This window comes from Jaculus jaculus, chromosome 8 (assembly GCF_020740685.1).
Source record: "Jaculus jaculus isolate mJacJac1 chromosome 8, mJacJac1.mat.Y.cur, whole genome shotgun sequence".
Classification (NCBI taxonomy): Eukaryota; Metazoa; Chordata; class Mammalia; order Rodentia; family Dipodidae; genus Jaculus; species Jaculus jaculus.
Genome location: NC_059109.1, coordinates 134,676,556 through 134,747,409, shown reverse-complemented (window position 1 = coordinate 134,747,409; position 70,854 = coordinate 134,676,556). Strand labels below are relative to the sequence as shown.

Below are 70,854 nucleotides of genomic sequence, written 5' to 3'. Positions count from 1 at the left end.
CTGTGGTTTGTGGGGCGAGCCCCCTGTCCTGCAGGAGAAGAATGACCACCAGACGAAGATCCTTCTTGATCACACTTTATTGGACAGCCTCTTGGTTAACAGGAAAGCTGATGGCGAGGGGCGAGGGGCGCAGGAGTGTAGCTGCTTTTATAGGGCAGAATACTACGGGGCGCCTGCTGATTGGCTGCCATAGGCTCACCCGTCCACAGGAGCCATGGGATAGGCTCGGGACAAGGTGCGTCAAGCGCATGCGCAACCTCAAGTGAGGTTGGCGCCAAGGCGCTCCCTAAATAAGGAATTGTTTACCTCAAGACTGGCAGGAAGCCAGCGCCATCTTGTAATGGCGTCTGCATTAGCTCCCTACAGGTTTGGACACTACAAAGCAAGACCCTGTTTCAGCAACAAAACCAAAAACCCAAAAGAATCCAGCCATGTTCCAAGAGTTGTGTGATGGCTTTTTGCTCAGTGTAGACCAGCCTCTGTTTCTTGTTGTTCGAGACAAGGTCTGGTACTCGAGCCCAGGCTGGACTTGAACTCGTGGCAAGCCTCCTGCTTCAGCCCTCTTGAGTGCTAGGTTACAGGCTAAACCCATCTGGGCTTCATTGCAGTTATCTGGCTGCGGTCAGTTTAGGTCTGACGTGCAGTACAGCTCCACTAGCGCCCTCGCGAAGGCTCGGTCGTTGTTCTCTTGAGAGGGGTCCTGGTGTGGCTCAAGGCCTGCGCTCCCGCCCTCTCTGGCACAGCAGTGTTTACACTGTAAGGGTACTTTCAGTTTGTTTTTTTCCTAGATTTTTATTTTATTTTTTTGAGGTAGGGTCTCTCTCTCTCACTTAGGCTAACCTGGAATTCACTCTGTAGTGTCAGGGTGACCTCAAACTCTTGGTGATCCTCCTACCTCTGCCTCCTGAGTGCTGGGATTAAAGGCGTGCGCCACCACACCCGGGTTTTCTAGACTTTTAGGAGGATCTGGTGATGCACAAATCTGGGGAGAGGCTTGCTGGCTAGTGTGCTCTCTTGCATACTTCTTTCCCTCCATTTCCTACCTGAAGTGGGGCCTTAGGAAAGAGCCTAAGTGCTCCTGCAGTGTCAGTGTGGTTGGTGACGTAGCAGCTGATGTGCTGAACCCCAGCCTTTGATTTCAGGAGAACCACGCTGTGTGGCACCCTGGACTACCTGCCCCCCGAGATGATCGAAGGCCGGATGCATGACGAGAAGGTGGACCTGTGGAGCCTGGGTGTCCTCTGCTACGAGTTCTTAGTTGGAATACCTCCTTTTGAGGCGCACACGCACCAAGAGACCTACAGGAGGATCTCACGGGTAAGGCATCCAGAGGCCCTGCTGTTCGTCCTTCTCCAGCCTGGACTTCAGGCCGAGGTCTGCTGCTTGTCTTGCTTCCTCTCTGACCTGCTCTGTGCCTCTGTCACTTGTGCTGCAGGTGGAATTCACATTCCCTGACTTTGTGACGGAGGGAGCTCGGGACCTCATTTCCAGACTGTTAAAGCACAATGCCAGCCAGAGGCTGACGCTGGGGGAGGTCCTGCAGCACCCCTGGATCTTGGCAAATTCCTCAAAGTCATCAAATTGCCAGAAAAACAGAGAGAGCACTACCAAATCATCTTAAGCAGAGGGACCTGGGCCCGGGCTGCTGCACTTTCCGTGGGATACCACTGTGACCTCCCTCCCTCCCGTTGACGGCTCGACTGCCCTTGGCTCACCACGTGGAGCCTTGCTGCCCAGGAACGCCCGGGCCAGAATCGTGCTGCTTTTACTGGCTTAGTAAGTTGGCTGGAGCCGAGGTTTGACTGGAACTGTCCCCACAGCCCATGCTGGGCAAGGAGTCCTGGTGGGAGGAAAGTTGAGAGTGTGGCTGTGGGGAAGGTGGCCACTGCCTTCTGCCTCACCTGCGCCGAGTGTGTGTGTAACTTATTGGGTCACCAAGCCTAGAAAAGCTGTCGGAATGTGTATGTGTTTTTCTTTTAAATGTTAAAATAAAGATTTGTACAGACTTTCACTTTTCCTTCTGTGGCCTCCCCTCGGGAGTGCTCTTGTTCCTCTGCCTTCTTAAGCCCAATGGGACTCTGGTCCTCCTTAACCACTGTGTCACATGGGAGCATTGCTCTACCTCTGTTCTGAGACTTGATTGGGACACAGAGACTGAGTGTCTTGAAGCTTCTCCTAATGCTAAGGGCTCTTTCTTACGTTGGTGTTGTGCCTATGTGTTAAATCTATGTTGAATACATGAATGCATAGTCTGCCTGGAGTCTGGTGATTATTTGCGCTGCTTTTTCACTGTTGGCCCGGGCTAGTACTTTTTCAGTCTTTTTATTTTTTTAAAACATTTATTTGAGAGACACAGATTGGACACACCAGGGCCTCTGCTGCTACAGATTCCTTTGTGCATCTGGCTTTACGTGGGCACTGGGAAGTCGAACCTGGGCCATTAGGCTTTGTAAGCTCCTCTAAACACTGGGCTATCTCTCCAGGCCTTTTCTGGACATTACATGGAGATCATTGCCAGTACCACATGTCCAACAGAGGGTGAACTGGATGGTGGAAAGGTGGCCTGTTGTGTTGAACTTCTAACTAATCAAAGAAATATGATTTCATGAACAACTTGCATGGCAAATTTTAGATGTCAGATGGGTCAAAACTCTGGAAGTGGCTGGTGTGAAGAAACACTGACAGAAGGGTGCAATTTCAAAACCCAGTGAGCTGCAAAGGTCAGCCCCTCCGCCCCCGGGACAAGTGAGCTTTGGGCCCCAGTTCTGAAGCGCACCAGCCCTGATAGTCAAGAAGTGGGAACAGCCCACGGACCGTGCAGTTTCTGTGGCGCGACTACGTGGACGCTGGGTGAGCCTGGGACGTCTCCTGCAGATTCACAAAGGCCCAGAGAACTCGCTGTAATGGCACCTTTGCCCTCCACTCACGCAGTGCTGTTCACGAGCAGCAGTCGGGACCGACCAAAGAAGACAACCGGAAGCTTAACAAACTTGTTTATTTCATAGAATCTAAGCTGTTCACTGTCAGACTAAAAAATCAGAGGCCAGCAATAGCTTAGCACTTTAAAAATAGTTTCCCCTAGTTCCATTAAAAACTGTAGATGCATCTTGCTGGTGAGTTCACACAATGCTTTATTTCCCTGATCTGACATCGCAAGTTATCTTGGCTACTGGCCACAGGAGTGGAGGGGCTGGGACGCATGAGATGGGCTATGGCTGTTGACTAGGATTTGTCTTATTGCTTGTCTTTTGAGAGAGAGGGGGGGGGGGAAAGGGGGAGAGGGAGAGAGAGTATGTGTGTGTATACACACACATACATACATACTTTTTTTTTTTTGCATAGGTGTTACTAGGGACCCCAAATGGGAAACTAGGATAGATGAGGGTCAGGATTCTGAAACTAAAATGGCAATTTAAACACAAGCTGAGAGGCTTGTTTGGTCCACGGGAGACACTGCCCAGCACTGGTACTGGCATCTCTCTCATCCTAGGGTTCAGTTCACAGAAAAGCATTCTAATTTTAGATCTCAAAAGCTTCTGACAGTGGGCTAACTGCAAAGAAAATTTTGTGGAAAGATCTGTCCCACAAAAGTTCTTTTCAATGTTTAACTGACGTGCCTGGCATAGGTAACAGTTAGCTAGAACTGTCAGCTACCAGATCTCAGTAACATGTCCTTGGCCACTTAACAGTAATTTTCAGATTGTCAAAGTAATGTTCACAGAACCGAGCTTGAGAGATGAGTGCAGTCCCTGGGCTGGGCAGGTGAGTAGACAGGTGAACCTACAGACTGGTTCCCCAGAGTGCAGCAAGGTCTGGAGGGAGTGGGCAGCTGATTCCCCGAGGAGTTCCTCTAACTGCTTGGAGGAGGACGACTGTTTGGGTCTCCGTGCTCTCCTCCCTCACACCTTCCTTGGGCACAACTGGCTTGGGAGATTTAATTGCACCTTCCTATACCCCCTACCCCTGCAAAGCCTGTATTTCCATTTAGAACAAGTGCTACTTAATCTCCTGTGGTGTGCTGTATGCAGTGCGACTAGAAGTGATGCCCAGTGACTGCGTAGAGCGCCAGAGGCTGGAGACAGCGAAGCTGACCCTCCAAGGTTAGGTTCACTGGGATTTTTGGCATTCACAGGCTTCAGGACCTGTTTAAGTGACATTTCAGACAAGCCATCTAGACCCCTCACATCCAGATCTGAAGGTGTTTCAGAGTCAGGACACCAGCAATGCCTTGGTTTTCTTCCTGCAAAGCAAGCATGCTGAACGTGAAGGGAGGGTCGAGGCTCATTTACGTTTATGAACTGCACAGTTCTCTCTTAAATGCTGGCCAGCTGCTTGCAGAAAGCTGCGTGCTAAAATGCAGGCTGTGGCCTACGAACCAGGAGGGGGAGTTTGAAGAGCCAGTTGAATTATTCATCGCGTTTTAAGAACCTGAGCAAAGGCTAACCCCCTGGGGCTTTTGCAGACAGACCCCACTCCCTTCATGGCTCAGAAGGACCATTTGTGGGTCTGGTTTGGAGATATCCACTGGACTGGGAATTGAATTAGGGCCTTGTGTATGCTGGGCAAGAGCTCTACTGCCTGCTCATGTCTCCGGCCTTCTGGTTACCTTTTATTTTGAGATAGGGTCTGGCTAAGTTGCTTAAACTACCTTGAACGTGCTCTGGAGTTTTAAGTATGCCTTGCACTTGCAATCCTGCCTCAGCTTCCCGAGCGGCTGAGATGACAGACCTGGTTGTAAGTTCATGTAGCCCTTTGGCTGACATCCTATGGTATGTACGTGTCCTATGAAGGTTAGGCCTAATAAAACTTAAAAGGAAAAAAATTTATAGTTGTTTTAAAAAAACCTGTTTTTTTGACCAGCAAAGGTAAAATGAATCTTCCACAACACAGCGGCTAGCTCCCTGGCCCCACCCCCACCCAAACCCACGTCACTGGAGCGCTGGCAGCTGCAGGGTCATCAAGGCTTGGTGGCTGGAGGCTTAAAGAGGCCCACTTTGCGGGAGTATCTGACCACGAAGGGGACGGACACCAGGGTGATGCTGATCCTCACGGGCGCCACGAGCTTGTGGAGCGCGTAGGCGACCACGAAGGTGCTCGTGCCCGCTGCCGTCTTGGACTGGACCAGCGACTCCTTAAATCCAAGTCTGAGCAGAACTGCAGACATGTCCACACCGCTGGGGACAGAGAGGAAGGGGGAGGAAAGCGACTGCGGTCACCATTCAAGGAAATGGAGCTGGCGCTAAGACTGAGGTGTATTTACACAGGACGAGAGGTAGACAGGCTCAGCACATTCTCATTCATAGTGAACCTTGTTTTCTTTTTCCCTCCCTAGGCAGGGTGTGTCTCTAACCCAGGCCCACCTGGAACTCTGCAGCCCAGGGTGGCCTCAAACCTCATGATTCATGCCTTCGACCTCGTGAGTGCTGGGACTAAAGGGGTGTCTCGCCACGATCTGCTCACACAGCAACTTAAACAGTGGTAAAGAAACAATTATGAATTATGCTGCCTTTCTGCTTATTTACTTGAGAGAAATAGGCACATAGAGAGACTGGGCTCGGCAGGGCGTTCAGCTGCTGCAAATGAACTCTAGATGCATGCGCTCCCTTGTGCATCTGACTTACATAGGTCCCAGGGAACTGAACCTGGGTCCTTTGGCTTTGCAGGCAAGCGCCTTATCCACTGAGCCATCTCCAGTCCTATGCGTATGTGTGGGTGCACATGCACATGTGTGCTTGGAGGCTAGAGGCCAATGTCAGGTTCTTCCTCAACTGCTCTCCACCTTTTTAAAAAAATAAATATTTTTTATTTATTTATTTGCAAGCAGAGAGAGAGAGAGAGATAGGAGGGAGAAAGACCAAGAGAATGGACATGCCAGGGCCTCCAGCCACTGAAAATGGACTCCAGATGCAGGTGTCCCATTGCACACTTGCCTTTACAAAGGTACTGGGGAACTGAGCCCAGGTCATTAGGCTTTGCGGGCAAGTGCCTTTGCTTGAGCCACTGCTCCAGCCCCCCCCCCCCCCTTAGTTTTTGAGACGGGGTCGCTGACGGAACCTGCAGCTCAGTGGTTCAGCTAGACGGGTTAGCCAGCCGCCTCCCCAGCCCTGGGTTACAGGCGCGTGCCAGCACTCTCAGCTTCTCCATGGCACGTGCTGGGAGGCGGCTCTGGTCCTCATCTCAGCCTGTGCGGCAAGGACTTTGCCGAGTGAGCTGTCTACCCAGGCTCCCTACTTTGATTAAAAAAAAAGTTTTCGAGCCAGGTGTGGTGGCGCACGCCTGTAATCCCAGCATTTGGGGAGGGGAGGTAGAAGGATCACCGTGAGTTCGAGGCCACCCTGAGACCCCGAGACTACATAGTGAATTCCAGGTCAGCCTGAGCTAGAGTGAGACCCTACCTCAAAAAACCAAAAATAAAAAATATTTCTTTTCATTGACAACTTCCATACATAGAGAAAACATGATCCTAATCCCACTACCCTCCCTTTTCCTTTTCTCACATCCCCCTCTCCGACCAGTCTCTCTTCTATTTTGAAGTCATCAATTTCCCCTCCTATGATTGCAGATCTTGTGTAGGTAGAGTCACCCACCGTGAGGTCATGCATGTTAAGGGCGCTTTGGGCCTGTAAGACGGTATTGTAAACGCTCCTCAACCCTATTTTGATTTTCTTAAGACAAGGTCTCACTGTGAAGCCCAGACTGTCTTCTAACTTGCAGTAATCCTCCTGCCTCAGCCTCATGAGGCTACCCAGTACAAAATTAATACCATCAAAAACTCAGCTACCCAGTACAAAATTAATACTATCAAAAATCTTACCTTGAGCTGGACGTGATGGCACACGCCTTTAATCCCAGCACTTGGGAGGCAGAGGTGGGAGGATTGCTGTGAGTTTGAGGCCACCCTGAGACTACACAGTGAATTCCAGGTCAGCCTGGGCTACAGTGAGACCCTATCTCGAAAAACAAACAAACAAAATCTTACCTTGATACTGAGTATTTGGAGTGGGGAAAAGGGCTTGTACTATGCACTTTTTTATTAACGAATAAATAGAAAATGTTAGTTAAAAAAAAAAAAATCTTACCTTGAAACCACCATGTAGAAGATGCCCAAGGAGACGAGCGAGATGCAAATGTGCAGGGACACGCCGACGGCCCCGTACTCCTGGAACACCTTTCTCAGCTGCTGTGCTTTGCTCTGCTTTTTCTCTGCGGCGCTGGTGTCACTGCCTGTGGCTGCAACTCTGCCAGGGTCCTGTGTTCAAACCAGAGGAGACAGGGGAGGTTAAACCCCAGGGTTTTTTTGGGGGGGGAACATTAGTGAGGAAAGAGATTGGATGAGTGCCCCCAGTCCTTTTACTGTTAACACAAGATGCATGGGACACCTTGGGTACCTGGCTTTACATGGGCACTGGAGAACTGAGCCTGGGCCAGCAGGCTCTGCAAACAAGCACCTTTGGTGGCCGAGCCACGTCTCCGGCCCTGGTTTTCGGTTTGGGAAGCAGTCTTACTCTAGCCCAGGCTGGTCTGGTGATTCCTCTCCCGCAGCTAGCTGCCTGACGGCTGGGATTAAAGGTGCACAGTACCGTGCCTGCCAAGGCATTTTTACCACACACTGTATGATGCTCTTCTTCCTACCCATGGAGGTGCCAATAACTGTCCTTAGTCCCTGGTGTGGCCTACAGCATGGCCCAAAGATCACAACCTGCAAGCATGTCACCCTCTGTGACAAACGGACTTGGAGGATGTGCTCCAGCTAAGGTTCCTGAGTTGGGATATTAACCTACATTTTCTGGCTGGGCCCAGTGAAACCATAAAAGTCCTTATGAGGCAAAGGAGGGGGCTAGGTGACACAGGCTCAGAGGCTGTGAGCACAAGATGCTGGACTCCTGGCTTATGGATGTGAGGACCTCAGCCATGGAGGGTTCTAGAAGCTGTGTAAAGCATGGCAGGATTCTCCTCTGGGATCTTTTCTTAACTTTTACAGTTTTTCAAGGTAGGGTCTTATTCTAGTCTAGGCTGACCTGGAACTCACTATGTAGTCTCAGGGTGGCCTCAATCTCGTGGTGATCCACCTACCTCTGCCTCCCAAGTGCTGGGACTAAAGGCGTGCGCCATCATGCCCAGCTCCTCCGGGATCTTTGAAGAAATCAGCCCTGCTGTCACTGTGACCTTAGCCCAGTGAGACACAGTTTGGACTTTTGACCTCAGGCACAGTGACAGAATAAATGTGTGCGGCCATCTGTTAAAGTGGCAAGAGGACCAAAACACCAGGGCTTGCAGACAAGCCTGAGTGCTTTCAGCAAGCCTCTGATGTGGTCTCTCCGCCTGCTCCTTCCCCCGCGCACCTCTGAGGTCGGTTCTTTCCTTGCTTCCCAGAGTGGCAGCACAGGCTCGCAGAGCCCCAGTAATCAGCCCAAAGTCTTCAGAGGTAGAGCTATGGTGGTTAACTGGAATCACTCAGGAGATACACCTCTGGGTCTATCAATTTATTTGAGAAAGAGAGAGGGAGAGGGAGAGAGAGAGAGAGAGAGAGAATGAGCTCACCAGGGCCTCCTACCACTGCAAACGAACGCCAGATGGATGTGCCACTGTGCATGTGGCTTGATGTGGGTCCTGGGGAATTGAACCCAGGCCATCAGCATTTGTAAGCAAGAGACTTTAACTGCTAAGCCATCTCTCTAGTCCTATTTGTTTATTTTAGAGGGGGGCGGGGAGAGGCAGACAGAGAGCATGGCCATTCTGGGGACTCCTGCCCCTGCAGACAAACTCTGGGTGCATGCATTACTTTGTGCATCTGGCTTCATGTTGGTCCTGGGGAACTGAACTCAGGCCGTCAGGCTTTGCATACGAAAGCCATCATCTGTTGAGCCATCTACCCGGCCCCTAAATCTATTTTTAAATTAATTTTTGGACAATTTCATATGTGTATATAACATGTGTAGATCATATTTGTCCCATTACTCTCTCTTGTCCCCTCCCAGTGACACCCCCTTCCCCTTCCAAACTACATCCCTTCTTATTTTCATGTCTTCTGTTTTTTTAGTCCGTTGAGTTTATTGTTTTGGTGAAATGAGCATGGGTGGGGAGTTACTTACCAGCACATGGGAAACTTACTAGTGACTGAAGAAAATGTCTGTCCCTCCCCCAGCAGCCATTAACTTGGGCACGAGTGTGAGGGTGTTTCCAGAGAGGACTACCTGAGTTGGGAAAATCTACCCCAATGTAGGCAGCCCTGTCCCAGGGACTGGGGTCTTGCACTTGATAAACCAGCGAATGAGAGAGAGCTAAGCACCAGCAGTCACCTCTGTTTTCTGACCGTCGATGCCCAGCGCACCAGCCCCTCAGGCTCCTGCCGCCGTGCCAGCGCGGCCTGGTGGACCGCACACAGCACGTGAGCCTTTGCTTCTGGGAGGTATCTGGTCAGGGCAACGAGGGTGCAGCCTGAGCCCACCATCAGGACAGTGGAAAGAAATCACACAGGGCTCTTGACTTCCAGAGTCAAGAGTTACAGCTGAGCCCTGAAACAGATCAAGGGAAGGCTGATTCCCGGACAAAGCACAGAGCGGACCTGCACAGAAATCCGTTCTAGCCGGGTGATGATTTAACACCCACTGACCACCCGCGGGGCCCAGGAGAGGCAACAACAAAAAGAAGGCCACGCCCGCGTGGTGGTGTAAGCTCCTGACGGACGAGAGGGCTTTCCAGCACAGGCTCACGCAGTCCTCAGCCCCGCCCAGCAGGTCCGGGCACCAGCCTGTGAGTTGCAGCTGGTCACAGAGCCTACCTACAGCGGGTGCGCTGCCTCCTGGGCTTTCAGAGCGCGTGGCCGCACAGCCACTCCACAAAGGCGGGGCGTAGGGGGAGGAGCGTGCAGGAATCAGCAGCAGGTGGGGCCAGGCCTCGCTACTGATAAGGAGACCATCTGGGTGATGTGGGTGCTCTGAGCAGCAGCCTGCAGAGCCCTGTGCACGCGGCTGCGCGGCCCCGCTGCACCCACGCTGGCTTGCTCCCGCTGGGGCACAGGCTCTGGCTCAGCCCGTGTGGGATGAGGCCCACCAGGCGTCCGTGCTCCTCTGGCGTGCTCAGACACCACACTGCTGCGCCTGGAGAGCAGTGAGGAGCTGGCTTGCTCTTTGTTTTATGTTTTTTTTTAGGTAGGGTCTCTCTAGCTCAGGCTGACCTGGAAGTCACTATGGAGTCTCAGGATGGCCTCGCCTCGAACTCCTCTCCTACCTCAGCCTCCTGAGTGCTGGGACTAAGGGCGTGCGCCGCTATGCCCGGCTTGGTCTTCTATTTGTGCCCATGTCCATGTGCCAGCTCTGACGCTTGCAGGCCTTGGAGGAGCCTGGGTCCTGGGCTTTGCCATCTGTTTCCCAGGTGATCAGCTAATAAAGCCATGCCCTGTTCACCTGGAACAGTCCTGCAGGGCCAGCCCGCCTGCTAGCTCGGGATGTGCTCATGCCACTCCTCACTGTTGCCTCCAGGTCTTGATCCAGCAGCACCCAACGAGGCCTCCTGTGGTCTCCCTAAGTGTGCATGTGGGCGTATTTCATGTATGTGTGCTCACGTGTGTGAGGTCAGAGGACAACTTTGGGTGTCATCCCCAGGAGCCGATCCCCTCCTTTGAGATGGGTCTCTCACTGGGCCAAAGCTCACCGACGAGGCTAGACTAGCTAGCCAGGGCCCCTCAGGAATCCTCCCATTCCCACCTCGCCGGTGCTGGGATTACAGGTGCATGGCACCACACCTGCCATTTTCTGTGGGTGCTGCAGACAGAACTCAGATCTTCAAGCTTGCAAGACAAACACTTTATCCACTGGGCCACCTCCACAGCCCTAAGGGCCCCCATCTTTGAAGTTCACCTTTAAAACTGTCTGTCTTGTGTGAATGCTCCATCCAGGGCTTTGCAGGAGCTGCTGCAGATATGGTAGCTGGAAGTCTGGCTTTTTATTTTTTCTTTTGGGGCCAAGAAGGCCTTTTGCCAAACCAGAGGGAGTTAGACAAAAGGGCCTTCAGCAAAGACAGCTTCCACCAGCCTGGAAAGTGGAGAGTGGCCCTCCCTCATCGAGGTTGGTGGGGCTAAGTGTCAGGGGTTCTCAACTGTCGCCAGCTTAACAAGGGTGCGGGCGCTGCTTCTGCGGCCTGGCCTATCAGCTCTGGCAGCTGTCCCATATGCAGCCCACACGAGGGAGGGGCTTATTTATCAGAAAGAGCCAGAGCCTACCAGCCACTCCAGATGGGCATGCAGGGCTCACGCATATGCTAGCCAAAAGGGAGGTGGAGGCCGGCTTTATTTCCTGTTGGCCAGAGCCAGAAGGTTCTGGAACGTGTCTTCCATTAGCAATGGCCACACTTCAGAACATGAAGGGTCATGCATATTTCTTCCTCACCCTTGAGGTTAAAGAAGCCAAAACTAAGGAATCTGTGTGTGACTTACAAGCTATGGAGCATCCCCAGACTCTCATTCTTCGTGAAGCATTGCTATAAACACCTGTGACACACTAGGCCCTGCCCAGAGCATGTAACACTGGATTTGGGTGCTGGGGTAGAGTCCTTGCTCAGCATGTGTGAAGTCCTGGGTTTGATCCCCAGCACAGCATAAACCAGGCATGGTGGTGCACACCTGTGATCCCAACACTCAGGAGATACTGGTGGATGGAAGTTCAAGGTCGTCTTCAGTTACATAGTGAGCTTAGGTCCAGTCTGAGATACATGAGACCCTGTCTCCAAATGAGGGGATGGGGGGAAGCTCTATTATACAAGGGCAAGAAGGCTGACCATGCGGCGTGGAGTGATTTATCATTCATTTGCTAAATACTATATTCACTGACTTTGTACCAGGCAGCGGCCTGCGTACCATGAACCTAAGAGCTTATGAAGTCCTCACGGCACCCCTGTGAGACGGGAGCCTGGCACCCCACTTAACAGACGAGGACCCTGGGAGCTCAGAGAGGGTCACTGAGTCACCCACGATGACACAGCGACCAGCGTCAACAGCCGGGACCCAAGCCCAGCATTGTGCTCCTTCTATCTCTGGGCGAGTGCTCCTCACGCAGGGGACAGAGCAGAGCACAAAACAGACAAAGCCCGCAGGAGCCTATGGGCTTCGACAAGCGGCTAAGATGCCAGGGATCTGTTAGGAGGAAACAGCCAGTAGTGCAAGGAGGGGGGCAGGAGGCACTGGGGGAGTGCACTGCAAATCTACATAAGGGGAGCCAGAGCCATGGGAGGACGAGGTCAGAACTGCCTACGAGTTCCCTCCCTGCCCTTGTGACAAGAGGCTTCCACTCTCCAGTTTGTGTGATGAGTGAACAGAGCAGGCTTCTTGTGTAATGGCCCTCCCCCTCCCTGGCTCAGCAGGGTCCCTTGCAAGCAGAGTTGGGAACATCCCTCAGGTACTTAAACGCCTGGTACATTTGGAGATCCCAGCTGGCTTCCCAACACGGACAGGGAAGGTGGAGTTTCTGGGTCAGGGTCAAGGTCAGACCCTTCCCAGACTGCTGGGGGACCTTTCCTTCGAGATGAACATCTTTTGTTCTAACCTCCTGTTCAATTCTGAGCCCACCTGGCTTCTACTGTCTATCAGAGAGCAGACGCAGGGACGGCTCCTGGGTGCTTGGGACCCTGCGTATGGACCTCCTGTGGTGACACTGGCTAGTGTGGTTCTATGAATTAGACGTCAGCTATTAGCATTAAGTTTATATTGATTATCTTGGAAGTGAGCTGTTGAGAAAACTGAGACACGTAAGCCAGACAGCATTTCATCAAGGCTACTGAACTAGTGAGCTGATGGAATCCCTACTGTAAACACACCCCTGTCTATATGCAGGCCCTGGGCTGGGGACCACACGGATGGGGCTGAAACCCAAGCTAGGCCAGAGGCCCTTAGTGAAGGCAGAGAAGGCCCACCCTATTGGGCTGAGAGAAGCTCGGTGGGGCCCAAAGCACCAACAGTGGGCAGGGAAGGCTTCCCGGAGGAGGGGCAGCTAGGCTGAGCCAAGAAGAATCGCGAGAGGACAGTCTGGTGTGTCCTGATCATCTTCAGACTGTGCTCAGAACTAAGGAGGGGAGCTGTGTCCTTCCTGCCCCTTGAAGAGCAGAGGGCAGGAAGGAAGTCTTCCAGTGGTGGGGGCATGGTAACCCGGGGCCAATCCCCACTAATATTTAATGAAAAACCAGGGGAAGGCCAGGCAGAACGTGGCACTGGGCTCAGACCTGTTTGATGCATGTCTTGGTCCTCTGGACACTTGCCGGGAAAGTGCTAGTTTCCGCCCTCTAAAAAGCCAGCACACAGGCTGAGAGGCCCTGGGCACCGAGTTCGAGGTCACAGGCCCAGGGGCGCCCATCCAAACCAGGCGTGCGAAGCTGGCAGCCCTAGTGAGCCGACTTTTCGCCTAGCTACCTCCAGATTCGAGAGCTGCTTGAGAGACCCGCTAGGGCCGTGCTGCGGATCCGAATGGAAGCTACTTTTCCCTTAGCCCTCGGCCAGCTGGATAAAGGGCGGAGCAGCCGGCGTGGGGACGTGTTTCACACGGGGCACCTCGCGAAGCTTCCTCCCGGGCCCGGTGCCCAGGCCTGATCGAACTTGAAAAGCAACAACCCCGAGGCCCGTGAGAAGTTCCCACCAAGTCCGGGCCCTCCGATTCTCTCGGAGCACCACAATTCTGGCCCACATTTTGGAAACTGGGGTCTCTGACCTTGGGCAGCGCACCATAGCTCCCCGGGACTCAGTTTCCCCCGCTGCTAATTAGATCTGTTCCTCAGCCTCTAGGATTCTAGGGAACCCCCGAGTGAGGGGTTTCGGGCAGCTGGAATGCAAAGCTGTCCCTGCCGGAGGACGTGGCCTGGCCCTGGCACGGCCGCTTGGACACCTGGGGGTCAGGGGCGGGGCGGGGAGGCTTACCTGGCGGCCGCGGCAGTCCCCACGGGCCGTGCGCATCAGCCGGGCTTCGGACCCGGGGCGGAACAGGGCCAGGGCCAAGGGCGGCGGGGCGCACGGGGAGGAAGCGCTCCGGAGCCAGGTGGCGCGAGGTCGGACCCCGGCGCTCGCCCTGGCCGCGGGGCCCAGGAGCGCCAGCAGCCCGGCCATGGTACCCGGGAGCGAGCGGGAGGCCCACGGCGGGAGGGCGGGGCGGGGGACGCGCGCCCTCCCCGGCCCCGCCCCGGGAGCGGGGTGGGCGGGGCCGCAGGGCTGAGTGCGCCCCTTTGGCTCCACCCACCGGCCCCGCCCTCCGCAGCCCGAGACAGTAGGCCAGGCCAGAGGCGCGCTCTCAGCTCCGCCCCCGGGAGGTCTGGCCAATCATGGCGGCCGGGGCCGGGGAAACGTGCGCTCAGCCCCGCCCACCGCGCTTGTCACTCTCAGCGGGCGGGGCTAGGGAACGTGCGCACGGTTCCGCCTAGCAGCCCGGCCCCCTGGGCGCTTGTCAATCACTGCGGGCGGGGCTCTGGGCTGCGCTCAGCCCCGCCCCGCCCCGCCCCGCCCCGGGGCCGCGCGGTGGGCGTGGCCGGGCTCGCGCCGGTGAATGTAGTTCTCAGGTCGTGGAAGGGATTTGAGGCTTCTAGCCTGCAGTGTGGTTCTAAGTGCAAAGGTAGGCCGCTGCAACCGTACAGAAATGGTGAGACCTGAAAAACTTGTTTTCATGTTAGGTCATGGGGAAATTGACACGTTTGAAGAAGCCCTCTAAATGATCTGGACATGAAGCAGTGTGGTCACTGTGTAAAGTCCTTAGAGAGTTAATTAAACACACTGGGGGTTAGGAGTTCAAGGCCAGCCTCAGCTACATGAGACTATGTCTCAAAAAAAAGAGACTAATGGGCTGGAGAGATGACTTAGCGGTTAAGCGCGTGCCTGTGAAGCCTAAGGACCCCGGTTCGAGGCTCAATTCCCCAGGACCCACGGTAGCCAGATGCGCAAGGGGGCGCAGGCGTCTGGAGTTCGGTATGCAGTGGCTGGAGGCCCTGGCGGGCCCATTCTCTCTCTCTATCTGCCTCTTTCTCTCTCTCTGTGTCGCTCTCAATTAATAATTTAAAAAAAGACTAAAATAGGAAGACATTTATGTTCATTGCAGTTTTATTGACATAGACAAAACCTGGAGACAGGGCTGGCTGGGGAGATGGCTCAGGGGTTAAAGGTCCTTGCTTGCAAAGTTTGACCGTCTAGGGTTCGATTACCCAGTACTCAGATAACGCCAGATGCACAAAGCGCCTTTTGTATCTGGCGTTAGTTTGCAGTGGCCCTGGCATGTCCGTATTTTTAAATATTAAAAAAAAAAGTACTGAGGGCAAACCAGATATTCAACTGAGGACTGGACACCAAACTGTGACACAGTTCTGGATTGGAACATCATTCACTAGGGACTGGAGGGACAAGACACTTCATGTAACGCAGGAGCAAACCATAGGGCTGTTGTGACAAATGAAAACCGGAGCCAACTACCGGGCATGGTGGTGTACACCGTCAATCCCAGCATTTAGGAGGCAGCGGTAGGAGGATTGTTGTGAGTGACTGAAGGGTGAATAGCCTTCCTTGAAAACTAAAGGGAACTAAAGAGTTAATAACTATCCCTAAAGCTTGAGGGCAATAAAGAAACAACAGAAGCATTCAGCCTTATTGAGTTTCTCTGATTGATGTACTTCCTTTAGCCCACATTCCCTTGAAGGACCAGAGACCATCTGAGTACCCTCCCTTAGACATTCCTGGCTGAAGAAGCCTATTCTGAACAAGGACTCAAACAGCTACAATTTTCTTATCAACTGTACCTGGTACAGTCTGTTTTTCTTAGGATCCTCTTTATAAGCTTACACCCCAGTCTGACTCAGGGCTTCAGCCTTCATCCCACGGGAAGGCTGCTGCCCCTTCGCTGTTTCTTTAATAAACAGTCTGTCGGTAGCGATCAAGTCTGGTGTTCTCTTTTGCTTTTCTCTTACACTTTCCTTACAGTGACTACAAAGTGAATTATAGGTCAGCCTGGGCTAGAGTGAGACCCTACCTTAAAAAAATGAAAAACGTCAGGCGTGGTGGTGCACGTCTTTAATCCCAGCACTCAGGAGCAGAGGTAGGAAGATAACAGGAGTTAGAGGCCATCCTGAGACTACATAGTGAATTGCAGGTCAGCCTCAAAAAACCAAATAAATAAATAAATAAAATATAAATAAAAATAAATATAAATATATAAAAATAAAAATAAAAAGCAAAAAAAATCCTCCAGGCACAAACATGGTGCGTTGTAGGAGTCTAGTCCATGAAACGCAAGTATAGGTCAGATTCTGGAGACCTGAATCAGCTCCGTGGACGAAGAGAAGGAAGGGACTGGCTGCTAGGAGCAGGGATGTCCCTTGTTCTCTCGGCTCCCTCCTCTCTCCCTTAAGCTCATAGTTGCTGCTCCAGCTGCGATTCCCCAGAGAACTTGTTCTTCCTTATTGTTGTAGAGCGCTGTCCTTTCAGCCTAACAGCCACGGGCGTTTTTATCGGAGCAGCTGTGCCTAGCAGGAGCCCCTCGGGATCAGGCCCGGTGACCTCCCTGGTAGAAGGGTGTGGGACGGGTCATCAGCCCTTCACCAGAGATCTCAGCCACTCCCTCCTGTGACTCCTTCCAGCTGGAATTCTGTCTTAGCTCGTGGTCTTGGGGGGCATTAGAGTATAAAAGCTGGGAGGTCAAGGGAAGGAAGGACTCCGTCTACACAGCCAGCTGTGAGGAAGTCATCATCCGTGCTGCGTGAGACTTTTCGGTAGTGTGGCTAAAGTAAGCAGCTCCTGGCCAGGCTCTGTAAGTAAGCCAGTAAACTCACTGGCTGGTCAAAGTGGACTTGGGTCGCATCACGGTTATTTGGGCTGTCATTGGTACCCTTACTGGATGGAGCAGATGTTTGTGGCTCTCTAGGAAAAGCTCATAGAACACTTGTTTTTCCTGTTTTCCTGTATCTCTGCACCAAGTGCAGAAACGTAGCCTGTGTGTCAGTATCACAGCAATGAGATACTGTCATCAACCATTAGCGTCACCTGGTGACAAGCCTTTCCACCCGCTGTTTCAGCTCCAGTTCATCCTTTCGTGGGGAAGGGCAATGATTTACTCAGCTCCTCTCCTAGTGTAAGATGTTAAAAGGATTTCCCACTGGTGACAGTTCATCCTCACTGTCAACTTGATGGGATTTAGAAACACGCTTCTGGATATGTCTATGAGTGTGCCCGCAGAGAGCTTTAATACAGCAGGAAAACCCACTTGAGTATGCGTGGCACTACCTCATGGTCTGGGGCCACAGGTGGAGTAAAAAGGAGAAAGCGAGCTGAACCCCAGCATTCATCTCTCTGTTTCCTCACTGAAGATGCACTGTGGCCAGCTGTTTTCCTGTGCCCGTTGCCCTGATGGACTGTACCCTCAAACTGAGACAGAATAATCCCTTCCTTAAGTTGCTTTTGTCCACATTTGGTCACAGCAATGAGGAAAGGAACTGATGTCCCTCCCGGTAAGGTGGAAATAAAGATGCCGTCGTGTGTTCCTGTTAGGTAGCTATTCTGAAGTAGTTCTGCTTGGAGGAAGGATGGGGGCTAAAAGACAGGAAATTCAGGAAAATTCCAGGACTCAGGATGCCTTTCCCCTGGATTATGTAAACAGCAACTATGGGAGGGGAAGCTGTGGTGGGCTGCCTGGCAGTCTCTCACTGGCGGTCACCCCTGCTCTCCTAAGTAATGCCCAGGGCACGCACTGCTTCACCCGGCTTGAGTCGGGCAGAATGGTTTCTTTGGTCTATCATCAGTGCCATTTTTGGGATGAAGATATGTTTGTTCATGTCTCCCTAGGAAGTTATACAACAGCCCTTATTATTATTAGTATTATTTTGGTTTCTCAAGGGTCGCACTCTAACCCAGGCTGACCTGGAATTGAGTATGTAGTCTCAGAGTGGCCTTGAACTCATGGTGATCCTCCTACCTCTGCCTCAGGAGTGCTGGGGTGAAAGGTGTGCGCCACCACACCTGGCTCCCTTATTTTTTTTCAGGGTGTGTGTCCGTGCATGTGCATATGTGTGGAGGTTAGAGGGCAACTTTCTGCCTCACCTTTCACATCAGGGCCTCTTGTGAATCTCCCAAGTTTTAAAATTTAATTTGTTTATTTGAGAGAGGGGGGGGAGGAGAGGGAGAGAGAGGAAGAGAATGGGCACACCAGGGCCTCCATCCACTGCAAACGAACTCCCTTGTGCATCTGCCTAATGTGGGTCCTGGGGAATCGAACCTGGGTCCTTTGGCTTTGCAGACAAATGCCTTAACCACTAAGCCATCCTTCCAGCCCAGGTTTTGGGTGTTGTGTGCCAGCCTGGAGAACATGTGGAAGGATGTGACAAGATTCCTGCAGCTGCCTAACATCTGGTGTAACACAGCCACAGGAAAGAGCTGAGTGAGATTTTTAAAAAGCTACTGAAACCAACATAGGTATAGATGGAACATGTGCCTCTATCAGGACCTTTTTGAGGAAGGGGCCTAAAAAGCAGATGGAAATAAGCATCATTAAAGTCATAGGCTTAAACTCATTTTTATTTGAATTGAAAGCCGAAATGTGGTTTTTAGACTGCTCTTCTTTCTAATAGCCAAATAATGAGGTGAGAGTGCTTAACAAATCAGATTCACACTTTAATGACAGTGAGAGAAGAATGTGGCATCGAAGCACATTACTCAATGTCACCAGGATAATTGAGCAAGAGCCTAGTGATAATAAACTTTTTTCTCAGCCAGCAACATAAAAACCTCATTATAGGAAATGAAAGATTCTGGACCAGAAGGGAGAGGAGTGTTGCTTGGTTTGAGCTCTGAACTGCGTAGTCAGTGTGACCATCACCCCTCACAGCCATTCCAGAGCCAGTGTCCAGCACAGCCCCTGTGGTCAGCAATCTCTGCCATGCCAGTGATCCCTATCTCCTGAACTCTCTCCTCCCAGTGATCCCCATCTTTGGTACTCTCTCCTCCCAGTGATCCCCATCTTTGGTACTCTCTCCTCCCAGTGATCCCTATCTCCTGAACTCTCTCCTCCCGGTGATCCCCATTTCTGGTACTCTCATCTCCCAGTAACCTTGCCTTGGGTACTCATGCTACTGTGTGTGTTATCCAAGGATCAGGATGTTGTTCCAAGAAGGTAGAGTCACCCAGCTGCCACAGCCGTACCTGACCTCCTTCACCTAGACACCTACATCTGCTCAGACATCCCCATCCCTGGAAAAGTGTTTACCAAAAGCAAGCAGCCCAAACTGAAGGTGCAAGCACCCACCACATTTCTGTCTTCCAGAGATTGTGCAAGTCTATCTAATTAGCAGAAATGAATACCTGCCCATTAATTTAGCTCTTTGCTCCTCCCTCCCCCCTTCCCTCACATAGTTTGAGCAAGGCAGTCAATTATCAGTGCCCCATCTGCCCTCTAGTTAGAGGGCTGGCATATGACCCACATCTTGCTGCAGTGCTTCGTGTCTCTGGAATGGACAAAAATGGGGTCAGGCTGTATTTATGAATGGTGATGTGCCTTCTTTACTTAATAGAGTGCTAATGCTTTTCCTGTCGAAACTGTAATTGCGGAGCATAATGTTAAGAGCTTCTGGTCATGGATGTGCTGTGAGGGATCCAAGTTCACGGTGATGAACGCATACTCCAATTCCTCTGCCATCATTGTTGTTATCACTGAGGTTTAATCATCAAGTCCGCTGGGGCTTTCTCTGCTCCCCATTATCCAAAGTGTCCTGTAACAATGGAGCCTGTTAGCAATCCTTCCTTTGAAATACTCTCATCATTTATTTATTGATTCAATCCACACCAGGTACAGGTATCCATCACACAGCATCCATGAATTCTTCCTCCTCTGTGAGACGATATAATAGTGTGGCTATAAGGCAAGGTCTGGAGGCAAATGAATCAGAATTAAATGCTGGAGCTCATAATGACTAGCTGTGTGGCCCCAAGGAACTTGTGGCGGCTTGAATGTAAAATAACCCCCATAGTCTCAAGTGTTAAGCCTCCTCCTACTTAGTGCCCAGTTGGTGGAGCCTTTGAGAGGAGGAACCTTGCTGGAGGAGGAGTGCTGGGGTGGAACTGAGGCTCATTGTTATTCCAGCCATGGGTGTTCATGGGTAGCTTATCTTGCTGCTCAACCTCTCTCTCTCTCTTTTATGGGGACACCTAATTCAAGCCACCACACTGCCTTGGGGGATTTCTGGAGAGAGAGAGAGAGAGAGAGAGAGAGAGAGAGAGAGAGAGAGAGAGAGAGAGAGAGGCAGGGACAGAGGGAGAGAGAGATCCCAGAGTGCTGGTATAGGGCTCGGCACGGACACTATCTCTTGAGAGCCAGTCCTAGTATACACTGGGACCATGTGGATTTTTTTCATTCTGAGAAGACACCAGCTGGTGTGGGCTGGACTCGAACTGAGGTCTCAGGGTGAGTGGTCTGGGAGGTAGCATATTATTTTTTAAGAAACTTGAGGCACATTATTAATTTGTTTGACATCATTCTGATTTAAAAAAATGTGTGCAAGATAGGTTATATTGGGAATTTAAAGTATTAACAGATCAAGTGCTTAAATTTGTGCCTGGCTCAGAGACAGGAGCCAGCTATTATTATTAGCTCAGCATATTAGCTAATATATACTAGCCACTGTTAGTGAGTGCGATGTGTTCATAAGGGGTTATAACTATTTACATTCACTTTTCATCCAGTATGTATTGAAAACCTAGCACCTTCCCTGTCCTGTGGCAGCCAATGGTCCATGGGGAAAGATGCGGGGACTTGGACCCCACCCTGATGGAGCTTAGAGTTGGGAGGGAGTGATGCACAGTGGACACGAGCCAGGAAGAAAAGCATCAGGTGCTGGGGTGGGCACGGCCTGACCAGAAAGCAGCCCCTGGCGCCAAAAGAGGAGGGGCAGCAGGTGCGAGGAGACGGCGCCGGCGTCGGGAGGGAGGATGGCGGGCGCGGGGAGACGGCACCTGGAACAAGAAGCTGTCAAGTGGGAAGATGGAATGAGGCATTTAAAGGAAGCAGCGATTGCCCTTTGGGAGCTGAGGACATATGGACCCCAGGCCAGTGTGACAAGGGCCCCATGATGAAGAATGAAGCAGGCAGGGTGGAGTGGTCAGGAAGCAGATGAGAATGCGGGGTTTCCGAAAACAATACCCCAGAAATGGGTGCTTTGATGTGTGGCCCGGTCTTGAGAGCTGGTGTCTGACTTTCCTTGAGCAGGGTAGGAGGAGGGAAAGAGCTTAGGAGCCCTTCTTCTCACCGAGGGATTCTGGCTCATGTCGCTTGTTAACTGAGGTGAGAACCCAGCATAAGTGAGCAGAGACTGTCCTTCCTGGAAGCTGTGCACAGAGCTCTCCCTGCCTCAAGCTGACACAGCAGGATTATCCAATCCCCTCATGAGGCATGCATCTTAACCTCTGTGCCTGCCACCATGTCTGGCAAGCTGCCTGCATTCTTTTCAACTGTTTTGATCCACACTTTTTATCCACTTTAAAAATATTTTTATTTATTTATTTGAGAGAGAGGGAAAGAGAGAGAGAGAGAGAGATACAAACAGAATGGATGTGCCAGGGCCTCCAACCACTGCAAATGAACTCTAGATGCATGTGCCCATGTATATCTGGCTTACGTGGGCACCGGAGAATCAAATCTGGGTCCTTGGGCTTAGCAGGCAAGCACCTTAACTGCTAAGCCATCTTTTCAGCCCTTTATTCACATTTTTGTCATGACCACATTTCTTTCCTAGGTATAAGCCTGTGTGGTACCTCCAGAAGACACTCTATCATTTCATTTATGAAAGGTTCTTTCAATAAGGAAATAAGTATACCCATAAACTTCTTTTCTTTTTTACATATTTTAGATTTATTTTTATTTATTTATTACAGACAGAGAGAAAGGGAGAGAGAGTGAGAATGGGCATGCCAGGACCTCTAGCCCCTGCAGACGAACTCCAGACGCGTATGCCACCATATGCATCCGGCTTAGGTGGGACATGGAGAATTAAACCTGGGTCCTTAGGCTTTGTTGGCATGTGCCTAAACTGCTGAGCCATCTCTCCAGCCCAAACTTCCTTTTTTCAACAATGTAACGTCACCCCCCCAATCACAGATAGAGTTGCTACGAATCACTTAGCTACACTCCTCTGCTAATGCTCTCATTTGACCCCTTTCAAGTGCATCTTGTCTCCTTAATAGGCTTACCAATTATTCTGCTCTCTGACTCTTCCAAAATTCTTTTTTTTTTTTTTTGGTTTTTCAAGGTAGGGTTTCTCTGTAGCCCAGGCTGACCTGGAACTCACTATGTAGTCTCAGGATGGCCTTGAACTCACGGCAATCCTCCTGTCTTTACTTTCTACTAGGACGGCCGCTTCTGAGTGCTAGGATTAAAGGCATGCGCCACCACACCGGCTTCTAAACTTCTTTCTGAGGCATCAGTCAGGATCCTGGCTGCCTCTCCATAGTGGTCCCTGTGGCTCTGTGAGGGAGCCTTTGGGCTGCCGCACACTGTTCACCATGTCCGTGGGAAGATTAAACTCATCATGCAGAAGGGCCTTACAAATTCAAACCTCCATCTAGAGCTTCTGTCCTTTTGGGGCCTAGAACCATTTCTGTCCCCCTCACAGGACCTATACCTCCTCATTCTTCCCCATGAAGAGGATATTTGTGTTTAGACCAGTTGACCTTTTGTCTTTTAATGATGTGTGTCCATATGCACCTACGGAGGCTAGAGGAAAATGCCCACCCTCTGAATTTTTTGGAGACCGGGTCTCTCATTGATCTAAGCTCACCAAATAGGCTAGACTGGCTAGTGAGTCCCAGGGCTCTGCCCTCTCTGCCATCCCTGTGATGGCTTGCATGCACCTGGCTCTTTTACATGGCTTCTTGGAATTTAACTCAGGTCTTCATGCTTGCAAGATAAGCACTTTGCCCACTGAGCTCTGTCTCCAGCCCTCTGTAAGGTTTTGGTTTTCTTTTGTTTTTTTTTCGACATAGGGTTTTTCTCTAACTCAGGCTGACCTGGAATTCACTAGGTAGTCTCAGGGTGGCATTGAAATCTTGGTGATCCTTCCACCTCTGCCTTCCAAGTGCTGGCATTAAAGGAGTATGCCACCACGCCTGGCCTCTTTGTTTTTCAGCTGACAAAATTCAGGCTTCAGACCACCACGCGAGCATGAGAAGGTGCTTCCTGATGTGCCAGGCTTCCTAAGTGGCTGGCCAGCTCCCGCAAATCCTATATGACCATCCACATTTTGGGTGCGGTCTTTGGCCAGGGACTGCATGCTCTTGCAGGAAAGTAACCCAGTCTGAGGTGGCAGGGGATGCCAAGGTCGCCTCAGAAGGGGGAACACTTAGCGTAGGGCTAACTGGAATCCATTTAGGATCTTGTAGGTGCCAGGCCAAGGGCTCTTGGCATTGATGGCCTTGTAGCAGGAGATCTCTCCCAGCAGGTGGCGCTGCAGGCTATCCCAAGGCCCACACCACATTAAACAGCCAGCCCTAGGAGACTTCTAAGTCCTTTTAGGAGAGTTACTATTTGCAAATGCAAATACCTAAGAGGGTTCTCAGAGGTACTGAGTCCCTGGACCCTTCAGTCACGAATTGCCTTTCGTGGGGAAGCCTTAAATTTATCACACTTGGGGAATGTAGAGTTAAATAGGGAGAGAACATGGGTCTGGATCTCTTTCGTTTTACCAAAAATTTTTATTGCATTCAAAATAAGTCTCCGTTCATGCAAAACGTATGAATCAATTAACATAATATATTGAGAGCGAAGACCGCAAACATAGCAGGCACAGTTTTACAGACGAGGACTCCGGGTTTAGGCTTAGAGAGCTCGCCAGGGGATGTGGCTCGGGAGGGGCTGGTTTTCTGAATCCCCAGGCTTTGAGGGAGGCTTCCATTCGGCTTAGATTCCTCCACCAGCTACTGACTGGCAAGAAAACACGGCGGGGAGAAGAGGGAGTGCAGCAATGGACATTGTTATGGCTGGGCCCTGCTTTTTAGGACATATTAGGATGGGAGGTCATTTGGGTCTTTAGGATACACTGGGGTCGGAGGTCAATCTGAGATTTGGGGTACACTGGGATGGGAGGTCTTTCTGGGATTTGGGGTACACCGGGAGGGGAGGTCAACCTGAGATTTGGGGTACACCGGGATGGGAGGTCAATCTGAGATTTGGGGTACACTGGGATGGGAGGTCAATCTGAGATTTGGGGTACACCGGGAGGGGAGGTCAATCTGAGATTTGGGGTACACCGGGAGGGGAGGTCAACCTGAGATTTGGGGTACACCGGGATGGGAGGTCATTCTGAGATTTGGGGTACACCGGGATGGGAGGTCTTTCTGGGATTTGGGGTACCGGGATGGGAGGTCAATCTGAGATTTGGGGTACACCGGGATGGGAGGTCTTTCTGGGATTTGGGGTACACCGGGATGGGAGGTCATTCTGAGATTTGGGGTACACCGGGATGGGAGGTCATTCTGAGATTTGGGGTACACCTGGATGGGAGGTCTTTCTGGGATTTGGGGTACACCGGGATGGGAGGTCATTCTGAGATTTGGGGTACACCGGGATGGGAGGTCATTCTGAGATTTGGGGTACACCGGGATGGGAGGTCTTTCTGGGATTTGGGGTACACCGGGATGGGAGGTCATTCTGAGATTTGGGGTACACCGTGATGGGAGGTCAATCTGAGATTTGGGGTACACCGGGATGGGAGGTCAATCTGAGATTTGGGGTACACCGGGATGGGAGGTCATTCTGAGATTTGGGGTACACCGGGATGGGAGGTCTTTCTGGGATTTGGGGTACACCGGGATGGGAGGTCATTCTGAGATTTGGGGTACACCGGGATGGGAGGTCTTTCTGGGATTTGGGGTACACCGGGATGGGAGGTCTTTCTGGGATTTGGGGTACACCGGGATGGGAGGTCAATCTGAGATTTGGGGTACACTGGAGTGGGAGGTCATTCTGAGACTTGGGGTACACTGGGATGGGAGGTCTTTCTGGGATTTGGGGTACACATAGGCACGTTCAGCTTCGTGTCTGTGGGTTTCTTTGTTTGGAGTGGTCCTGGGTCCCCTTTACAAACACAGTCTCGGGCCCCATGACCCCGGCCTGCAGCCTGCTGGCGCTCACGCTGTCATCACTCTGTCCCGAGTCCTCGGCGGATATTGACAAGGGTCAGGAAGCTAATATTTTGAACAGCGTTCCTGAGGAGTGCTAAGTGAGGCAGCGGGAAGTCCTGAGGCATCTTCTACACTAGTTTTTTTTTTTTTTTTTTTTTTGTTTGTTTCTTACACTAGTTTTTTTTCTTCAATTTTTTATTAACAACTTCCATGATTATAAAAAAATATCCCATGGTAATACCCTCCCTCTCCCCACTTTCCCCTTTGAAACTCCACTCTCCATCATATCCCCTCCCCATCTCAATCAATCTCTTTTATTTTGATGTCATGATCTTTTCCTCCTATTATGATGGTCTTGTGTAGGTAGTGTCAGGCACGGTGAGGTCATGGATATCCAGGCCATTTTGTGGCTGTAAGGAGTCCTACCCTTCCTTTGGCTCTTACATTCTTTCCGCCACCTCTTCCGCGTTAGACACTGAGCCTTAGAAGGTGACTTACACTAGGTTTTGATGATTCACATTGTCTGGGAGACTAAAAAACCCTTAGATTCAATCTTGGTATTAAATACCACTATAAAAAAAAGATGTGGGCTGGAGAGATGGCTTAGCGGTTAAGTGCTTGCCTGTGAAGCCTAAGGACCCCGGTTCGTGGCTCAGTTCCCCAGGTCCCACGTTAGCCAGATGCACAAGGGGGCGCACGCGTCTGGAGTTCGTTTGCAGAGGCTGGAAGCCCTGGCACGCCCATTCTTTCTCTCTCCTTCTACCTGTCTTTCTGTCTGTGTCTGTTGCTCTCAAATAAATAAATAAAAAATTAAAAAAAAAAAGATGTAATCACCTCAGATTTGAAAAGCTAGGGGAAAAAAAAAAAAGTAACAAGCTGACAGAAAGCCGGATGGTGTGTGGATCCGGCAGGTGAGTCTCTCTCTGAATTACTTACTGGAGTGTGGTTGTGACAGGCAGGGGGAGGATGGCACTCACGCTGCCTGGCACACTGGAACTCAGCTTGCCACCCTCTGACATGAGGCTGGGGTCATTCCTTCTCTGTGCTCAGACATGCTTTCAAAGCCATCCCCACCGCATGAGCTGCTTTGGGCTGATGACTCCGGGGAGAGGAGACAGCAGTCTTCAGGTTGGAGTGACAGCTGGTACCAGGATAACCTGGGCAGGGGCACAGGCGGGCTTCCTGGCTTTAGGCTCCAGCCGGGAGCTTGGGGTCCCTAGGGAGAGGCCCTGACATAGCAGCTTAATGTCTTTCCTGGGACACTGTCCATAGTACAGAAGAGCAGGAGGAGGACAGGAAGTACGGTATCAAGGCGAGCTTTCTTCTCCCGCTAACCCAGGCAGGTCGAGAAGGTCGCAGACATGGAGCTGAGACGGAGAAAGTATAGAGAGTCAGCCTCGATTTATTTTTTTCTTTCTTTCTTTTTTTCCTTCTTTCTTTCTTTCTTTCTTTCTTTCTTTCTTTCTTTCTTTCTTTCTTTCCCTCTCTCTCTCTCTTTCTTTCTTTCTTTTGCCTCCAGAATCTTTTCTGTTTTCTTTTTGGAGTGCTGGGGATTGAACCTACGGCCTTATACATGACAGATACTCTACACCCTTAGCCCCAGGACAGAATATTGCAGATAATGAAAACTGTGTCTTAGCACAGGCTAAAAGGATAATCTCTGTGAGCAGATACAGCTCCATATGACTCAGGGTGTTACTGTTTGGGGTGAGCTACATACTGCTGAAATGTGGTCACGCTACAGTAAACCAGGCATTACCAATTGCTGTATAACATGTTACCCTGCCTCTGAACGGCTTCACAGACCATGGACATTTATTATGATTATCATTATTATCATGATTATTTACATTCTCTGTAGGTCAGACACAGAGGAATTTCAATGGGTGGGTTTGTGTCACAGTTAATCTTCATTATCAGCTTGATTGGATTTGGAATCACCTGGGAGACACATCTCTGGGTGTGTCTGTGAGGGCATTTCCAAAGAGTTCTAACTGAGAAGGGAAGACTCGCCCTGAATCATCACCCCACGGGCTGGGGCTCAGACCGGATGAGAAGGAAACAGTGAGCCGAACGCCAGCGGTCAGCTCTTTCTGCTTTCTGACAGCGCACACAATGCGGTCTGCTGCTTCTTGCTCCTGACCAGTGGATTCTGTGCCATGACAGACGCTTCTCTTCTTTTCTTCTTAAAATATTTTATTTATTTATTTGAGAGGGAGAGAGAAGGAAGCAGGCACAGTGTGTATGGGCATGCCAGCATCTCGTGCCGCTGCAATGAACTCCAGGCGCATGCGCCACTTTGTGCATCTGGCTCTGTGTGGTGCAGGGAATTGAACCCAGGCCACTGGGCTTTGTAAGCAGGCACCTCCAACCCTGAGCCTTCTCTGCAGCTCCTGATGCTTCCCTTCTTAGTTCACAAGGGGGAAAAAATTCTTCTTCCCTTAAGTTGCTCTTGCCAGGTATTTTTAAAAAATCTTTTTACTGGTCTGGAGAGATGGCTTAGCGGTTAAGCGCTTGCCTGTGAAGCCTAAGGACCCCGGTTTGAGGCTCGGTTCCCCAGGTCCCACGTTAGCCAGATGCACAAGGGGGCGCACGCGTCTGGAGTTCGTTTGCAGAGGCTGGAAGCCCTGGCGCGCCCATTCTCTCTCTCTCCCTCTATCTGTCTTTCTCTCTGTGTCTGTCACTCTCAAATAAATAAATTAAAAAAAAATCTTTTTACTGATAGTCTACACACATTTACACATGAAACCTGACCCTGGTCCCCCCACCACTCCCCTCTGCCACCTCTTTCATATCCTCTCCACTGAGCCCCTTCTTCTGTCCAGCCACTCCCTCTTCTATTTTGATTCCATCTTTAAAGAAATATTTCATTATTTATTTATTTGACAGAGAAAGAGGGAGAGAGAGAGAATGGGCGCGCCAGGGCCTCCAGCCTCTGCAAACGAACTCCAGACGCGTGCGCCCCCTTGTGCATCTGGCTAACGTGGGTCCCGGGGAATCTAAACTGTGTCTTTTAGTTTTGCAGGCAAATGCCTTAGCTGCTGAGCCATCCCCCCAGCCCATCTTTTTTTTTTTTTTTTTTAATTCTCATATTATGTAGGTCTTGTGTAGGTGGTGTCAGCCATAGTGAGGTCATGAATGCCACAGCCACTTTGTGTCTGGAAGGCAGCATTCCAAAGCACTCCTCCCCATTACTTGGTTCTTACATTGTTTGTTTGTTTTTTTTTTTGCTTTTCAAGGTAGGGTCTCACTCTAGCCCAGGCTGACCTGGAATTCACTATGTAGTCTCAGGGTGGCCTTGAACTCACAGCGATCCTCCTACCTCTGCCTCCTGAGTACTGGGATTAAAGCTGTGTGTCACCACGTCTGGCCATTTTTTTTTTTTTTTTGCCCACCTCTTCCTCAGTGGTTCCTGAGCCTTGAAGGATGTGATAGAGACGTCTCAGTGCTCAATACCCCACTGCCATTTCTCAGAACGTTGGTGAGTCACCTGAACAGAGAAGCTTCTCTAACCAACAGTTAGAGAAGTTTATGGGCAAAAACATAAATATTTAGAGGGCAATTTGATGCATCCATTTATTCAAACAACAGAGTAACTTTCTCTACTTGTCTTACGACCTCCCCCTCCATAGCTTTTGACTCGGTTTTCAGTGTCAGGCATAAATTCTCTCCCATGGAGTGGATCTCAAATCTAATCAGAAAGCATTTGGTTTCCCCCATCACAGACATGCCACCATTGCACCAGTTGGCACATTTGGCCTGGCTGGCTACCCGTAGAACTTGCAGGGTCCACTGCTGGTTAAGACTGTTGAGGACTTCTCTCCCGCAAAAGGCTGTGTGCTGCACGGCTGTTTCCAGCATCCTGACAGCTGGTCAAGAGGGAGAAGGCTTCCAGCTCAGCTCCAGTTTGTTATCTCTGTGTTCTTGTCAGACATTTCGTCACAGAAATAAGAAAGTCCAGGAAGGCCTGTGTGGTTGCAGGCAACCCGCAGGCCAGGGTCACAGTTAGAAAAGCTTCGATGGGGTCTAGATGATCCTCTTGCAGAGGGGCTTATTCTCACCGCCCAGCTGGAGCTGACTCTGCAGCAGGAGACATTAGTTACTCTCCTCATGGCCTCGAGCTTGAGATGGTGAGGACTCACCCCAGACTGGGTAATCCCGGGAGCCACAGCAGAAGTCAAGAGGCTTCCCGTAGCCTTGCTTTGTCTACAATGTCCTGTTGGTCAAACAATTATGAGCAGTGTTGGGACCACCCAGTGGTGTGCATTACTGGGGCCCTTGGAGGGTGGCTAAAGCAGGAACAATATTCACCCTGCCGTAAGTAGCACGCTAGCCAATAATAATTTGTAGTTTACGTGGGCTCAAGCTATGTTGTTCTTTTTCCTCCCAAACAGCTTTATAATAACGTAAATATCATTTATCAGCTTTGGAAAGTAAGAGTCAATTTGCAGGTCACGCATGAAAGACTTAGCTTATGAATCCAGAAGGAGTTGTAAGAACTGTTTAAAAACACATCACAGCTAAGGGGTTTGGACAGGAGTCCCGCAGAGCATGGGGGGAGGCGGAGTGCAGAGAACTCGGCGTTCATGGGCATCTTACAGAAGCAAAGGGTCAGGAGAGGTGGAGGGAGTTGGCGGAACAAGAGCTAGAGGGCGAGCTGGGCAGGGCGGTGCCCGTCCTCAACACAGGCTGTCAGGGGCTGAGGCTGGAGTGCGAGGGGGAGGTTAGTCTGGGCTACATAGTGGGGTTGAACCCAGCGTGGACTACAGAATGAGATCATGACTCAGACGCAAACAAACAAACAAACAACTAACAACACAAAGCCAAATCTACATAAGAAAGGGGGTGAGACACACTGTAGAATTTCAGAATAATCACACCACTTCCGATAGAGCCATGATATCAGAAAGTGAGATGGAGGGGGAGGTTGGGAGTGAATTTTTCTTTATGTTGCTATATTTAAGAATAATGTCATATCTACCCATCATCTATCTACCTATCAATCATTTATCTGTTTGTCTGTCTATCTATCTATCTATCTATCTATCTATCTATCTATCTGTCATCTATCTATCTTAAGGTCTTAAGGTTACAGAACTAGGCATTGTGGTTTGTTAGATGGAAATTGGTGTCACAGGCCTAGGGGGAAACAATTCTGCCAAGGAGACACTGTAGATGGTGCTAGACACTTCACACATCTGAGTCACCTGTGCGCTTATTAACCAGGATGGCCCCTTCCCCAAGTCTCTGTCCCCACAGCTCTTGGCTCTGGCGGAGAATTTCGACTCCGTCAAGTTCCCAGGTGGCCCTCACGCTGCATGCTCACTTTCCGCCTCCGCATTGCCGCGCTAAACTGCTGAGCAGGTCGGCGGGGGAAGCTGCTACCCAGGCTTCCAGAAGGAGGGACTGGAACTGGTGACTGAAACTGGTGACTGAAACTCTTCCATTCCTTACCTTCAAATTACCTGGGTCTGGGGGCAATTCTACATCACTAGGCCACAGGCCAGTAGGAGCTTGAAATAATCTGTCCCCCCCAGGGAGTTTATACCAAGGCACCAGAGAACTCACTGTTACTTTCACGCTAACCCAGAGAACCGTGGTGCTGCGTTCCCCGGGGGAAAATGAAGGAATCACCAGTGGCAGACCAAAGTGATGACCCTGTGCGAGCGCAGCCTGAGGAGCCAGTGACTTCGCTGGTCTTATTTGAAGAAGCATGGCCGACCCCAGGCCAATGGTGCCACTGCCAAGTCCCACTCGAGCGTAGGTGACGGGGTGACTTCCCGAAAGCTGCATAGGTGGCGTCCGCCACGCAGGCATCCCTCCACGTGCCTTGCGTCCTACAACCTCGGGCAAGCCCACGCGGTCGGGCCAGAGGACAACTAGCTGTGGTGGGGGAGGGAGTGGCTGGAGTCCCCGGGGAAGCTTTAACGACCCTCCCCAACCTCCTATGGGGGAGTGTCATCAGGGCTGGTCTCGGGAGGGTCTCCGGTGGGTAACCCACGCTGCTCAGATGAGGATGGGCATGTAGCAGCCATGCCAGGCCCAAGGGCAAGAGTTCCATAGCACAGGGCAGATGGGGCTTGCCTCACCTCCTATCCAGGCTTTGCTCCACTGCCTCTACTCCCCCAGCACTGCCAACTGTAGCTTTCTAGCTGAGATACCCTGAGTCATGCAACCCTCTTACCCAGTCCCCAGGGCATATGGGAACTACCTCTTATTTTTCTTTCCAAGGTAGGGTCTCACTCTAGCCCAGGCTGACCTGGAATTCACTATGTAGTCTCAGGGTGGTCGCAAACTCACAGTGATCCTCCTACTTCTGCCTCCCAAGTGCTGCGATTAAAGGCGTGTGCGGCCATGCCTGGAGGACTACCACTTTGAGATCCATATCCCAGCACCCCTGCGTCATCCCTGGGACAAAGGAGGGAAGTGGAGCATGTCTTTTTAAAAGAGTCAATCAATTTGTTTATTTTGAGGGAGGGAGAGAGACAGAGAGAGAGAGAGAGAGAGAGAGAGAGAGACAGGGAGGAGAGAGGGCAAATAGAGAGAATGGGTGTGCCAGGACCTCTAGCCACTGTGCATCTGGCTTACATGGGTACTGGGGAATTGAATCTGGGTCCTTAGGCTTCACAGGCAATGTCTTAACCACTAAGCAATCTTCCTAGCCCCAGAGCATACTGTTTTACATTTTTTTAAATTACTTTTATTTATTTATTTGGGGGGAGAGAGAGAGAGAGAGAGAGAGAGAGAGAGAGAGAGAGAGAGAGAGAGAGAGAATGGGCATGCCAAGGCCTCCAGATGCATGTGCCTCCTTGTGCATCTGGCTTACATGGGTCCTAGGAAATTGAACCTGGGTCTTTTGGCTTTGCAGGCAAGTGTCTTCACAGCTAAGCCATCCGTCTAGCCCGAGCATGACTTTTTTTTTTTTTTTTTTTGAGGTAGGGTCTCACTCTAGCTCAGACTGACCTGGAATTCACTATGTAGTCTCAGGGTAGCCTTGAACTCAAGGTGATCTTCCTACCTCTGCCTCCCAAGTGCTGGGATTAATGGTCTCACCACCACACCCAGCCCTGAGCATGACTTTTGATAAAGTGACAAGTCAGGTGTCAGTTACCCTTCCCAGACACCCAGCCCTGCCCCGAAGCCCAGGCCACCACAGTCCTTGCCCCAGGAGCTGTCACCCTGATGGAGGAAATGGAGAGGAGCCCAGTGGTGGTCTTTTTCTTTTTTTCCTGTACAAAGGAAATAGAATCCTTCTTTAATGACCTTGGATATTGACAATATAAACATATTTAATGATGAGATGCATGACTAAGTGAATAACATTTTATTTTATTTTATTGTGGTAAGAGCAGTTTATCTTTTTTTTAAATCTTGAGCTCTTTATTTTTTCTGGGAGGTAGTTTACAAGTTTCTAAGATTACATAATTTTGAGACACAAACAGAAAATTTTTTTTACCCATTTTGAGCTCACAGTTTTTCTTTTATTTTTTTTTCAAATTTTATTAAAAACTTCCATGATTATAAAAAATATCCCATGGTAATACCCTCCCTCCCCCCATTTTCCCCTTTGAAACTCCACTCTCCATCATATCCCCTTTCCATCTCAGTCAGTCTCTTATTTTGATGTCATGATTTTTACCTCCTCTTATGATGGTGAATAACATTTTAGCCAGGCGAGGTGGCACATGGAAGGCAGAGATGGAGATCGGGCGCCCACTGCAGAAGAGGTACCCTGAGGATGACGCCCATGGCATTTAGACCATAGCGGGGATCACAAGCATGTATAGGAGTGTTGAAAGTCTTGGGCAGTTCCACAGCAGTGCTCGCTGGGGGCAGGGGGTGGTGGTTGGAGGAGAGGCGCTGATTGTGCAAGCATCAGGCATTCTCAGAAGTGTGTCACTTCTTAGAGAGTAACAAGTCTCCATCAGGTTAGATACTAGGACAAAAGGATACTGGAGAGGGGCCTTGGTGGCAAAGATCAGAATAAAGGGAGAGCTACCTGTATCCCCAGATCTCAGAAAGGGGAGCAAGAGATCTGATCACAACCCTGACCCCCACCCATGTATCCTGGAGGCACGTGACTCATACGCCCGAAAGCCTCGGTGTCCCTAGTGAAGACATATTCCAAGAAGCACAATGGCATTAGGTCCCGTCAGAAAGATTCAGCTGTCCTGCTATGCAGGGACACGCATGACCAGTAATGGTGTCTGATCATTGGCACCTAGGGTCCAGCAAGGCTTGAGACCATAGAAGAGCAGGCGTGACTCTGGTACCAGGCACAGGGCTTAGCTGTGCGTAAGAAACTTGCAGTTGCAGAACCCTAGAGCCTCAAACTCCTGAAGACGGCCACGGTTACCTAAGGCAGAGACCCAGGAAGGGAAAACTTGAGGTGGAAGCAGGGGCCTACTCTTGAGAATGACCAGCAACAGCAGCCCTGGAGTGGGGGAAAAAACTGAGCAGACCATGCCAGGGCACCCAGGACACTGGGGTGCAGGGGCAGTTGGGTGAGCCTCATTGTCCTCTGCCGCTGGCCAGGAGGAGGGAGGAGCCAGCATGAAAGAAAGGCGCTTCACACTCGCCAGGGCTGGCACCTCCTTCCCTGCGGTCAGCTTCCGCCCACTGGGCTCCAAAGGCTTGGCGTGGTCCCGGAGCGCCCGGTCCCGGCCGCGCCTGCACAGCGCATAGCGCTCGGGCTGCAGGAGGCGCGCAAAGGCATCCGCGGAGCAGCTGACCCTGGCCTCCCCGCAGCTGCACTTGGAGGCCACCTTGCCAGAGTCGCTCCACCGCTCGGCGGCCTCCTGCAGTTGGAGCCAGCGTGGTAGCCACAGGGGAAGGTGACCACTGGGTCACCGAAGGGGAGGCCATTCTGCCCGAGCACGCTGGGAGCGAGGAGCGCCACCTTGTGCCGCAGGAAGGACGCGCAGGCTCGGGAGTTGGCGGGGGGGGCAGCATACCACGTCTTGGGCTCCCCGAAGGGCAGGGAGTCGATGCTGTACAGGTCCATGCCCTCCGTGTGCCAAGCGAAGGTGGTCTTCCGCGTGCCCCAGTTCAGGGAGGGCGTGTTGGTCACCGCTGCGCATTCCCGCTGTGGGAGGTCTAAGATGCTGCCCAGGTGCGCAAGGTTCCAAAGCTCAGTGTTTTCATCAAACAAGGACGCACTGATGCCAGCGCCGTCAAGTGGTGACTCGTAGAGGCGGCCCTTCCAGTAGTTTCTCTCCAGATTTTCACAATTCCCTTGAGGTGTGTGTGTGTGTGGGGGGGCATCTTTTACTGTTGGCCTGGTGGCGATAGTGACCCGCGGTCATGGCTCTCCTCTTTCTGCGGTACAGAGCAAAGACGCCTGCCTGCCCAGACACCAGCGGCTTCAAGGGAGAGGCTAGTAAGATGTCACTGATGTCGCAGGACTGCAGGATCTCCATCCCTTGGGTGTTTTGACCTGGGCGAGTCCAGCTCTGTGAGCATCCTGGGACTCCATGTAGGCAATGTACTTGTTGAAATCTGAAAATTCCTCCATGGTTGGGCTGCAGGCCACGATGGAACTGCCTGGGTTCTGGGTGCTGGCCCTCTCGGACTTCATGACTGCAGGGCTTCTGCCCAGGTTTAGGTCTTAGGAGGGCTCCAGATTCCAGAGGTTGTAGCGGCAGCCGCTTCCTCTTCTTTATCTGTGAGGCAGGCTTGGGTTTTTAAACAAATCGATTCTCTCTCCCAACCTTGCTACCTCGCTGACTTACCAGGGGGCCCCCACTTGCTGGAGCAGGCTGGCCAACAAGGGACCTGGCTCGCTCTGGACTCAGGGACGCCCCTTAATGGGTAGTTTCCCTGTGCTTGAGGCTGCTAACCACTAGATCTCAAAGATGTCTATAGTGCAAGCCTTCCACCAGGAACATGGGCCTTCAGCTGCAGACACTCGGAAACACCGAGAGAAGGCTGCCTTCTCCATGAAGCCAGCTCCATATGCCAGGGGCTCTCTAATCTCACCAGAGTCAGAGCCCCCAGACACAACCATTCGGCTACTTCCTTAATCTCAACCCTTGGCCACGCCCTTGGTTTTTAACCAGTCTTGGCCAGCCTAAAATGTGAACCGGTAGGAAAAGCAAAATGAGATGACAATGCTAGTATTAAGTATACTTATGGGATTAAAGAGAGGTACTTTATGGCTACTGAAAATAAAACCTCACTATGGCCGGGCATGGCAGAGCACGCTTTTAATCCCAGCATTTGGGAGGCAGAGGTAGGAAGATCGCTGAGAGCTCAAGGCCACCCTGAGACTACATAGTGAATTCCAGGTCAGCCTGGGCTAGAGTCTTTTTTTTTTTTTAAACAAAGTTAAGAAGGGTTCTGACAGCAAAGCTGAATCCTTTCCAGACCTTTTCTTTTTTACATATAATGATTATACAGATGCGTGGATACTTTTAAATTAAGTGACTAATTTACCCTTTTAAATTTATTTTGGAACAATGAATTCTTAAAAATCTCCATGGCTCCCAGGGGAAAAATAGATATGAGCCCACATATGTCAGTGGCAATTCCTGCTGTACCTGCAAAGTAAGACCTTATATTTAGTTATTTGTTTGTTTTTATTGACAGACCCCCACGCATGCATATACTGTACCCTAATCATAATCCTCTCCCACCTTTTCTTCTGCTTCATGCTTCTCTTTGATCACCTCACAGAAATCTCTCACTGCTTTCCTTTGTCCCTCTCCTCTTCTAACTCTTTTCTTCTCCTCTTCCTCCTCCTTTTTTTTTTTTTTTTTTTCGAGGTAGGGTCTCACTCTGGCCCATGCTGACCTAGAATTCACTATGTAGTCTCAGGGTGGCCTTGAGCCCTTGATGATCCTCCTATCTCTGCCTCCCGAGTGCTGGGATTAAAGATGTGTGCCATCACGCCTGGCCTTTTGTTTGTTTTTTGAGGCAGGATCTCACTGTATCCCTGACTGACCTGCAATTCACTTTGTACTCCAGGCTGGCCTTGAACTAGTAGGCTGGTAGGTGATGATCCTACCTAAGCCTCCCGAGCGCTGGGATTAAAGGTGTGTGCCACCATACCCATTTCCTTCTTCTATTTTAATTTTTTTTTTTTGGTCCTTTCCATTATCCATGACAACAAAGACAGCAACTATGAGGTCATGAGTACAACCAACGCTTTGTGTCTGGAAGCCAGTGTTCCAGAACACTCCTTCCTATCCTTGGCTCTTACATTCTTTCTGCCACCCCTTCAACAATTGATCCCATGCTTAGAATGCTGACTTCTATTGGACAACCAAGTGTCTATCCATCCATCTGTGTACCCACACATCTGTCCATCCACGAATCCACTAGTTTACTCACCAATTTACCCATCCATTCATCTACCCTCCAATGTGTATATCTATCCATCCAGGTACCTACATCCCATCCATCCATCCACCCATCCATCCATGCATGCATCATGTATTGTTCACTCCAAAGGCATAGCCACCCTGTACATCTGGCTCCATAGGGGCACTGGGGAATCGAACCCAGGCTGTTAGGCTTTGCAGGAAAGTGCCTTAACCACTGAGCCATCTCTCCAGCCCCCAAGAAGTATATTCTCTTCTCTTTATTTACGTTGATGCTTTTTGCTTTGTTGTCCTGAGTTGTTGAGAGTCCTGTCACATGAGTGTTGGGGGGTGTACTTGCAGTCATTTCACCCTCCTTCTTCTATTGGCTTATTTATTTATCTGAGAGAGAGAGAGAGAGAGAGAATTGGCACACCAGAGCCTCTAGCCACTATCAGTGATCTCCAGATGTGTGAGCCTTAAGTTCTATTTCTCATGTTATATCATTTACTTCTGAGCCTCAGTTTCTCCACTGGGAGTACTGCTACTTCTCTTTGGAACTTGTGTAGACTGGAGGTGGTAAAATAAAGCACGTCTGGAACAAGACTGGTGTTCAGTGACTCGTGACCAGGCCTAGCACAAAATTTTAACATCACAACGACCTCATGTATCTGAGCTCTTGGGCTGGAATTAATTTGGCATTTAGTAAAACGCCCAGAAATAAACTGATAAAAGTGAAACCTGTTCTCTTTGTTTCCTCAAGAACTTTGTGATGAAATGACACTCCCTAGCCTGTGAAGCTGGAAGACTTGGCAAACTCAGTGGAGGGCAAATAGTTTTTTTTTTTTTTTTTAGAGAAATGTTCAAACCCTCTTAACATTTAAGTGGTACAAGGAAGTATATTTTGTCTCCCAGGCAACCAACAAACTAGACTCCATCCCAGCTTTAAAAATGTAAATGTTATCTAGGGCAAGTCTGAACTTGATAGTCACATAAACCAAGGATCATGTCTTGAGACTCCAGATCCTAGCCAGGTGCTTGGAAATGTATAATGATTCAGAACCTCTGGACCCCAAGGCCTTACCTCAAACATCTTCGTGGAGTGGCCCTTGTTCCCAGGCTAGGCACCAGGCCACCGTGAGCCCAGGTCCTGTGCGCATGCCTGGGGAGTGCCTTCAGGAAGATTCTAGCTGGAAGAAGTAGGTTGCTGAGGGGAGGGATTCGAAGGCCATAGGCTGCCTGGATTTTGGCCTGAGTGCTTTTTTCTTTCTGGTTGGGGTCATTTAATAGGCAGCTGCCCCACACTCCTGCCATCCCAGACCATGCCAATCCAGCTGCCATGTCTCCCTGCTGGGATGGACTGTACCCATCTTAAGCCACGAGCCCAGATCAATCCTTTTTCCCTTAAGCTACGCCCGTCAGGCATATTTTGTCACAGAGAAGAGAAAGGAGCTCACACCGAGTTCTTGTACTCCTCAGAGTTTCGTGGCAAACCATAGCAGCTCAGGGAGACCTGCCCCCGCCGCCTTTCATCTCCCCACTTTGGGCTATACTCTGAGCCTTGGGGAAGCTTCTACGTGCACGTGTGCAAACCGTGATGGACAGACAGGCACAGCCAGGCCTCGTCCACACCCTATATGCACTGGTCAAGCCTCAGCCGTCCTCAGGGTAGCATCACACCCAGGAAAGAGACCCTTGCAGTCTCCGCAGGAGATTTTGCACTCAGGTAGCAGGAGAGGGATCTCTAGAAGACCATGGGAGTGGATGGGCCAATGGAGCAATTAATTGACTCCAAGGTGCAGGGCATAGTCACATGGAAGTCCTCCGAACATCCCACACCTCCAAAGAAGGAACCCTACTCTGTAGAGCAGGAGCCTCCACTCTTTCTGTCCAAACTCGGTGATGTTTGAGAGCCGAGCATTGGCTGAGGCGAGTTTCCAAAGCTTCCATCTCTGTGGTAAGGACTTTTCTTGTTTCTTCACTTTATTGAAATTCTCTAACATTTTGTCAGACCAAAATGTCCCGTGCGTTAGAAACATTGGAAAATTCACCTTCAAGAGCACTCCAACCGCCACAGGTTCCCCGGCCTAGAAATAAGAAGTCAAGTTCAAGCAGGAGGCTCCACAAACCCTGACCTGACCTGTCCGTTCACCGTCTGGAACAGAATGCCCTCCATCTGTTGGTTTTTCCCCTGGTACTCTGCCCGGGAGCAGAGAGCAGAGAGGGCCTGACACGCCCCATCACCCGGCGAGATGCTGCGTGCTGTTCCTCCTAGATTGTTAGGCAGAGGGAATCGGGGCTGCCAGACAGGCAATTTAAACAGAAAGTTCAGAGAAGGAACTCTCGGGGGGAATGAAGTTCTTAGTGCAGAGTTTTCACAGGCAGACTCAGAAAATTCTGTCAAGTATGCCTGTTCTCTGTGGGCTTGATCCCAACTCTCTCTCTCTCTCTCTCACACACACAGTAAAGGAAACTGATCTTCATGCCTCTTAAAAAAATTCTTTAAAAATAAGCCGGGCGTGATGGCCCATGCCTTTAATACCAGCACTCGGGAGGCACAGGTAGGAGGATTGCCGTGAGTTCGAGGCCATCCTGAGACTCCATAGTGAATTCCAGGTCAGCCTGGGCTAGAGTGAAACCCTACCTCAAAACCTCCCCAACAATATATATATAATATTATATTAATATTTATATATAATTTAAGAAAGAGAGAGAGAATGGACTCTCCTAGGCTTCCAGCTGCTGCAAACAAACTCCATAGGCATGTGCCACCTTGTGCATCTGGCTCATGTGGGTCCTGGGGAATCAAACATGGGTCCTTTGCCTTTGGAGGCAACTGCCTTTAGTGCTAAGCCATCTCTCTGGCCCTCTTTTTTTAATTTTTAAAAATATTTTATTTATTTATTTGAGAGACACAGAAAAAGAATTAGGGAGTCTGGGGGGTGAATGGGCATGCCAGAGCCTCTAGCTTCTGTAAGCGAACTCCAGACACTTGCACCACCTTGTGCATCTGGCTTTATGTGGGTACTGGGTACTGGGAAACTGAACCTGAGTCCTTAGGCTTCACAGGCAAGCACCTTAACTGCTAAGACCTAGTTTTTTGTTTTTTGTTTTTTTGAGGTGGTGTTTCACTCTAGCCCAGGCTGACCTGAAATTCACTATAGTCTGAGAGTGACTTTGAATTCATGCCAATCCTCCTACCTCTGCCTCTTGAGTGTTGGGATTAAAGGTATGCACCACTATGCCCAGCCCTTTTTTGTTTTTTTAAAAAAACCAACCATTTTATTTATCTCTTTTATTTATTTATTTGAGATAGAGAGAGGGAGAGAGAGAAAGACAGAGAGAGATTGAGAATGGGTGTGCTAGGGCCTCCAGCCACTGCAAATGAACTCCAGACGCATGTACCATCTTATGCATTTGGCTAACACGTGACCTGGAGAATTGAACCTGGGTCCTTAGGCTTTGCAGGGATATGCCTTAACTGCTAAGTGACCTCTCCAGCGCCCCCTTTCTGAGATAGAGTGTTACTTTATAGCCCAAGCTGAACCGAAATTTGCTAGGAGGCCCAGACTGGCCTTGAACTCTCAACAATTTCTTGCCTCAGCCTTGTAAGTTCGAGGTGACAAGCCTGACTCACCATAACTAGCTTAATTCACTACTGTTTTTTTTTCTTAACTTTCTATTGACAACCTCCATGCATACCTTTTGTCCTTCTCCATCTTCCTCCATCCTCATGTCCACACTGAATTTTAACATCTTCACTATACTTCACTACGTTGCAGAGGGGTCCTTCTCTGGTCCTGTCTCTGGGTTTCCATATGCCTCTTGTGTTTGGCTTTCTTTCTTTCTCTAGATTTGGGAATTTTTCTACCATAATTTTATTGGATACATCCTCTATGCCCTTCGTGTTTATCTTGGCTTCTTTCTTCTAGTCTGTAAGTCCCCGAATTCGTCCTCTTGTTATGTCTCAGAACCCTTGGATGTGGTGGGCATCCTTGTCTATTGTTCCTGTGCTGATGTTTGGAGGCAGTGCCTCCTTGACCTCGTCTTCCATTGCTGAAATCCTTTTTCCTGTTTAGTTGACTTACTGCTGATGCTTACAACCATGTCCATTTGATTCATTGAGGTTCTCATTTCAACATTTCTATCTCTCTCTATATAAATTTTATTTATTATTTATTTGTAAAGGGAGAGAGAGAGAGAGAGAGAGAGAGAGAGAGCGAGCATGCAAGTGAGCCAGGGTCTCTTGCCACTGCAAATGAACTCCATACCTCCAGATATACGTGCAATTTTGAGCATCTGGCTTTATGTGGGTGCTGGGGAATCAAACCCCAGTCATCAGGCTTTGCAAGCAAATACCTTTAACTACTGAGAAATCTCTCTAGCACTCTGTTTATATTTTTCTTTTTTTTAATTAAATTTTTATTTATTTATTTTTATTTGAGACACAGAGAGAGAGAAAGAGAGAAAGAAGAGAGAAAGAGGGAGAGAGAGAGAAAGAGAATGGGCATGTCAGGGCCTCTAGCCACTGAAAACAAACTCCAGACACATGTGCCACCTTGTGCATCTGGCTTACATGAGACCTGAAGAATCAAACCTGGATGCTTAGGCTTCACAGGCAAGCGCCTTAACTGCTAAGCCATCTCACCAGCCCTCTAATTATATTTTTCAAAAACTCAATTTTCTTGCTGAATTTTCTTCCACGTTGCTGACTTTTCTTTACATGTACTAAACTGAACTGATTTCCCTGTTTCTATCCTATTTATGTTACTGTTCATTTTTTTACAAAATATTTTTACTGGGCTGGAGAGATGGCTTAGTGGTTAAGCGCTTGCCTGTGAAGCCTAAGGACCCCGGTTTGAGGCTTGATTCCCCAAGACCCATGTTAGCCAGATGCATAAGGGGGAGCACACGTCTGGAGTTCATTTGCAGTGGCTGGAGGTCTTGGCGTACCCATTCTTTCTCTCTCTTTCTCATCTGCTTCTTTCTCTCTCTCTATGTCACTCTCAAATGAATAAAAAATTAAAAAATTATTTTGACTTATTTATGAGAGATAGAGAGAGAGAGAGAGGAAGAGAATTGGCGCACCAGGCCCTTGCCACTGCACACAAACTCCAGATACACATGTCGCTTTGTGCATCTAGCTCCAGCTCTCATTGATCACTTTCACCAGTAAACTCTTGAAATACTCATTTGCCATTTTATCTTTCTTTGATTTCACTAGTTGAGGAGCTATAATAATTTTTTTGTTTTGTTTTTCTTTTTGGTTTTTCAAGGTTTTTCTCACTGTAGTCCAGACTGACCTGGAATTCACTATGTAGTCTCAGGGTGGCCTTGAACTCACAGCGATCCTCCTACCTCTGCCTCCCAAGTGCTGGAATTAAAGGCATGTGCCACCATGCCCAGCAGCTATAACTTTTGAAGGAATTATGGTGCCTTGATTTTTCATGTTTCTTGCGTTTCTGTTGCAGTTTGCAATCTGTTAAATTGGATATTTCTTTTGGCTTTATTTGGGGGAGATTCTTACTACCAGCATACCCCCGAAGGCTCGATTCCAGTAACACTCAGAAGAGGAAAAAACAAGTCTCTATAGCAGCCATAACATCAGACCACATGAGACGGAGAAATTTACTGGAAAGTGGGCTGGGGAGATGGTCAGTGGTTAAAAGTACTTGATCCGGAAGCAGTTGTTGCAGACATGATCCCGGAGAACAGGGACACTGAAGGATCTTTCTTCAGTGTGCTCCTTCATGGCAGAAGACCGAAAGATCCCCAAGCAAAGGAGACAGACACCGAGGACTCTCAACAGAGACCAAAGCAGAGATCCAGAGGCTCCCAAGAACTCCTCACTGAAGCAGACTTAAAAAACACCCACCACTGGCTGGAGAGATGGCTTAGTGGTTAATCGCTTGCCTGTGAAGCCTAAGGACCCCGGTTCAAGGCTCGATTCCTCAGGACCCACGTTAGCCAGATGCACAAGGGGGCGCACGCGTCTGGAGCTCGTTTGCAGTGGCTGGAAGCCCTGGTGTGCCCATTCTCTCTCTCTCTCTGTCGCTCTCAAATAAATAAGATAAACAAAAAGCAAAGAAACACCCACCAGAGTTCAGGGAATTTTGCAGACTAGGGGGTGGAAAGATTGTAAGTCACAGGTTGGGTCATTAGACTCAGAGGCATTGCCCCTCCTTCCAATATCTGATTGCCAATATCTGACTGTTGCTCTCACAACTCATAACCCACAACCCTATGGGGAGTATCAGCAACCCCACTGAGGAAGGCTCCAGTGGCATGGGGGCATGGATGAGGGAAAGGATGGTAGCAACACATGCTGTATCCATACTAAATTTTTCCATAATAAAAAATAAAAATAAAATAAAAAATAAAAGCCAGGTATACAAGGGCAGGAACATGAGGGGCCTTGGAGAAGCTGAGTTGTCGCTGGACTTTGCTAAGGAATGACCTTCTTGGTAGCAGGCTAAGTGAGAAAGGCAAGGGGGAAGAATGAGATAAGTGGCATGTGGCCATCTGTGTGAACACACACACACACACACACACACACACACACACACACGCTCCGTCTGTACATGTCTGCAGAAGGATCTCTTAGGACTGGATGCATCTGCTCAGTGGGACAGAGATACCTAAAGGTAACCATGAAAGGCAGACCCCCGAATTCAGCTTTTGTACTTCTATATCTCAGGGTTTTCATTTATTTTTATTTATCTGTTTGCAAGCACAGAGAGATAGAGAGAAGAGAGACAGAAAGAATGATCATGCCAGGGCCCTCTAGCTGCTGCAAACAAACTCCAGGCTGAGGCACCATTTTGTGCACCTGGCTTTTGCTTGGGTACTGGGGACTCAAACCTGGGTGCTTAGGCTTTGTAGGCAAGTGCCTTAACCTTTGAGCCATCTGTTCAGCCCCTCTTTTTTTTTTTTATTTGAACAGGTCTCACTTTGTATCCCAGGCAAGCCTTGAGCTGCCAATAATCCTCCTGCCTCTGCTTTCCAAGAGCTTAGATTACAGGTGTGAGCCATACCTGGCCTCAGGATTTTTTTCCCCAAATATATTATCATCTACTGAAAATAAACACAAGCTTTCAAATTAATAAGTACATTTTAATCCTAGCACTCAAGAGGCAGAAGTAGGAGGGTCCCCATGGGTTCAAGGCCACCCTGAGAGTACATAGTGAATTCCAGGTTAGCCTGGGATAACTCAAAAATAAACAAATGAAAACATGGGCTGGAGAGATGGCTTAGCAGTTAAGGTAGTTGCTTAAGTGCTCAGCCTAAGGACCTAGGTTTGCTTCCCCAGTACCCACTTAAAGCCCAATGCGTAAGACGGCACTTGTGTCTGGAGTGCGTTTGCAGTGGCAGGAGGCAGTGGTGCACCCATTCTCTCTTCTCTCTCTCTCTCTCTCTCTGCCTCTTTCTCTCAAATAAATAAATAAAATATCAAAAAGTAATCAACAAAATAAAATATTTTTTTAAGTATGAGTGCTTAGCATTCACGGTACTCTGCTTGCTCTCTGCTGATGTGATCATGTGACCCTGGCTTCCTGCTCCTGCCACGATGGATCCGCCTTCAAAGCTGCAAGCTGAAACCAACCCTTTCCTCCCTAAAGCTGCTCTGGCTGGGTATTTTGTTCTAGAAATGAGAAAGCGACACACTCATTTTAAATGCTACTGATGGCAGACTTAGCTTCTGCATTTTCGTATTGACTTTAACAAATATATTTATTAACACGTGTGTATGTATTGGGTGTCAAGCATGTAAGGGCCTTTGCCACTGCAAATGGATGCCAGATGCTTGCACCACTTTTTCACCCAGCTTACTTGGGAGGCTTGGGAACTGAACTCAGGCTGGCTAGCGTTGACAATTTTTTTTTAAAAAAGCACTTTTATTATTTATTTAGGAGAGAGAGAGAAAGAGAGAGAGAGAGAGAGAGAGAGAGAGAGAGAGAGAGAGAGAGAGGAAGAATAGGCATGCCAAGGCCTCCAGCCACGAACTCCAGACACATGTATCTTGTGCCACCTTGTATGTCTGGCTTATGTGGGTCCTGGGGAATCAAGCCTGGGTATTTTGGCTTCCCAGGCAAGTGCCTGAATCACTAAGCCATCTCCAGCCCTAGTGTTGACTTTTGATGAGTAGTTTGGCTTTCTAAAACTCTCCTTTTTCTTTTAGGGAGAGAACATATGAAGAAATTTTCCATAAGAACCCTTTATGCCGAGGCACCATTCCGTCTGACATTTCAAAAATAAACCCGAAACCTCTCTCTATAGCAGAGTTAGACACCGGAACTGGGACAAATATTGAAGCAAATGTTGAATCAGTCCCAACAAGTTCAGAACAGTGTGTTGTCTGCAGGAAGTGATTTCCATTTTGTCAGAGCTTGGTGCTTCCCGACAGACCTCCACAGAAGAATGAAGGCTTTCTTTCTGAGTGGATGTGGTAAAAATATCTACCCTTTAAATGAACCTTTGATAAGATTTCTCATTCCCAACAAAGAAAATAATAAATGCATAAGTAAGCTAATGAAAATCCTCAGGGAAAGACAATGTGGGTTCACAGAGGGAATTGACTGCTGTATATCTTTGAAAACATCAGTGCACATGGCTTGTACTTAGGAATGAACTGCTCTTATGGATTAGCAAGAATTGCCATAAAAAGGTAATCACTGTCCAGTGTTTATACGTGCAAGGGACTGTCGTCTGCGTACATCGCGTGTGCACGTACATCTATAATTTTCGTGTATTCACCAGAATACTCGAACGACACGGTTCTGAGTTTATCCTGAGGTTGCAGCTGAGATGTGTTCATTTGCTCCATGTCTGTCACAGTCTTGCCACACTCTGTGTGGGTCAGGCATTGTGCATTGTGTCCATCCTGCCTTCTGTCCTCTGGTTTCTAGCTGGACTTGACTGGTGGCAAGGGTTAGTACAGACAGGGGGACAGAGACAATGATGGAAGGACACCCTTTATTTCAGTCTCGAGGGAAGTTGAATTGTGTCTGGGAAACTATGATGGGCCCCGAGCAGGAGGCTGGCTCATGTCTCCCTGCACAAGGAAGGACGCTGTCTGAGTACCGGGCTGGGAGCTGGGTAGTGTTGTGCCAAAACCTACCCCTACTGGCACACAGCCTCCAACAAGCCTCTACCTCTCAAAGGCACAGCAACCTTCCCAAATTGCCACCAGTTGGGACCCAAGTACGTAAAACAAATGACCGTATGAGGGGCATTTCATTCAAACCACTACAATGCTCTTGGGAGATCATGGTTCAGCCAAGATGTTACAGCTCCTCACCCCAGCCACTGCCTGCCGGTGGTCTTCTCCTCCAGCTTTGGGCCTGTCCAGCTTCTGAAACCTGCTACTGCACTGCTCCCGTGGTCTAGGCTCCCGATGGCTTGCTGGCGTTGCTGGCTGTGGACTCTAATGCACTCCTCTCTGGGTCCAGCCGCTGCCGCGGTGAGTGCGTCCTTAGTCATCTCTCCTGAGTGGGATGCTTAGCTCATGCCTTGACCTTGAGTGACATGTGGGGAGCTGAGGCAAGGACAAGTTAGGGACATTCAGATCAAGTAGGGCCAAGAATCTAAGATCCAGAACTAAAACAAAGCCAGAAACCTGTTGTGTTTCCCCTCAAAGACTGTTGAAACTCCTTTAAATATAATACCCTGGATTTAAGTTTATTGATAAAATGGTCACAGCTATTTATTTATTTAAGAGAGCAAGAGAGGGAAAGAGGCAGACACACATGGGGGGAGAAAGAGAGAGAGAGAATGGATGCACCAGGGCATCTAGTTATTGCAAATGAACTCCAGTTGCATGCACCACCTTGTGCATCTGGCTTACGTGGGTCCTGGGGAATTGAACCGAGGTCCTATGACTTTACCTCAACCACTAAGCCATCTTTACAGTCCTCACATTTAAAAAAAAAATCTTAAAATAGCTGCACAGACCATGAGAAGATGGAAAAAGAATAGTCAGTGGCACAAATTCTACTTTTCTTATTTATTTATTATTGACAACTTCCATAATTATAGACATTACACCATGATAATCCACCCTGCTTCCCCCTTCACAACTCCACTCTCCACCATATCCCCTCCCCTCTCAATCAGTCTCTCTTTTATTTTGATGTCATCATCTTTTCCTCCTATTATGATGGTCTTGTGTAGGTAGTGTCAGGCACTGTGAGGTCATGGATATCCAGGCCATTTTGTGTCTGGAAGAGAGCATTGTACGGAGTCCTTCCTTTGGCTCTTACATTCTTTCTGCCACCTCTTCTGCAGTGGAAAATTCTACTCTTTAAAAAAATTTACAAATCTTTTTTATTTATTTGAGAGACAGAATGAGATGAGAGCAAGTGAGTGAATGAGAGAGCAAGAGTGAGAGTGAGCAAGAGAGAATATGGGTGTGCAAGAGCCTCCTGCCACTGCAAACAAACTCCAGAGGCATGTCCCCTTTGTATATTGGGATTTACAAGGTTACTGGGTAATTGAGCCTGGGTCAGTAGGCTTTTCAGGCAAGCACCTTAACCATTGAGCCATCTCTCTAATCCCACAAAGCCTAGTCTTCCTTTTTAAAAAATAAATGTTATTTATTTATTTGCAAGCAGAGAGAGACAGAGAGAAGAGAGACACAGAGAGAATGGGCATGCCAGAGCCTCTAGCCATTGCAAACGAACTCCAGACACATGTGCCCCTTGTGCATCTGGCTTATGTGGGTCCTGGATAATTGATCCGGGTCCTTTGGCTTCTCAGGCAAATGCCTTAACCACTAAGCCATCTCTCCAGCCCAACACAAAGCCTACTCTTGATGGGGGAAGTGGGGTGTTGCAGAACTGAAATCAAAAATATTCCATCATATATATTCACCCCTCTGTGTCAGACTGAGGCAACCATGGATTAAACTATGTCTTAAAAAGTGCATTGTGGGCTGGGGAGATGGCCTAGTTGGTAAAATACTTGCCACACAGCACGCGTGTAGACCCCACCGGTTACGTAAAGGCTGGGTGTAGCTGTGGGCACCTGGAATCGCGCAGCGGGGAGTGCAGATAGGAGGATCCCGGGCTCGCTGACTGGCTGGTCTACCAAAACTGGCGAGCTGCAGGTTCTGTGAGAGTCCATTTCTCAACAAGCAAGGCAGAGATGACTGAAGAACACTCGACGTTGACCTCTGGCCTCCACGTGCACATGCTCCTGCACACACATGTGAAGCCTACACCCGTGAACATGGAAGCAGCAAGCTCAGGAATCAGTGAGAAACTCCATCCCAAGGAAACACGTGGCTGAGCAATGGAGGAGAGACACCAAACACTTTCCTCTGGCCTCCTCACATATGTTTGCGCGCACACACACACACACACACACACACACACACACACACACACCACAAAACACTACACACACGCGCATGCAAAAAAAAAAAAATCTGTACCTGTACTGAATAGGTACAGAATTTTTTGCCATTGTTCCCTAACAATCCAGTATGATGATGCCTATTAACACAGCATTTACAGATTGGGTATTAAAATCAATTATGGGGCTGGGCATGGTGGCGCACGCCTTTAATCCCAGCACTCTGGAGGCAGAGGTTGGAGAATTGTCATGAGTTCAAGGCTCCCCTGAGACTACATAGTGAATTCCAGGTTAGCCTGGGCTAGAGTGAAACCCTACCTCAAAAAAAAAAAAATGCCACTACCAAATGAGTTCCAGGTTGGTCTGGACTAGAGTGAGTGAGACCCTACCTCCAAAACACAAATTAAAAAAAAATCAATCATGGGGCTGGAGAGATGGCTTAGCACTTGCCTTAAAGCCTAAGAACCCAAGTTCAATTCCCCAGAACCCACATAAGCCAAATGTTATATGGTGGCACAGGTATCTGGAGTTCATTTGCAGTGGCTAGAAGACCTGGCATGTCCATTCTCTCTCACACAAATAAATAAAAAATACAATAAATTATGTCCTTAGAATTTCTAGAATTTATGAAGAGCCTTCCCTTGGAGGGCATGGGAATAGTGAAATTTGATAGTTATGGTTTGTTTATTCAATTCAGCAATACAATGAAATTTTTTTTTTTTTTGGTTTTATTAGGTACAGTTTCACTAGCTCAGGCTGACCTGGAATTCACTATGTAGTCTCAGGGTAGCCTTGAACTCATGGCGATCCTCCTACCTTTGCCTCCCGAGTCAATACAATGAATCTTTATTGCTAAGTTGTGCCACAAATATTGACAGTTGGGCAGAACACAGTTTTTTTAAAAAGTATTTTTATTTTTATTTATTTATTTAACAGAGAGAAAGAGGAAGAGAGAGAGAGAGAGAGAGAGAGAGAGAAGAGAGAATGGGCAGGCCAGGGCCTCCAGCCACTGCAAACAAATTCCAGACGTGTGTGCCCCCCTTGTGCACCTGGCTAATGTGGATCCTGGGGAATCGAACCTGGGTCCTTTGGCTTTGCAGGCAAACACCTTAACTCCCAAGCCATCCCTCCAGTGCCAGAATGCAATTTCTTTGCAGATGCCAGTCTGCTCAGGTATTGCTGCCTGACCCTTTTCAGCCAGTTCTGCTGCGTATGTGCCTGGGCCTTCTTCACCCCGAGTTCTAGGCTTAGACACAAGACGGGGACCTGGGCCAGCCTCACTGCCCTGCCGGCAAGTCCTTAAGCAGATTCTGTTCCGGTGGTTTTCCAGCCCGCAGCTCCCCACTCCTAGCAACTCCCACAGTCGACACCCCTGCGATTCCTGATTCCCCCAGATCTGGAAGCTGAGCAATTGAGAGAACGGGCTGTTTTCTAGGCTCACGGAGCGCCGGGCCACCTTCACCGAAGCCATTTTGGTCTCAGTGGGAAGACGGGGCTGCTTTCGCCGGAGGACGTGACTTGAAGCCTGAGCCATTGAGGGTCTCCTCTTCCCAGCCTCCCCTGTGCCCAGCGCATGGTGGGCTCGAAGGTGCGGTTGTCAGTACAGCCCTGGAGAGCCGGTCACCACCACGGACTCCGTGGCCTGGCCCAGACCCGCACCGGTGGTTGATTACAAGCCCTCAGGCTTGTTCCCTCTCTGTCTCTAAACCCTCTTCCCTGTGTCCCTGCAAGGCAAAAGGAGAAGCTGGTTGGATGACTTTCCTCTCTGGACCTAGGACACTCTTGTGATTAGGAAACACAAAGCGGGGATACGGTGAATCTGTGTCCTGAGGGAGTAACACAGGAGGGTCAAGAACACCTCCAAAGACCCCGGCGGGGACAAGACCTCAGTATGTTCCCTGACCTGGACTTTAAAACCAAATCCCGGCCCCTTTAGAAGTTCAAGTGCTCACTTCACTCCACAGAAGAGTCGAATTGCCTCAAGGCCAAAGACTGTTGAACTTAATTAAGGTAATCCACATAACCGTTCATGAGCTGTATTCTGTTGAGGAAATAAAGGAACAGTGGATGCATAATTTAATAAGAACCGGTCTCCATTCAGCTGCAGAAATCTCTTGCAATCCAGCGGGGCTCTGGTTTAACTTTAGCGTTTTAGCTTAATGGAGGTGGAATAAATTCAGCCCACTGCTGGTCTCCCAATTATGACCAAGTCGGGGGAGTCGTGGGGAGGTTCAGAAAATGAACTGGAGATGTTTCAGAGGAAAATTAGGGAAGAACTGGCAGGGAAAAAAATATCTCAGCCAAAGAATTGTCTTCAGGTTGGCATTTGCAAAGAAATGAGTTTCTGTTTGATTAATCGAGTGACTTAAACTCACGTGGGTGGGGAAGAGAGGACTAATTTACTGGCTTGTTCCAGATGGACGTTGGTGTCGAGAGAGGTCACAGAGTTGGGAGCATGGAAGAGAGGCCGAGGGAGGAGGTGGCCTGCAGCAGCAGTGAGGGTCTGGGACCCAGTGCTGGAGAGAGGGGGGCGGCGGAGGTCATGAGCGGACGACAGAATACGGGTGGCACCGTCACAGCTTCCTATAGACAAAGGTCTCTCGCACTTTCTCCGTGCTGTGGATGATTGACGGCCCCTCAGAGCCGGGCTGGAGAAAGGAGGGGCAGCCACACAGGCATTTCCTCAGCACAGTCAGCAGCTGTTGCCACTCAGGGTTGCTTGATTGGAAGTGAAACGTGGTCAGACCCTCCTGGAGAATTCAGTGCACCCAGCACACACCGTGGGGGTTGGTTTCTATGCGTTTTTTTTTTTTTTTTTCCAGCGCCATGTGTTATTTTTAAAAGGGATTGCGGTGGAAGAGCAGGCTGGTTCGTGAGGGGTGCTGAGACAAAATGTCCTTTTAGCACTGAAACTTGGTTAGAAGAGCTGCAGCCCCAGGCCACAGGGGGCGTGGTGGAATCTGAAGTCGGAGGGGAGAGAGAAAGAAAGAAAGAGGGAGAGAAGAGAAAAAAGATAGAGATTAGAAATCTGAGGCATGAAAGGAATTGAGTTAGTTTTCGGAGCTGGGGAATGCTCTATGCCAGGATGACTGGGTGTGCGTGCTGGGACCGCGGAGGCCATAAGGAGTGGAGATGACGGGCTTTGGTTCTTCAAGGTGTTTCACGGTGCAGTGGGGGCGGGGAGAGGGGGAGAAGGCTGTTTTTCACTCCTGCCCTGCTCACAGGAAAGCACTAGATAGGATCCAAGGCCATAACTCAGGTGTCCTTGGGTTTCCCTGGTAACAGGGGCTGATCTTATTTTCCCATTTGGTCTTGATCTCTGGACCACGGGTACTCTTAAAGTGATCATATCTACATTCTAACATTGGGATGGAATCCAGGCCCTTGTAGATTTTAGGCAAAAGTGGTCTCCTCCTATTGCTTACGAGAGCTGTAGCACCAGGCCACAGGGGGCATGGTGGGGTCTGGAGTCAGAGGGGAGACAGAGGGAGAGAGAGAGAAAGAGAAAGGAAGAAAGAGGGAGAGAAGATAGCGATTAAAATCTGAGGAATGAAAACTAAAAACGTTTTTATATTGAGGCGAAGTCTTGTTAGTTTGCTTAGCCTGGCCCAAAGTCCTTATTTACTTCAGGCTTGCCAGAAGCCCACCACAGCCCCCCTACCTCAGCCTCTGAGTGCTGGGGTTACAGGTGGATGCCACCACACCCAGGCCCCCGCTGGCATTCTTGTTACTGTCCTGAGAAATACTGGATGCTTTGCAAAGATATTTTAGAAATAATGGGAAGAATAAAAAAATTCCCTCTATTTTGTTCCTTAAACATAAATGTTCACATAGGGGAGTGTGAATGCATGCTCTTTACTACCTAGCTTATTTTTACGCAGTTGGAATCCTGACACATGAGCTGCTTGATGTGGTAGTTTGAATATCCGTCCCCCAATAGGCTCAGGTGTTTCATGACAACTTGGATTTCCAGCCGCCTGCTTGGAAGGGGTGGGTTTGAGGAAAGATCTGATCTCTGGCACATAGGTGCACAGAGCAGTCTGAGCCTGGGTCCCTGAAGCTCGCTGCAGGTCCCTGCTGTTTTGCTGCCAGTTTTGGGCTTGTTTGTGGTGATGGCTGGTTTCCCTCTGCCTGGATTTATGAATGGGAACCAGTTTCTTGGGATGCTGATAGAACTGTCCTTGCACCTATAAGCTGAAATGAACCCTTCCTCCCATAAACTGTGTCTTTGGAAGTGCATCCCAGCAACGTGGAGCTGACTGTAACATACTGGATGCTTTAAAAAGATATTTTAGAAATAGAAGGAAGAAGTAAAAGGATCCCTCAGTTTTACTCCTTAAATATACATGTTCACATGGGGGTGCATGTTCTTTTCAACATAGCTTGTTTTTACACAGTTGGAATCCTGACATGTGAGCTACTCAGTGCTCTCATTTTCACTTACAGCAAGCTGGTCATGAGCATACCCCCCTTACAGCATGTACGTTAGAGGCATTATTTCTGAGGGATGGCAGCTCTTCCCCTTCCCTGGTCCTGATGGGGTGTTCTTGCCCAATTCCCCTCCTCCAGGTATATGTCTCACGTGCATTGTCTCTTATTTGCTATTTTAGACTGATTGTACTTATCAAATATAACAGAGTTAAAAATCAGAGATGGGGCTGGAGAGCTTGCTCAGTGGTTAAAGGCACTTCCGTCCAAAGCCTTTTGGCCTGGGTTTGATTCCCCAGTATCCACGTGAAGCTATATGCGTAGAGTGGAGTATCCATCTGGGGTTCATTTATTTGCTATGTCAGGAGGCTCTGGTGTGACCGCATTCCCTCTCTTTCCTCTCTGTCTCTCAAGCAAATAAATGAGGGCTTAATAAAAAGAAAAGAAAATGAGCAAATAGGAAGCTTCTGATTGAAGGTGAGATTAGCTTGGGTGACTGTAAGAAATTCCCACAGACTGTGTGCTTTAAAGAATTTGTTTGTCCTGGATCTAGAAACGATGTCTAAGCTCATGAGGACAGGGTGATTTGAGTGATGGTTAAGTTTCATCGTCAACTTCTCAGGACTAAGGATCACCATGGGAACACACTTGTGGGTATGTGCAGGAGACCCTTTCCAGGGAGGTTTAACTGAGGAGGGAAGACCCACTCTGAAGGCAGATGGCACTCTCCCATGGGCAGGAGGAGTCCTGAGCTGAATAAAAAGGCAAGAAGCGAAAGTGAGCTGAGCACCAGTATTGATTTTTTGTCTGCTTCCCAACTGCAGATGTGACGAGCTACTTCATGTGCTTACCACCCTGCCTTCCTGGCCACGGTGTGCTGAGCCCTCCGCCTGTGTGCCACCAGAAACCTCTCCTTCCTTGCTCTGCTGGGTCGGGTACTTTGTCACAGCAATGAGAAAAGTAACCGATGCAGTTGAATCTGGAGGGTTTCTTCTGGCCTGCAGATGTCCTCATATAGCAGAATGAGTAAGCTAGTTTTCTGCTTTCTGGCTCTATTTATTTATTTATTTACTTTTTTGCACGTGTGTGTGTGTAAGCATGGAAGCCAGAGGACAAACTTGGGTGTTATCTTCAGGACTACCATCCACCTTTCTATGAAACAGGGCCTCTCATTGGCATCTGGCTCACCAATTAGGCCAGACTGACTAGCCACGAGCCCTGGGAATCCTCTTGCCTCTGCGTCCGCAGGCCTGGGGCTACAGTTGTATATCACCATGTCTGGGTACTGGGGGGTTGTCCTCAGGCCCTCATGATTGCAAAGCAAGCACTTTACTCACTGAACTACCTCTCCAACCCCTCTGGCTCATTGTAACCCTCATGTGACCACCCACATGACCAAAGTAACTTACAAAGTTCCCACCTCCAAGGGTCCTCCTCTGGGGATTTGTTTTCTACATGTGGATTTGGAAGAGTTGTAAACATTGTGTCATTAAGTCTCATATACACTTGCTTCTATTTTCTTCCTTTTTTTTTGTGTGTGTGGGGTGGCTGTGTTCAAGGTAGGGTCTCACTCTGGCCCACGCTGACCTGGAATTCACTATGTAGTCTCAGGGTGGCTTCGAACTCTCGGTGATCCTCCTACCTCTGCCTCCCGAGTGCTGGGATTAAAGGCATGCGCCACCACGCCCCGCCTCACTTGCTTCTATTTTCTTTATGAATTTGTACATGTGTGTACTGGATCTGTATTTTCTATTTGTCCTTCCAGATACCTTCCTTCTCTCTTTTGCCACCTTGTTGTCTGCCCTGGGGGTGCAGATCACCTCAGCATGGGTAGTCTCCCTTCTCTCTGGCTTCAGGAGTTCTTTGGCTGGTCGAGATGAACACAGAGGGTGGGGGGGGGGGGAGAAAGAGAGAGAGAAGGATGAGTCTGGTGCATCTGCGGGGCTCACTGCAGGCTCACCTGGGATAGCAGCTGTCCTAACCTGTCCTGCCCTGAAGTCAGAGACCAAGATGTGTCTTTCCACAATGTCATAACCTATTAACAACAACAAAAAAAGTACTCATATTTTCACTTCGTGGCCAATGGCAATCACTTTTTGCTCTGGCCAGTGGGGAGTTGAACAAAGAGGCGAGGTGAAAATTAACCTGAATGAAAGAAGGCAAACAGACACAAGAACAAGACCATGCTAGATGTTTGTCACGGCCTCGAGAGTTTATTCTTACATGTAGGTTTATATAGGGTTGTAGGGGGAAGGGGACGTGGTCAGGGCAAGGAGTTGCCAGGAAACCTAGAGGGGATGTAATTAGGTGTTCATCTAATCTTGCCCAACTGGCTTAACATCCTGACTGCACCAGGTTTCACATCCTGACCATAAACTGGCCTTTTGCAAAAGATAAGATTCTGTAAGCAGTCTGCTGACCAGTTCCAGAAGTACCTAACAGAAAGCTGGATGGACCAGCTTTCTGAGTAATGAGTCAGTTTATGAGCAGGCCCAGGCAATATGGAGAGGCTTTTGCTGTATGGCTCCTGACAACTTTTATTCCAATCTTAACTCAGATCTCTCTCTGTCACACACATACACATTTCACAATGACTACAAAAATGTTAAAGAATGTTCAGAGTTAGGGAGTCTGTCCTGAAGACACAGGCAGAGAGCTGACAGAAGCACAGGGAAAAATCTCTGTGAGCAGCACAGAAGACATTTTACAAGCGGCTCGCAAGGGCTTTTGGGGGCTCTGAGTTGTTAAATGCTCATCTGGGCAGCAGGCGGTCTCCAGTGACAGTCGGAAGGAGACCACACATCACGTGCACTTCAGCTGGAGCCTGGGGACAGAGGTGGGGTTCTTCCCCTGGCTATTTTCCTGGGCGAGGCTGGTAACAAACCCCACCATCTCAGTGTTGGAGCGCTCTTTCTTTGATAGTCTGGGTGCAGGGGTTTCATCCGTGTGACTGATCAGCTCGTGTCTGGTGGTTCCGATATGATCAGGCATATTGACAAGTCGGATATTTATTGGCACAAGTAAGCTACTTGTGAGTTGAGCCCGCTGGTGTGCTGGCTGATGGCGGCCGTTCACTTCTGCCCGGGACTCCTCTGCCCGAGACGGAGCCACTCAGGAGTAACTGAAGGCGAGGCTCAGGGTGGAAGCTGATGCTCGTGAGACAGTGTCACCCAGGGTGGCCCAGTCTCTTTCCTCATGGACTAGAGAATGACACTAGCAGATACTGGGAGGGTCCCCCGTGGGTTTTGGAAGCTGTTTTCCTGCCGGGGTTCTTCAGGCTGCGGGTGGTACCTGGTGCAGCCCTCTGGAGCTGAGGGATTACTGAGCACTTGGGATTTCTTGAATATTGCAAGTGGCTCTTTAATGATTAAGTTTCTGCAAATCACTCAAGTTTAGCATGGCTGGATATCGACAGAATAATTTCCTTCTTTTCAGATGCCATGGCTCCCCACCAGAAGCCTCCTGAAATCACAAACGCGGTGACTTCCTTGTGTGACATTTCCATGTTCTAATAATTTTCCTGAGCAACTGCACTTCACAGCAGAGCCACACGGTTTCAAAGAAAGGATCTCTCTGACAACCACTTAATTAAAACCTTATTTCTTCTCCATTGCTGGTGGAAATACTTTTCTTTTTCATGTTTCTGAGAGGACTAGCAGAACACCTAGGGGATGGTGCCCAGGCCCTCCATGGCTGGAACTCACTCATCAGATCCAGTCAATCAGAGTGGCGATTGTTTATTTATTAACATCCTGCATACATAGCGCTGCTCTCAGCCCCGCACAGCCTCAGGTGTAATTCGTTCACACAGACACTCTGAGAAGCTGGTGAAAACGTCGCCGGTCCGTAGATGAGGAAGTGGATGTCACAGAGCAGTTGAAGGGCTTAGCTGATGGAGACGCCAATGGGAGACACTGCAGGGAAGACTCGAACTCCAGCCTCACTGACGTTCAGCGGAGCTCTTCCCTGTGGAAACTGCTTTCTGCGGCCCAGAGGAAAAACCCGTGGCTCTCCATCTCCTAATATGGAGTCTGAAGCTCAATCACAGATAGAGAAGGACAGGACTTTCTCAGAAAAGAGCCTGGGTTCTGCTAGCTGGATATTTCTCTCCTGTGGGGACTTGATTTCTCCATTTGCAAAACAAACAAACAAACCACCCCCTGGAAATAATAAACATAAATATCATTCAACGTCTACTGTTTTGGGTTTCCCTATATTTTTGTGTGTGATGTGCACATCTGTGTAGTATATTGTACATGTATGTGTGTGTGTGTGTGTGTGCGTGTGCATACATGTGTGCATGTGTGTGTCCATGCATGTGTAGGCCAGAGGTCAACATAGGTGTCTTTTTTTTTTTTTTTTTTTTTTGAGGTAGGGTCTCACTCTAGCCCAGGCTGATCTGGAATTCACTCTGTACTCTCAGGGTGGCCTTGAACTTACAGTGATCCTCCTACCTCTGCCTCCCAAGTGCTGAGATTAAAGGCGTGCGTCACCATGCTTGGCAACATAGGTGTCTTTTTCAATCTCTCTTCACTTTACTTTTTGTTTGTTTGTTTGTTTTTGAGGTAGAGTATCATTTTACTTTTTAAAATATTTTATTTTTATTTATTTATTTGAGAGAAAGAGAGAGAAAGAAGCAGCCCCAGGATTTGCTATTTAATTCAAGTTTTCTCTGTAGATAAAGATTATCTACTGCTGGGATCATTCTCAACTGCGAGTTTGACTCTCCTCTGTCCTGTTTCCTCTTCGCTCACCTCCCGTGAAAACCTTCCCCTCAGGTTGCACTCTTTGCCTTGAGCTGCTCTGAGCGTGGTCAGCTGTGAGAGTCTGGAAGAGAACCCTCTTGTTTCTATGGCCACAATCAGAATGTGGTGCGCTTTTGTTTTAGATAAGCTGAAAGGTAGAGAAAAGCATCAAGGTGACAAAAATGTGTATGCATTCATCACCTGGAGATAAATTGTTTCTAGTTTTGATGTATTCCATTCCAGTGATTTATTTTTACTGGACATGAACATATGCATTTGAACCTTCTAAAAACCTCATTACAGATACAATAGGTATGTAGTCTTTATTTATTTGTGTGTGTGTGTGTGTGTGTGTGTGTATGCCAGGGTCCCTTGCCACTGGAAATGAATGCCTATTGGGCTTTATGTGGGTGGCTGGGGAGTTAAACTCAGGCTGGCAGGCTTTGCAAACAAGCGCCTTTAACTGCTGAGCTATTTCCTCAGCCCCAGCTTTGGAGTCTTGACTGTGTTCACAGATGAGGAGACTAAAACCTCAGAGGGCTTACCAGGGGTAGCAGTGCACATCTTGAACAGCAGGAGCAGGGCTATAGGGAGGGCTCCGTCATTACAGAGCCCTTTCTTCCCCTGCGATCACATCAGAGGTAAGGACGTGGGGCACACATGCATTCAGTCCCTAACGTGTACATTAGTTTAGTAGACTTTCAAGTTGACGTTCAGAAATTTTCTTTATAAGTTTAAATAGTTGCAAAGAATATTACTTCTGGCATAATGTAAATATTGGTGTCTTAAAATAGAAATGTCACATGTTCAAAATTGTACATGACAGGTGAGATGGCTTATCGGTTAAGGTGCTTGTCGATGAAGCCTAAGGACCCGGGTTTTATTCTCCAGGACCCAGGTAAGACAGATGCACATGGTGGCACATGTGTCTGCAGTTCACCTAGTGGCTAGAAGCCCTGGCATGCCCATTCTTTCTCTACCTCTTCCCCCGGTCTCAAATAAATAAATACATAAAAAATATAAAACATTCATTCAAAAAATTGTATGCAACAGACCCAAGTTCATTATTATTCATATAAAATGTACAGAAAAACTATTAAAAGTTTTACTTTTCCCCTTGAAGTTAGTTTCTTTTGCATTTCTGTGCAGTTTTATGCTGAATATATGTGTGTGTGTGTGTGTGTGTGTGTGTGTGTGTGTATGTGTGTGTGTATTTGCTTCAAAGCTTTGTGTGACTCATTTTATCCATATATACATTAATGTAAAAACGTGGTCCTTAACCACAGGCTTTTAGCACCTAAAATAATTCTTCTAGATTAAATTTGAAATTCAATTGTTATTAATATAATTGAGCTACATAATACAAATTCATTATAAAATAGAAGACATAATTATTGAGCCTAAAAAGTCACAATTTCAGGGCCGTGTCTCTTAATAAGATGGCTAGGGCTTTCAAAGCCAGGCTGCTCAAAAGAAGCAAATTACTTATTGCTCTAATGACACAGGGTTCAGCATTAATTCTCTTTGTGCTTTTCATTTCTTGGAGACGTGGATGCTGAGAATGCTTATCCACTCACGGGCAGCCTGGCAGAAATAAAAGAGGCTGGTCACAGCAGTGCTGAATAGATTTTTTAACTCCTTCGGAGTGAGACGCCAGAAATCACATTCTTCTTTGTCAGACAATTTATTTGTAATAATCCAAGAGCTGACAGCTCCAGGAGGTCTGGTGGACTCCTGCTGAAAGGAAAGGATGGAGAGCTACTGGGACTGTGGAAGGATATACTGTGGACTCTAGGATCCTCTCCTCGACATTACTCCAGTATCTAGAATTTTCCTTTTAGTGTGGTGCCCTGCAATGTTTGGACTTGGGGGAGGATGCACCATAGTCAATTCAGGGTAAGGAGGAAAGGTAGCTGTCGGGTCAGGATGGGCTCCCAAAATGGAGTCACCATGGTTAATAGAATGGTGACAGAGGCCTAAGGAAGTGGACTATCCACATTCCTCAAGAAATTGCCCAGCCATCATCCTCTCCTTGCCTGACAATGCCCCCAAGTCATGGATTCCTGCTTCCTTATTTTGTAAGTCACCTCGTCACTGTTCTGGTGTCACACCCTAGCTATTTTAAATGGTGAATGTAATGATCTCCCCTAAGGGAACTTTTCTATTCAACTTAACAAATGAGTTATTTTCCTTCCTTACACCCCCAACTAAAAAGCCCTATAAAGCCCATTACCTGAAAACTCAGGTTGGCTGTGCACCTCTCTCATGAATCAGCCTTGGCAGCTTGTGATTTTCCTGAATAAAAGCCTTCATCTTTGCCTCACAGTGGTTTATGTGGTCTTGGTCACTCCCAAACCTTAAAGTAGCTTCTCTCTCTGTCTTTCTCTCCCTCCCTCCCTCCCTGGGGTGTGTGTGTGGGTGTGTCTATAGAGGTTAGAAGACAACCTCCAGATACTCAGGAACACTGTCTACCTCTGTGCGTGTGTGTGTTGTCCATAAGTGTGGGCATGCACGTGCCATGGTGAGCATATGGAAGTCAGAGGAAAACCTTGGGGACCTTTCTTGTTTGGCCACTGCAAATGCTGGACTAGCTGGTCTATACGCTTTGGGGTTCTCCTTACTCCATCTCCCATTTTCATAAGTACACTGGAATTACAGATGCATACACTATTTGCATCTGGGTTTTCTTGGGTTCTGGAATTCTGAATACTGGTTTCCTGGCTTCTGCAGCAAACACTTTTAGCCATGGAACTCTGTAAGTAAGCTCAATAAACTCATTGGTATGTTTATGCCCTATCTGGGGTGTGTTCACATCTCCCCAGGGGATAAGTTTCAGCCCAGTTTCCCCTGTTTTTGAGATAGTGTCTCACTGATCTGGAGCTCACTAACTCAGCCAGACTGGAGGGCTGGTGAGCTCCAGGGATCCCCCTTTCTGCTTCCTTGGATTACAGGCATGTATTACCACACCTGGCATTTTTACTTGGATACTGAGGATCACACTCAGGTCCTCACACTGGGGAGGCCAGCACTTCACTCACTTTGCTGTCCCCACAGCTCAGCTTTCCTCTGGTTTGTGATTATGGAAGGAGAGGCAAGAAAAGTGAGCTGGATGCTCACAACACTCCTGGAACAGGAATGTCCTCAGGTCATTATAAGAAGGAACACACTGCAGATTGCTGGCTGTGTTGTCCATCAGCCCATTGTGTGGTCAAGGCCCTTTAGGTTGCAGAAAGGAGTCTGGGGAGAGAAGACAAGGTCAGCGTGTTACCATGCAGCCAGGAATCTGGGCATCTGGTGATCAGAAGTTTCTAGGCTTGGGCAGAAAGAGATGAGGAGAAACCTCTTGGCCTGTGTACCTGGAATTTCACAAATGCCTGGATAGCGAGACTGGGGCAGAGGAAGAGGACACTAGGCTGTGGAGGAATTAAATTATCTATCATCTATCATCTATCTATCTATCATCTATTTATCCATCTGTTTGTCTGCCTATCTATCTATCTATCTATCTATCTATCTATCTATCTATCTATCTATCTGTCTGTCTTCACCATCACCATCATCTATCTGTCATCTACCTACCTATCCATCTCTCTCTCTCCACATATATAATTTCTTTATTTGATAGGGTCTCTTGTAGCCTAGGCTATCCTTGAACTCACTATGTAGCTGAGGCTGGTCTTGAACTCCTGATCCTCCTGCCTCCACCTCCCAAGTGCTAGGATTACGGGCATGTGTTACCCCACCCAGTTTATACAGCACTAGGGATTGAACCCAGGAATCTGAGCATGGTAGGCCAGCCATTGACCAATTTAATCACATCCCCAGGTCAAGTTTTCCCCTTTAAAAAGAAGAAAATAACACAATGTTTGTGGATTTTTATTAATGTGCAGAAAAGGACATGGTAGTCCCACTAGATGACCCAGAGAGAGAAAGAGAGAAATTCTTTGGAACTCTATCTTCTGGTTTTCACTCCTGCCCCAGAGTAATGTATGGTCTTAAGCAGAAAATGAAATGTACTTTGGATGCATTCTATCCAGACAGTTATTTTCATGAACTGCTGTGTTACACATGTACTTTTGTTTTGATTTCCCTGTTTTGTTGTTAGTGGAGGTATCAGTTACTTTTTAAAAATATTTATGTATTTATTTGTTTGAGAGAGATAAAAAGGAAGAGAGAGAGAGAGAGAGAGAGAGGGAAAGGGAAATGAATGGGTGTGCCAGGGCATCCAGCCACTGCAAACCAACTCCAAATGGATACACCACCTTGTGCATCTGGCTTTATGTGGGTACTGGGGAATAGAACCTGGGTCCTTTGGCTTTGCCAGCAAGTGCCTTAACCACTAAACCATCTCTCCAACCCTCAGCTATATTTTATTGTGGCTAAATATTGAAAGAAAAGCAAGTTAAGGGAGCAAGGAATTATTCTGGCTCATGGTTTGAGACCATCCATCCATCATGGCAGGGAAGGCGTGGTCTGGTTCCTGCTTGTGGTGGTGGGAGTGTGATATTGATGCTTCCAGTACATGAACAGTCAGGAAGCAGAGGCTGGGCCTGGAATGGGGTGGGCCGCACCCTTCAGCAACCTACTTCCTCCAGTGAGGTCCTGTCTCCTAAATGTTCCACAACATCTCACAATACCATGACCAGCTGTAGACCATGTATTCAAGCCTGTGGGGTCATCCCACAGGCAAACCTTAACAGTGGGTACGTCTGTGGAGGTTAGTGGACAGAACACAGTTGATTTGAATAATTTGCTGTCTTAGTTGGTAACTTAAAAGGACGTGGCACTCAAGTTGCTGTTTTCTCTGGGCCCTGCTCATGTTAGGACTCGGTCTCTTTCTGGTACAATTGAGGATGGGCGGACAGGGGGCAGGGGAGAAAAGAAGCTGGAGGGCGGAGAAGAGGCATGTTAGGACCAGGTCTCTGCTAACTAGATGCAGCCCCCTGCCCCCGGCCGCCCTCACACTGGGCCCGGGAGGACACGCCAGCTCCACCTGCTCGGCCTGGCAGCTCGTTGCCGTTAGACAGACTGTGGTGTCTGGATGGCTCCTGTGAGTAGCTGCTTGGAGTCGTTGGTCAGGGGAGGGGCCTGGGCATCGAGAGATCTAAGAGGTGCCCATGGGATGGCCGAGCACACTCAGGGTTCAGAACCAGTGGGCTGCAGGAATGCTCCATGAGCTCTAGGGAAACCGAAAAAAACATTAACTTTCTCAGATGGCTCTGTGACGAGTACTATGAAAACCCACACCAATCCCTTAAAGTATGGACCACCAACCATATCTGTCTTTTATTTTTTTAAAAAATTATTTATTTATTTATTTGAGAGCGACAGACACAGAGAGAAAGACAGATAGAGGGAGAGAGAGAGAATGGGTGCGCCAGGGCCTCCAGCCTCTGCAAACGAACTCCAGACGTGTGCGCCCCCTTGTGCATCTGGCTAACGTGGGACCTGGGGAACCGAGCCTCGAACCGGGGTCCTTAGGCTTCACAGGCAAGTGCTTAACCACTAAGACATCTCTCCAGCCCCATATCTGTCTTCTAAATAACTGCTTGCTAGCTTGTTATGTTGTGTTGTTTCACTTCTCTGTTCCTCACTTTGCCCATCTACCTAATGGGCATGATAATAGTTTCTTGTCTTATAGGGATAGTCTAAGGGATTAGTAGGAGAATTTGGGGGGGATATTGGGAAGATGCTCAGGTTAAAGAGATGGGGAGATACTGAAGGTTAAAGGGCTGGGAGATGTTAAGGGTTAAAGAGCTGAGAGCTGCTTAGGGGGTTGAAGACACTTGTTGTCCAAACCTGCTGACCTGAGTTTGGATTCTTTGCACCTACATACAGTGTGTCATCCAACATATGGAGCTGGGAGAGTCCGGAAGCCCGTGTGCCAGTTAGACTGGCCTCTCCAGTGGTAAGAGAGTCTGTGAAAGACGAAGGTGGGAGAACGGACACCCCGCGTTGTCCTCTCTCCTGCACACAAATGCTATGGCATACACCCCATATACTCATGCAGACACAGAGAAGGAATTTGACAAAGGTTTAGACTATTTGCTGGCATTGACAGGACTGTGTAGGTCCTTTCTAAACAAAGGTACTTCATTCCAAATGTACTCACTGTGAGTCATTCCTCTATGGCTCAGGGGTCAGCAACAGGCCACCAGCCTTGATTCGTGGCCCTGGGTTCTCTTAGCACATTTCTGCAGGGAGCACACAAGCTGTCTTGGTTTTTTTCTGGACGTTAAGCCAGGAGAAGACAAACAGAGAGCACAGCTCGGTCTGTACAAGTCGATGATGATGGGTAAAAAAGGTGCCTTCAGGCGCACGGCAACATGCAATTAGACAAATAGGCAATCAGCTTTGATATGGCTTCTGTTTCTCTGCCTGTTCACAGTGGTGGTGATGGGGCTGTGTTTCCTGGAAGAAGGCAGAGCATGCCCATGTGACCGTGCACAATGCTTGCTTTGCCAGGAGGCCTGTGGGGCTCTTGGGTCTTGTCTCGTCGAGGTCCTGGATTTGGCTTAATACCCTGCTGTGGACATTATGAGATACATATCAGGTTTTTTTTCCTTTTTGAGGTAGGGTCTCCCTGTAGCCCAGGCTGACCTGGAACTCACTATGTAGTCTCAGCGTAGCCTTGAACTCACAGCGATCCTCCTACCTCTGCCTCCTGAGTACTGGGATTAAAGGCATGCGCCACCATGCCTACCTACATATCAGGTTTTAAAAATATTTTATTTGGGCTGGAGAGATGGCTTAGCGGTTAAGCGCTTGCCTGTGAAGCCTAAGGACCCCGGTTTGAGGCTCGGTTCCCCAGGTTCCATGTTAGCCAGATGCACAAGGGGGCGCACGCGTCTGGAGTTCGTTCGCAGAGGCTGGAAGCCCTGGCGCGCCCATTCTTTCTCTCTCCCTCTATCTGTCTTTCTCTCTGTGTCTGTTGCTCTCAAATAAATAAATAAATAAAAATTTAAAAAAATTTATTTATTTATTTATTTAGAGAGAGAATGGGCATTCCAGGGCCTCTAGCCACTGAAAACAAACTCTAGACACATGTCCCACCATGTGCATCTGTCTTACATGGGTTCTGGGGAATTGAACCTGGGTCTTTAGGCTTTGCAGGCAAACACCTTAACCACTAAGCCATCTCTGCAGCCCCAGTTTATATTGTTCTAAGGAACTTGATCAAGGGACTCTACCATACTTTTAAAATTGCCCTGCATCAGCCAATTAGTTATTATAAAAATAATGCGCAGAAAGGTCAGAGAAGTAGGACAGAGCTCTTTCCCCAGCTCTTCCTTACTTGTTGGAGGGGCAGTGTTGGAAGAATGTGGGACTGTCAAGAAGGGCAGCGAGGGGCTGTGGTGGTGCTGGCTTGTCATCCCAGCTACTCGGGAGGACAAGGCAGGAAGATCACAAGGTCAAGACCTACTTGGGCTACAGAGTGAGTTTCAGGCTAAACTGGGCAATTAGTGAGACCCTTTGTCAAAATAAAAATTAAAAAAAAATAAAAAAAAAACCCACGGAGGCTTGGCAGCGGTAACTGCTTGTCTAGAATGAGATGCATGAGGCCTAGATTCAATCCCCAGTGCTGAGAAATAAAGCGGGAGAAGCAAGACACATCCCAGCTGGCTCTGTGTGTACTTCATACCATCCTGGGGAAAATGGGGTACAAACCCGGTGTGGTGCACACCTGTAAAACTTGTCTTCCTTGGCTACCTGGTGAATTTGAGGTCAACTTTGGCTACATAAAGCCTTGTCTCAAAATAATAATAATAATAATAATAATAATAATAATAATAATAAAACAACCCTTTCAATAAAGGGAGCAGGTGAAGGGACTCCCCTCAGAACACATCTAGACTCAAAATCAGTGGTGCGGAAGTGACCCGCTCTTTTACGGCACTAGCTGAACCCACGCCAGGAGCGCCGTTTGAGTCTTTGTTTCCGCAAAGGCTGGTAGGCGGCCTTGCTCATCAAATGGAGAGGGGCCATACAGGTCACTGACTACAAAGCTTTTCCTTCATGGTTACATCTGCCTGACATTGTGCTTGGTTAAGCTCAACCCCCAAACTTGGCATCATGGCTGGTTAGCTCAGCCCCCATTCAAAAATCTATAAACAGGGCTGGAGAGATGGCTCAGTCGTTAAGGTGTTTGCCTGCAAAGCCAAAGGATCCTGGTTCAATTCTTCAGGACCCACGTAAGCCAGATGCACAAGGGGGTGGGATATGCATCTGGAGTTCATTTGCCGTGGCTGGAAGTCCTGGCGTGCCCATTCTCTCTCTCTCTCTCCCTCTTTCTCTCTCTCAAACAAATAAATAAATAAAATATATTTAAAAAGATCTATAAATAGCCTGGTGTGGTGGTGAATGCCTTTCAATCCCAGCACTCAGGAGGCAGAGGTAGGAGGATCACTATGAGTTTGAGGCCAGCCTGGGACTACAGAGTGAGTGCCAGGTCAGCCCAGCCTGGGCTAGACTAAGACCCTACGAGAAAACAAATAAAACAAAATAAAACAGGCAGTAAATGCTTCCTTTTAGCTTTTCTGGGTTGATAATGTTAATAATAGGTTAACTGAATTCTGCCTCTGTCTCCAGTGTGAAGTAGGCACTTTAAATATATCACCTAATTTAATCTTCTTTACAATATTCTGGGCTGGTTTTTCCCGTATTGACTTTTGGAGTCACTCCTGTGCAGCATGCAGGAACGTATTCAGCTGGGATTTTTTTCAGCCCTTTCCTACCTCTGGCTCATTTCCCTCTGGCAGCCCACAGCGTCTGCTAAGGATTAAATAACACTGCTCATTTTTATTATGTTTATTTTTGGATTTACTGTCCTCTCCTGATGTACGTGGGTGGGCATTTCTACTCACCACTACCTGATTCTCCTCCCGCCTGGGGCTCACGGGAGGTTTGTAATACACTGTGCAGACATCTTTTTTTTTTTTTTTTTTCGAGGTAGGGTCTCACTCTAGCCCAGGCTGATCTGGAATTCACTATGGGGTCTCACGGTGACCTCGAACTCACGGCGACTCTGCCTCCCTAGTGCTGGGATTAAAGGTGTGCGCCACTCCGCCCGGCACATCTTGGTTTTTGACTGCTGGCACTCTATTCTCCATCAGCCACAGTGGAGGTGCATGTTGGTGAAGCCTGGAGTTCGGGGTTCCCTCAGACTGTAGGCTGTTGAAAGTTGCCGGATGAAGGTGGACCGTGGATTACCATGGGGTGAACTGAGAAGCTGAGATTACTTTTGCCATATTAGCTAGCATATCACAACTAATGTAGGAAGCAGTATTATTTTTGCATTAAAATTATTTATTTGTGGGCCGGAGAGATGGCTTAGAGGTTAAGGCACTTGTCTGCAAAGCCAAAGGATCCAGGCTCAACTCTCCAGGACCCGTGTAAACCAGATGCACAAGGTGGCACATGCGTCTGGAGTTCATTTGTAGTGGCTGGAGGCTCTGATGCACCCATTCTCTCTCTTTCTGCCTCTTTCTCCCTCCCTCCCTCTCTTTCTCAAATAAATAAAAAATAAAAAAAATCATTTGTGTGGGGGGGGGCATTTCTGCCACAGCATGCATGTGGAGGCCAGAGGACACCTTTGTGGTGTCTGGGCTCCACCTTCCTTGAGGCGGGGTCTCTTCCTGCTGTAAATGAACTGCCAGATGGCAAAGGAACGCCAGACTAGCTGGCCATGGGCTTCCGCGTCTCCTGGCTCCTGGCTCCACCTCCACTGCCATAGGCGCATGGGGATAACAGATGCACGTGTTATTTGGCATTCGTCTTTTTCGTGGATGCTAGGAAATAGAACCTGGGCCAACAGGCTTTGCAAGCAAGTGTCCTTAACCATGTAGGCCTCACTTGTAGGGTATTTATTACATAACCCTGGCTGGCTTTGCGTTCACAGCACCCCTCCTGCCTCAGTGTGTGGAATATGGTACTCTGAGCATAATGAACACTGATTTCTCTTTTCTTTTCTTTTCTTTTCTTTTCTTTTCTTTTCTTTTCTTTTCTTTTCTTTTCTTTTCTTTCTTTCTTTCTTTCTTTCTTTCTTTCTTTCTTTTCTTTTCGATGTAGGTTCTCACTGTAGTGCAGGCTGACCTGGAAGTCACTATGTAGTCTCTGGGTGGCCTTGAACTCACGCTTATCCTCTTACCTCTGCCTCCCGAGTTCTGGGACTAAAGGTGTGCGCCACCATGCCTGGCTTGAGCACTGGTTTTTTAAACAGAGCAGCTGTGACTACCTGTAAGGGACCCTCAACAAGATCACCCCTTTCAATGTTCCCTCAGTGAAGGAGGGAGTGGGAAGGGCCATTAGACGCTCACCTGAGAGTTCAGACACTCACCCCCCCCCCCCCCGTCTCCTCCTCCGAGTGATACGCAAGCTTGCCTCAGCTGCACATGGTATTGGGAAGTGTTGGTGGACATAGAGGGTGAAAGGTTTAGCTGAGAAGGGACTCCTTGTATGCAGGGATGGGGGAGTTGTCACCCATGCTGGGGCGAGTTTTGGGGCCACCCATGCTCCTGTAAGTAACCCCAATAAACTCGCTGGTTCACTTAGCTAGATTTGTATGGAATCCCTTTTTGGTCTGTTGTTGGTGCCCTATCTGGGGAGAATAGATGTTTGTTTATATCTTTCCAGAGAAGCTTCATATCACGTCAGACCCAAGTTCTGGGATTATAAAATGGTGCCATCATATCTGGCCCATTTAGAAATTCATATTTAAATAGGTATCCTTTTATCATAAATCAATGTTAGGGTAGATTGTGTACTGATGTAGTACTCAGCACAAAGGAAGTACAAAAATAACCCCAAAAACCTGGTGCTGGGCATGGTGGTGCATGCAATTAATCCCAGCATTTGGGAGCCAGAGGTAGGAGAACTGCTATGAGTTCAAGGTCACTCTGAGACTACATAGCGAATTCCAGGTCAGCCTGAGCTAGAGTGAGACCCTTCCTTGAAAAACCAAACCAAAACCAAAACAAAAGCTTAGGGGCTGGGAAGATGGCTCAGAGGCTAAAGGTGCTTGCTTGCAAAGCCTGCCAACTCAGGTTTGATCCCTAGATGCCCATGTGAAGCCAGATGGTCATTTGTTTGCCACAGCAGCAGACCCTGGTGCACTCATACATGCACATGTATATGCAAATAAATAAAAATTAAAAAAATAACTGCACTACGGGAAAGATGGGTTTAATTTGTAATCTTAGAAGGGATCCCAGGATGGAGGCTGTGGAATGCCTCCCGTTTGTTTTTGTATATTTTGCTGAAGATGGATGGAAGTGGGTTTCTGGGAGGCAGTGGAGATGAGCAAGAACAGAAAGATGTGGCAGGGTTGGGTCACTGTTTGAGGAAGGACAGAAGCTGCAGGGAAAATTCTGATGTCTGAAGTTTTATTGCAAATACTGAGGAGGAAGGGTGAGATGGATGGTCATAGGTATAATATGATTCTCATGTCCATTACTTCCAGACAGTCATCCACTGAGGTTTTTCATTATCCTAACAAAACTGTGCTGGATGGAATCTTTTTTCCCCACACAAATTTGGAGGCCAGTGTGTGTGAGAGGAATGTGTGGGGGGATCTTCGGCATGGCAGCCTCCTCTTGAATGGGGGAAGAGTCTTTTGTGTCCTTTTGCCAGGACTGATCATGGGTGTGGGGACATCTGTGGACTGCTGTGACTGAAAGGTGAGGCTTTAATCAAAGATTCAGGACACAGGCTGTGCAGGAGAACAGCACACAAAATGACCTGCTAGGGTCTCACTGCTGCTTACCTCCCCTTCCTATAATCGTTTGGGGTGACTCATGCCCACTTGCGCAAGTTGGGCCATTGCCTCGGATAATTTTTACATAATATTTATGAAAACTTCCTGTAATTGTGACTCATGGCCATGCTTGTACTCAGAATTCTGTTAAGGCTGAGCATCTCAGAGAGATGCTGAAGCCATTCAGGGAACTCGACTAAGGGGGGCGGGATGGTCAAGGCTGCCCGTTGCTGCGAATACCCTCAGTCACCGCAGCCCAGTGACAGACACTAATTCCCTTCCTTTATGTTTCTCCTTTATTTTTGTAATCACAAAGCAATAACATAACAAACACACTTGTCAAAACAGTCAAATCTTCTATGAATGTATAAAGAAAAAGTGCACGTTTCCTTACTCCCTCCCTCCCACCGTTGTATGTAGAAGTAACCATGGTAACTATTTAGTTTTCTGTGACCTTTTGTATAAACACACTAAGAAATTTATTTGGCTAATTACAGTCATGTGCTTGCTACAGTCATACATGATCAGCGTGGAACACACACACACACACACATCGGCTTAGAAACTCATTCTCAACTTTTGTTATTCTATTTTACATTTTGATCATTTTCTGTGCTTTTTTTGGTGTGTGTTTGTGCACATGTGTGGGGTTGGTAGGTAACCCAGGGGTGTTGGTCTCTCTCCACCCTGTGTGAGACAGGCTCTCAGCTTATGTTTCTCCTCCTATCACCTCCCTGCAGCAGGGGCTTCCAGAGTGCACTACTGTGAGCGTGCCCTTACATGGGCGCTGGGGATCCAAACTCCGGCAGCAGCTTGTCACCACTGAGCCATCCCCCAGCCCTTCGACTTTTTTTGTTCTATATGTGTATACTTCAGAAGCAAAGTGGAATCATCACACGACCCCCATGGGCGGCAACACTGGATCACATTTTACAGGTTAAGATACCTAGGTCCAGGATCTGGGGATGCCTCCAGTTGGTAAAGTGTCTGCCTAGCATGCACAATACCCTGTATTTGAGTTCCAACATTATATCAACTGGACATGGTAGGGCATGGTGCAATCCCAGTACTCAGGAGGATCAGGAGTTCAAGGTTATCCCCAGCTGCCTCAGTGAATACAATGCCAGCCTGAGCTACATGAGACCCTGTATCGAAAAATGTTCCTAAACGTAAGAGATGTCAAATAACTCATCCAAGATCAAACTTTAAGGAGAAACCCAGCTAGGGTTTGAACTCAGGATTATCTGCTGTCAAAGCCTATGTCCTTGGGAATTAAGTCCTCTGTGGTGGTTTGAATGTAAAGTGATCCCCATAGGCTTGTTTGAATTCTTATTCCCAGCTGGTGATGCTGTTCAGGAAGGCTGTGGAACCTTTAGGAGGTGAAGCCTTGCTGGAGGAAGTGTGTCACTGGGGGCCTGGTCTTGAGGTTTTACAACTCAGCTGAACTTTTTGTTTTCTCTCTCTCTTCTTTCCCCCTGTCCACTTGCTGCTCTTTCCCATATTGCTTTCCTCCCCATGATGGACTCTACCCTCTGTAATTGTTAAGCCAAAACTCTTTCCTTCCCTAAGGTGCTTGTGGTTGGAGATTTTGTTCAGCAATGAGAAAGGAATTGATATACCATCCTTCTGCCCTCCCCATATTCACAGACATATCACCCCAAAACCTACCACCAAGCACATACTTCCAGCAAGGTTCCAGCTCCCAAAGGCCCCACAACTTCCCCAAACTGTCATTAGCTAGAGACCAAATAGTCAACACACATGCACCTATGGGGGCCATTTCATTCAAACCACCACAGACTTGAACTACATTCTTTCCCTGGGTCTCTAGCTGCTGGTCTACTCCGCAGAGTTTAGAGATGCCAACCCTTCATGTTCATGTAATCTAGCTCTTTAAAATAACCTCAAGCTTTGTCTACATGTATAAAAATAGGATATAATATTATATAATATAAACGTGAAAATATGTATTCTCATACCAAATGTTCTTCATGGCTAAGTGTAAGCTGTCATTTCAACCATTTTTTCAAATATATTGACCTCAATCATCACATCTACCAAAGCTCAGTGCTCTGCATCCTTCCTTCCTTTTCATCTATCTATGTATCTATCTATGTATCTATGTATCTATCTATCCATCCATCCATCCATCCATCCATCCAT

At 48.6% G+C, this 70,854-nt stretch overlaps 2 protein-coding genes and 1 pseudogene across 4 annotated transcripts in view; 1 reads left to right on the top strand and 2 right to left on the bottom strand.

The window, feature by feature from the left end:
* Aurka (aurora kinase A) overlaps window positions 1-2,252 on the top strand; it is a 13,304-nt gene extending 11,052 nt beyond the window's left edge. For all 3 annotated transcript variants that reach the window (XM_045157654.1, XM_045157655.1, XM_045157656.1), the window contains exons 8-9: window positions 1,143-1,317; window positions 1,436-2,252. In XM_045157654.1, coding sequence (XP_045013589.1) covers window positions 1,143-1,317; window positions 1,436-1,621 — 361 coding nt within the window. In that variant the 3' untranslated portion in view covers window positions 1,622-2,252. The remainder of the gene's footprint in view (window positions 1-1,142; window positions 1,318-1,435) is intronic.
* A 727-nt stretch (window positions 2,253-2,979) lies between these two features.
* On the bottom strand, window positions 2,980-14,086 carry Fam210b (family with sequence similarity 210 member B). The gene is made up of 3 exons (XM_004663846.2): window positions 13,901-14,086; window positions 7,080-7,249; window positions 2,980-5,174 (listed from the first exon to the last, which is right to left on the bottom strand). Exons 1-3 carry the CDS (start codon window positions 14,084-14,086, stop codon window positions 4,958-4,960), a joined length of 573 nt encoding a protein of 190 aa, XP_004663903.1. The 3' UTR covers window positions 2,980-4,957.
* A 2,280-nt stretch (window positions 14,087-16,366) lies between these two features.
* LOC101601044 lies at window positions 16,367-34,691 on the bottom strand (annotated as a pseudogene).
* Between the last annotated feature and the right edge of the window lie 36,163 nt (window positions 34,692-70,854).

Excerpts from the sequence above, each read along its gene's own strand:
- Fam210b (XM_004663846.2), bottom strand. The coding sequence starts at position 14,086 with ATGGCCGGGCTGCTGGCGCTCCTGGGCCCCGCGGCCAGGGCGAGCGCC. Across the intron at positions 7,250-13,900 it reads GGGACTGCCGCGGCCGCCAG|GACCCTGGCAGAGTTGCAGC; the intron begins GTAAGCCTCCCC and ends GTTTGAACACAG. Across the intron at positions 5,175-7,079 it reads TTCTACATGGTGGTTTCAAG|CGGTGTGGACATGTCTGCAG; the intron begins GTAAGATTTTTT and ends CTCTGTCCCCAG.